The sequence below is a fragment of the Benincasa hispida genome, chromosome 11 (assembly GCF_009727055.1).
Source record: "Benincasa hispida cultivar B227 chromosome 11, ASM972705v1, whole genome shotgun sequence".
NCBI lineage: Eukaryota > Viridiplantae > Streptophyta > Magnoliopsida > Cucurbitales > Cucurbitaceae > Benincasa > Benincasa hispida.
Window position 1 is genome coordinate 40989121 of NC_052359.1, and position 72089 is coordinate 41061209.

Genomic DNA, 72089 nt, shown 5'->3' on the forward strand with positions numbered 1-72089 from the left:
CGGGCCAGGAGAGGGTGTGTCGCCACATTGTTCAAGACCCAAAATCAGCTCTTAGGGGAGCAATTTATCTACTTACCCTTGCTTCAGAGAAGAAGTGAATTCCATCTTGTGTAGCTGTGTTCCCAGCTCTTTAATCAGACGAATCCCTAAAATGGTAGGCTTATTGAGTCGACGATCTGGCCACTCTTACCCATACAAATCAAAGAACTGCCCTCATAGGCAGGAGTTCACAACTCACTCGGGATTCAGGTCATGTTACTATGGTCATCCTGGTGAAATGTAAGTCACCATTATGAACGGTGTTATATAATGAGATTAAACATTTCGTATTCCGGTCTTATACAAACTTCTTTGTATAGAATATCCCGCTCACATGTCTAATACATGAATGATCAGGATCAGATCATTTGTAGCACTTTACAACAATTGTAACACCTACAAAGCAGGCTATACCCGTAGTGTCACCAGGATAAGGTGCCCAACCTTATCCATATACTACAGACTATTTAGGTTATCACTTAAATATGATCCACTTGTATGTCTCCACATACATGTTTAAGTTACAACGATAACCTTGGATGTTAGTTTATTGGTTTATGGTTAATGCAACTAAAATATCATATATTTTATAGACAAAGTGAATAAAATATCATATATTATTAATCACATAAGAGTTTTATTAATCAAAATGTTTACAAACTATAGGACCCTACGAAATTTAGGTTATCAATCCCAACAAGGCCGTTAGTCATAAAAGTTGTGCTCAATACTGAAATGTTCAAAACAGCAACAACTGTAAAAAGACCAAGAATTTCTCCTAAAGAAAATGCCCATCTTTGGCATCTAAGATTAGGTCACATCAATCTCAATAAGATTGAGAAGTTGGTAAAATGTGGAGTTCTAAATATTTAGAAGAAAACTTTTTACCAGTATGTGAGTCATGCCTTGAAGGAAAAATGACCAAATGACCTTTTACTGGAAAAGGTAATAGAGCCAAAGAAACCTTGAAGCTTATACATTCAGACCTTTGTGATATAATAAATGTAAGGGTACGAGGTGGATATGAATATTTCATCTCTTTCATGGATGATTATTCTAGATTTGGTTATCTATACCTAATGCAACATAAGTCTGAAGCTCTTGAAAAGTTCAAGGAGTATAAGACCGAAGTTTAAAACTTGTTGGGTAAGAAGATAAAAACACTACGATCTAATCGTGGTGGAGAGTATATGGACTTCATATTCCAAAACTATTTGATAGAACATGGAATCACGTCAATTCTCAGCCCCAGGTACACCTCAGCAGAATGGTGTATCAGAAAGAAGAAATAGAACCCTGTTGGACATGGTTCGGTCTATGATTAGTTATGTTAATCTTCCTAACTCGTTTTTGGGATATGCAGTAGAAACTGTAGTTTATATTTTGAACAACGTTTCCTCAAAGAGTGTTTCTGAAACACCTTTTGAGTTATGGATAGGTTGTAAAGGTAGTTTATGCCACTTTAGGATTTGGGGATGTCCAGCTCATGTGCTAATGACAAACCCCAAAAAGTTGGAACCTCGTTTAAAAGTGTGCTTATTTGTAGGTTATCCTAAGGAAATGAGAGGTGGATACTTCTATGATCCAAGTGAGAATAAAATGTTTGTATCGACAAACGCTACCTTCTTGGAAAAAGACCACATGAGGGATCATAAACCACAAAGTAAACTTGTTTTAAGTGAGATTTCTAATGAGATTGTTGAGACTTCAACAATAGTTGTTGAATAGTCTGATAGATCAACAAGGGTTATTGATGTCAATTCATCTAGTCATACATCTCAAGAGTTAAGATTGTCTCGACGTAGTAGGAGGGTTATGAACCCACCTGTATGCTACATGGGTTTAACAGAAGCCCAAAACATCATATCTGATAATGGTGTTGAGGATCCATAATCTTATAAGCAAACAATGAAAGATGTTGACAAGGATGAATGGATTTAAAGCCATGAATCAAGAAATGGAGTCCATATACTTAAATTTTGTCTTGGAGCTTGTAGATCAACCTGATGGAGTAAAACTTATAGGTTGTAAATGGATCTACAAGAGGAAAAGAGGTGTAGATGAAAAGGTACAAACCTTTAAAGCTAAACTTGTGGCAAAGGGTTGTACCCAGGTTGAGGGAGTGGACTATGAAGAAACTTTCTCACCTGTTGTCATGTTAAAGTTTGTCAGGATTCTCTTGTCTATAGCTACATATTATGACTATGAGATATGACAAATGGATGTAAAGATTGCCTTTTTGAATGGTAATCTTGAAGAGACCATCTACATGATTCAACCAAAAGGATTAATTGAACGAGATCAAGAGTAAAAGGTTTGTAAGCAATGGACCGAAACAAGCATCTCGATCTTGGAATATAAGATTTTATACCGCAATCAAATCTTATGGCTTTAATCAGAATGTTGATGAGCCTTGTGTTTACAAGAAAATCATCAATAACTTAGTATCTTTCCTCGTGTTGTATGTGGATGATATCCTACTTATTGAGAATGATATAGTTTTTCTGACTGATGTAAAGAAATGGCTAGCCGCCCAATTCCAAATAAAAGATTTGAGAGAGGCACAGTTTATTCTAGGGATCCAGATTATAAGGGACCGTAAGAACAAAAGGTTGGCCTTATCTTAGGCATCGTATATTGACAAGATGCTTGTCAGATATTCGATGCACAATTCTAAGAAGGGTTTATTACATTTCAGACATGGAATTGTTTTGTCTAAGGAACAGTGTCCTAAGTCCTCTCAAGAGGTTGAGGAAATGAGACGGATTCCCTATGTATCGGCCATTGGTAGCCTTATGCATGCAATGTTATGTACTAGACCTGACATTTGCTATGCAGTAAGGATTGTCAGTCGATATTAGTCCAATTCAGGATTAGATCATTGGACGACGGTCAAAATGATCCTTAAGTATCTTTGGAGAACAAGGGACTATATGCTCGCGTATGGAGATAAATCCTTATAGGATATACAGACTCTGACTTTCAGACTGATGGGGATTCTAGGAAATCCACATCAGGGTCAATGTTTACTATGAATGGAGGAGCTATAGTATGGCGAAGCATTAAGCAAGGATGCATCGCAGACTCCACTATGGAAGTCAAATACGTAGTTGCTTGTGAAGCTGCTAAAGAGGCTATTTGGCTTAAAAAGTTCCTTACTGATTTGGAAATTGTTCCAAATATATCTTTGCCCATCACACTTTATTGTGATAACAGTGGTATTGTGGTAAATTCTAAGGAACCTATGAGTCAAAGAAGAGGCAAACACGTAGAACGAAAATATCATTTCATTCGGGAGATTGTGCATCGAGGTGATGTGATTGTCACGAAGATTGCTTCGGAGCACAACGTTGCTGATCCGTTTACAAAGGCTCTCACGGCTAAAGTGTTCGAGGGTCATTTAGAAAGTCTGGGTCTATGGGATATGCGACACATTATCTAGGGCAAGTGGGAGATGTTACTAGGATATAGTGTATGCCCTAGTTTATTATATTTTTTGTACTTTATTTATATTGTACATTAGTCTCTCTAAGCTTTAGGACAAACGGAAGATTGTTGAGAATGGTGTCCTAAATATCCTTTTAATCTCGTAGTTTGTTAACTTTGTATAAACATATTATTGTTAATAAAATAAATGTTATTTTATAAGCATATACTCAATCCAATAAACTAAGTTCTGAGGTTATTTCTGTACTTTAAACAAGTATGTAGAGTCATACAAGTGGATCTTGTTTAAATAATAACCTAAATGGTCTGTAGTAGATGGATAAGGCTGGGTACCTTATCCTGGTGACACTACGGATACAGCCCACTTGCTATAGAAGATCTGATCCTGATTATTCATGTGAAGACATGCGAGCGAGGGTATCCTATACAAAGAGTTTGTATAAGACCGGACCACGAAATGATTAGTCTCTTTATATTCGCCGTTAATAATAGAGACTTACATTTCACTAGGATGACCATAGGTGACATGACCTGAATCTTGAGTGAGTTGTGAACTCTTGCTTATGAAGGCGGTCCTTTGATTTGTATGAGTGAGAGTGGCCAAATTGCCAACTCAAAAAGCTTACCATTTTAAGGATTCGTTTGACTGGGGACCTGGAAACATAGCTATACAAGATGGAATTCACTCCTTCCCCGATGTAGAGGCAAGTAGATAAATTGCTCCCATAAGGACTGATTCCGGGTCATGAACATAGTGGCCACACCCTCTCCTGGCCCGAGAGGGACTTGGTCATAGTGGACTATGACTTATTGTTCATTAGAGGAATTCGTGGTACTTAAGGAGTTAGATGTAACTACAGGGGAAAAACGATATTTTGGCCCAGTTGTACTTATGAGCAATTTATGAAGGGTCATCACACTATTGATTGGTTATATCCAATGGACACATAAATATATCTGTAGTGTGAAGAATGTAGCTGTCGGTCTTTAGTGGTGTGTCCGGAAGTTAAAAGATGGTGAATAATGTAATTAAAGAGTTTAATTAATTATTTAAGTATCGTTGGAGTTTCAAGCTACATGTCTATGAGGTCCCCTTGGTCGCTCAAAAAGATTTAATGGAGAATAAGTTTTTGGATTAATTTGAATTATTCAAATTAATAGAGGATTTGATTATATATGATATAATTAAATTATTTCAATTATGTGTGATATAATTGCCATAATATATTTGATACATTATAGTTTAATTGGAAGAAATAAATATTTGAATGAGATTCAAATATATTTTCTATGAATTGGATTCATAATTATTAAATTTAGTATAAATATGATTTATATTAAATACCATATAATAGAGAAAAGAAACTATAGTTTATATTCTATGTGATACAATATTAAAACTATATGTTATATATTATATTTGATTTAAAATATAATTTAATATAAATATAATATGATAAGTTAGTTATCATATTTATTTATATTATATTACTATTTGAATAATAAGGAAGGGAGTTACAACTCCCTTCCCTATCTTTTCTCTCTCCATCCATTTTAGTAGAGGTGGTTATCTTTTATAGCAAGAGGAATACAAATTAAAATTAGTTTTTCTTTTTCCTCTACGATTTGCTACTTGGTTGAACGATTGAGAGAAAGTTGTTACAGAAAAGTTCTATGAGTTTGTCTTGTGAGAAAGCTCTCAATCTTCTTCCTCCATACATTAACCTTTCCCTCTAAACCAAAATAGTCAGAGCCCACCACTTATGGGTTCTCACTCTGAGAATACCGAGGTAGGATTGTGGTTGTGTCCGGGTTTTGATTATGGAAATTCTTGAAGAAGGTCTTCAAGTGTTTCGTGACTGTACGAGGGAGATATACGAAGAAAGGTTCTTCAAAAGTAAGGTTTCTTGAAACCCATTTTCTTTATAAAGCATATTGTTATTTAATTTTGAATGCATATCTATTTGTATTCGATAATTAATAGAATTTGGTTGATCCGCTTCTGCTCAAGGTTCTCCTCATACGAGTTCCTTCAAACCTTTTAAAGTCAGCCAAGAACGATGAACAAATTCTCTAATACCAAATGATAAGTGCCTGCGATGTTTGTTGGATGAAAGCTAGAGGTTCTTCTAGGATCCTTGCAAATACTCACAAAGAAAGCTAACTTAGATCGAACTTAGAATCTATGATGGTCACTCTTAGATCCTAAGACAACTCACTTTAGAATTAGCTTGATCAAGATTAATCCAATGAATTGATTTAAACCTCAAATCTAAAGCAAGATTTGAAAGAAAAAGACAACACCAAATAATTGATTAAGCACAAGCTTTTTATTATGGATAATCTGAGTTTTGAAGAGCATTACAAGCCATTTTATAGGCCAAGAAACTCAAAAGTCATTCAAATACAATTAACTGCAAATTGTAGAAAATAACACCTAGAAACTTGAAACTTAATTGCATACTAAATAATAAGTCAAAATGTAAAAATAAAAATGTAGAAAGTCTTCAAATTGCCTTAAATATTCCTTTAGAAGGCGGCAAAGTAAATGTGCACGTTTGACAAAGTTTGACATTATATTTCCCCATACAGTGTACACTTGACAGTATTTTCTTCACAAAATCTGAATACTTATTTTAACCACGTATCATCTTTCAAACTATAGGACTTTTTCCTTGCCATCTTCGTGTCATTCTCTTCTTGACTCCATTATATGAAACTTTGGTCTCAAAATTATTTGTCGGTTCTTGTAAATTTGCTAGTGTTTGAAGATGTAGTGTAAATGTCTCTTGAATCTTCTTTGCCTTGATTCTTGTAATTGGTCCTTTAGGTACATGCAATGGTTCAATGGTTGAATTCACATCAGTGAGCTCGGGCTTGGCCCTTGGGTTTGAGGAGATTGAATCTTCAGCTTGCAGGTTGTGAAGATATGGTCAGTTTGTTGAAATCTTATGATCTTCAAAGCTTCAAATAGTTCAAATCTTCAGTTCTTTAGAATTTAAGAACTTCAGTCTTTGAAACTTGAGAAGCTTCAGTCTTCAACACTTGAGAGCTTGAGAGTGTTGGTTTTCAAGAATTAGAAGCTTCAGTATTTGGATCTTGAGAGCTTAAGTCTTGGATCTTGGGAGCTTAAATCTTCAGAGCTTTAATATATCTTCTGATCTTCAAAACTTTAGTATGTCTTCTGATCTTCAGAGCGTTTGAGGAGTCGTGTTCTTCAGATTCTCGAAGCTTCAGAACTTCAGATCTTCAGAGAGATTTGACCTTCAATTCTTCCAACCTCTCCCTCAAATGAAGAGATAAGGCCTCTATTTATAGAGGTTTTTTATGAGCTTTACATAGGCTTGGGCCCAATTGCTTTATTGAACTCAAATTAGGTTTGGGCTTAATCTTTAATTTGGTCCAAAATTTCACCATGGGCTTGAATTGGGTTGGGCCCGAGGGAGTTTAATTACTCGATCCGATCCAACTTATACCTTTTCTATTTGGCTCGGACTTTTGTTGATGATGTGGAAACTTGTGATACGCCGAAATTTCCCATTAATTTTTTTTCTTTAATATACATAGTTATAAAAAATTATATCGTTATTTTAGCTTTGTAAGAGATTCATATTGATAAAACCATGGGCAGATTTGGTGTAGGTTTGGGGATCAAGTCCCCCTCAATTTTATGTTCTTTATATAATATCGATAGAATGTTGATGTCGATGGATATTTTTAGAGAATAATTAAAAAAAATTAATAAATAAATAATAAACTTTTATCAATAAATTACTTTATATTTGAGCAAATTTCAAAAACCATCTCTAAACTATGGTGGTAGTTACAATTTACACCCTAACTTTCAACGGTAAAAATTAAACCCTCAAATTAACTCTATCTCAAACCAGCCACAACTGAGCACAAAGTTTATTGTTATAAATTGGTGAGATAGGGAGTATTGTTCATTAGGGTGCATAGAAGTTTGTCGAGTCTGAAGTGTTGTTATTATTTTTTTTCCTCAAAAAAGGGGTTGAAAAGTTATTTAATCGTAAGATTTTAGACTTAAAAAGCCTAAAGTTGATGTTTTTAGTCTTGGTGGTCTAAAAACAAGAAGTTAACACTTCTACAACTCCTATTCCTTAGCCAAACATTTTCTTAGTAGTGACTAGTTCTTACTCTTAGGAGTCATTTGGTTTAAGGTTTTTTAGATGTCCAAGAATTAAGGATGATTGGGAATTATAAAGCTGACAATAAGATTGATGGAAATCAAGGATGACTGTGTTTGGTTGTGCATGAAAATGCTATCTGAATTATTTAAACAAATTATCTTTGCATTTAATTTATAAAATTAATTGTGACAACTCTATAAAATTTTATAGACTAATTGATAAACAATAAATGCAATTCAAAATTTTGAGAAAAACAATTATTTAATAATAAATAATAATAATTATTAAATTATTAATTACAAATATTTGTAAAATGAGTAATTTATAATTAAAGTTACTAGAATAATGAGCAATTATAAAGTATTAAATTAAATCAAATTTACCTTTCAATAGTTAATTTACACTATAATAATTAAAAAAAATAATTTAATTTAATCTTCATTCATAAAACAGAAAGACATGAGAATAAAATGACAAGAATGAAAGGAAGTAAAATAATAAAATTAAAAGAAAAATAAAAATAGAAAAAGATGAATAATAAATAGAATGAAGAAGGGAAAAATGAATAAAATAAATATATTAAAGATAAAATAGAAAAAAAAACGTGTAAAAATATCACATAAAGCAGAAAAATGATTAAAAAAGTTGAGATAATAAATATTAAAAGAAGAGAAAAATAATGAATAAAAAAAGAAAAATAAAACAAATAGAAAAGGGAATAAAAAATAGAGGAAAAAAAAAGAAGCAAGAGTAGGAATAAAAAGCATGCAAAGAGAGACATTTTTGATGCTGCGAAAAATGTTTTCTCATGTAAATACCTCAATTTCTCTAACGAAACAAGAATTTTATGTATCCATTTCTATTTCCACCATCTATTCCCTCAAACCAAACGATCCTTTAGAAGTTATTTGGTTGGAAGGTTTTAGGATTAGCATTTACATGCAAAATCTACATTTGTTTTACTATTTTTAATACTTTGTTTGGAATAAGCTATTCTCAGGTATCCTCTTTTACGTAGACAATGTTTTCTTTTTCTTTAAAAAATGGTGGGTTTTCCTTTTTTCTTTTCTTCTTTTATGATTCATTTTATATATAATTGCATTTTGAATTTGGTGAATTAATTAATATTAATTTTCCAAAATTAATATAAATATTTGTTTTAATAAATCAATAATAATATATTAAAATATTTACTTAATTTATTTTTACAATAAATGTTATTAAATAAATATAATTATTTAATTAGTTACCAATATCTTAAATATATTTAATTTGTAAACTAGATTGGTTAAATTTAGTCAATACTAAAATTTATTTTTCAATAATTATAATTGATTACTTGTTGTCTTTTTATAATCAAACAATTATTTATTGAAATTAATTTTAATTTGATTTTTCATTTTGAACCTAGGATGATTATTGATTATTTACAATTAATTAATTATTTATTGTGATTAATTTTTATTATTTCATTAATTATTAAAATATCATGTTTATAAAATTCTTTATTAACGTATCATTTTTTAATCTATTTTCCACTTTTTATAGATTATATTATTTATTAAAATATATTTTCTTATATTATTTAATTAAAATAAAATTATTGTTGTTAAATTTAATTAATTAAAAATGATTAATTATTTTCTTACTTGTTATAGATTGTATAAAACGTATTTTTTTTGTTCGACGAGATTTTTGGAGAAATTTGATTCATTTGATTTTGAACTTTGTATTTGTATTAATTTCAATATAGTATATTGAGTACAATCTCTAATATTTGATCATTCGATGTTTTCTTTCGAAAAGTAAACTCTAATGTTAAGCTTGATGATCTTCTTAAATAATCGACCTTTGGGTTTTTTGGCCTTTGAGTTTGTTGATCTTCTCTGAGGATCGACATTTGGGCTTGATAATCTACTTGGATCGGTTTCTAGCTTGTTGATCGACTTGGACCGACCCTTGACTTGTTGATCGGTTTGGATCGACCTTTAAAGCTCTTGACTTGAAGAGTTCATAGAGTCTCCTAATCTTCTGGAAGTCTTTTGAGCTTTAGTCTTTAGATCTTCTGGAGAGCTTTGGGGATTTAATTCTTCCCACCCTAAAAAGTTGTAAACTTGAGATTGATCAAAACTTCAATTTTCTGGAATTCAAGGAAGTTTTAGTCTTCCAAGTCTTCAATCTTCAGAAGTCGATCTTCAGAGCCTTAAATCTTTAGATCTTCAATTTTCAGGTCTTCAGAGTTTCAACACTTTGTTGTTAATAGTTCAAACCTCGAAGAGATAAGACCTCTATTTGTAGAGGTTTTTCTTGGGCATTATATGAGCTTGGGTCTAGTTCTTATTGGGCCCAAATATTGGACTTGAGTTCAATCTTTAATTTGACCTAAAAATTTATCATGGGTTTGAATTGGGTTGGCCTGAGCAATTTGACAATTTCCACAGTGGGCCATCGACTTTCATTTGATAACGTGGAAATTTTTTATTTGCCGAAATTTCTCATTTTTTTAATTAAAAATGAAATTATTAATATTAAACTTAATTAATTAAAAATATTAAGTACTAGATTATGATTAATACGACATTCAATTAAATATATTAATTGGTTAATTTTAATAAGAAATTACTCAATTTTTAAATATTTATAATTAAATTATTATTAATTCTTAATTAATTCATTTTCATCGATATATTAAATGATATTTGTTGTTTAATTCATTAATCTTTCAAATTTGTATAAGATTGTAATCCATAATTTCATAAATCAAATATAAACATATTTTTGTTCATACAGTAATTTTTTATTTTTCAGAAATTTTATCCTTAGGTATTTTATTCCGAGACAACTTTAAAACCATAAACCAAATAGATTTTCTATCCAAACGAACATAGCTCAATGTGCTAGTAACATAGAATCCTCTACCCAGATGTACTAAGAAACAAAATTTCCTTTTTTAATATTTATAATTATAATCTCTTCTCTTCCATAAGAGCAACAACCAAATTTTGGAGCCACACATATTCCATTATAATCATAGTTATTAATATGCATTTATTCAATCAAGTGGGTACACAATACAAAAACTTAAGAACACATAAGGAAAAAGTGTAGAATAGAAGCCAAACCTCCCATGGCAGTTCTCACAATTGGGTAATTAAGCAACAAAAGGAGTGGAATGAGAAACAGGAACACAAATCAAAGGATGAGCCATTGGCAAACTAATTCCAGTTCCAATCTCCATATTCACTCTCTCTTCATTTCCATCTTTCCCAACCTTCCAATCAAAGCACTGAACCAACGCCGCCACCGTCCTGTTGATCGTGTTGTACGCCAGCAACGAACCAGGGCATCCCCTTCTTCCCCCTCCAAATGGCACAAAACTGAAATTCTGTCCCTTAATCTCGTATTGAATGTGCCTCGTTCCTTGATGATCGCCTTCATCTTTACCAGAGTTCGTATTGTAGAATCTCTCGGGTCGAAATTCGTCTGGATTCTCCCACAGATTTGGATCGTGCATTATCGCAAACAGGTCCACTGCAACCATGATGCCCTTTGGAATATCGAATCCATTCACCTTGCAAGTTTCTCGGCACGCTCGTCTCGCCACCGGCACCGCCGGATACAGCCGGAGACACTCCTTAACCACCGCCTGCATGTACGGAAGATTCGTGATATCCGTTTCTTCGACGAGTCTCGTCCCGATAACCGATTCGATCTCTCGCCGGACCTTTTGGAACACGTCCGGATGGTTAATTAGTTCCGCCATCGTCCACTGCATAACCTCGGCCGACGTTCCAGTACCGGCGATGAACAAATCCTAAGAAGAATAGACCGAATGTTAGGGTTTAGAATCGAGGAAAACGATGAGAATTAGAACGATTTAGAAAATAAACTGACGAGCAAGAAGGCTTTGATGTGATTTCTGGTCATTTTGAACTCGGCTTTCTCATCCAAATACGCTTTGAGTAATATATCCATGAGATCGCGATCGTCTCTGTCGAGGCCGTGGATTTTGGCTCGTTGTTCGTGCTGTTGGAGAATGTTCTCAAGGAGAACGTCGAATTTGAGATTGATGTCGAGAGTTTTCTTACCGAAGAGCCAGAATGGAAGCCTCTTCAATGGACCGTGGCTGAAGAGATCACCGAAGGCGAGCTTTGTAGCGATTTCAATGGTGTCGTTTACTAATATTCTGATCTTTTCTGCTTCGTTGTTCTGTTCAGAACATCTTGTGCTCATCATCATTCTGCATATGCTGTTGTTTGTGAGCTTAATCAACATGGCCCCCAAGTCCACTGACTGTTCCATTTCAAACATCAATTCTACATTCGTTATTATCCTTCCCAACTCTTCATTAAATTTAGATAAAGTATCATAATGAATTAAGTTTCGATTGGTTGATTTTGAGTTGTAAGCATGATGTAAGAAATTTCTTCATGTTCCCGGAATTTGGCACTTGTTAATGTTTATTCTCTGTTGTAGTTAAAGAAAGGTGTTGTATCACTTTATAACTCAAACTCTCCATATTACATTAGGTTTGGATCAAATCATCCATTACATTAGGTTTGGATCAAATCATACACAAACTTGAAATTGTATCGGTTAAATTCTTAAACTTTAAGGAATGAATGATAAAAGCTTTTGAAAACTATTCGACCTATTTTGTAAAACCGGCATTCGAAGAAGTCTACACCACGTTGAGAGTGATTTTTAAAGATAATCATAATAAATGATCTTAGGGTACTTTTTGATTGTGTTTAATTTTGAAAAGGAGTCATTTTGGAAAAATGAAATGTTTGACAACCACTAAAAATAACTTTTGAAGTTTGTTTTAACTAGATATTATCATAAATGTTTAAATAAAAATGAATTTTTGAAAAATATTTTGTTTCTAACTTATGAAAATTTAGGGGTTTATTTGACTCAAATTATAAGTTTGACATAATATTAGTTGAATGAAATCGAAAAGAGTGGGTAAGGGTGTGTGTGTTTGGTTGAACTTTCTAATGGTTTAATTTTGAAAATAAATAATTTTGGAAAAAGAGATTTTCAAAAATAAAAAATAAGAACTATTTACATAAAATAGCAAAATTTAATCATTTTAGACTTCTATCAGTTTCAATCAGACAATGAGATTTCTATAAGCTTCTATCAATGATAAACTTCTTTAAATTCATATCACTGAAACGGATGAAAGTCTATAAGTATTTTTTTTCTATTTCGATAAATATTTTAAAAATATTTAAAATAAACCCAAGAGTGCTTTACTTTCATATACTTTTAATCAAAAGAGTTTAACTAAAAATATTTTTTTCTTTCATCAATCCAAACATGCTCTAAATCGATATAATTACAAAAATTGAGAGATTAAATTAATACAATTATTAGGTTTAAATTATTAGTACATAATTTTAATTAATACACTCTAAAATTTGAGGATATAAATTAATATTTACTCAAAATTAATTTTAAATTTCCACTCGTAATTAATTTCATAATTTTAATTAATTTCTATTCTTATTAAACTTAATTTAAAATCTTCATAGCATATTAATTTTTAATTATTAATTAATTAAAAAAATCCATAGCTTGCAAATAAAAAATAGTGATGAACAAAACAGAAAAGTAGTCGGTACAGAGTACCTCCTTCTTCTTGGAACAGAGGAGCAAGTCTCGAAGCATACGAGTGATCTCTTCATCCCTCACAAATCGCGATCGCGCAAGCTGCGGCGGCGAAAGAAGCTCCATCATCGTCAGCTTCTTCATGTACCGCCAATAATCGCCATAAGGAGCGCCAAGGAATCCGACCTTACCGTACGGATACTCTTCGCTGAACGCGAAATCAGGGCGAGAGGAGAAGGCGAGATCCTGCGTTTTGAAGATGTCGGCGGCGAGGGAGGCGGAGGAGACGAGAACGTACTGCAGAGCGCCGAGGCGGATGTGGAGGAGTGGACCGTACTTGGAAGAGATGTTGATGAAGGACTTGTGATTCGCAGGGAGGAGGAGGTGGAGGTGGCCGATCACCGGGAGCGACGGCGGAGATGAAGGCAGAGTGATTTTTCCGGGGGCGGATTTGGACGGTTTGTGAAGGAAGAAGAAGAGGAAGAGAAAGGAGAGGAAGAAGAGGAGGAGGTAGAGAGCGTAGTGAAGAGAGGCGTCCGCCATTGTTGAAGGAGGAAGGGGGAGTGAAGTGAATTTGGGGGAAATGGAATCTGGAGCGGTTATATTTATATGATTTTATTGAGAAGTAGAGGATTATTTATTATTGGGATTTTGTTAAAGGATGAAGTATTAGGAATTTGACAAAAGAAAAATGGCTGCCAAGTGGTCACTACCGGAACAACGTGAATCATGAGTTTGCTTCATCCTTTCAGTGTAATCAACACTATTTTTCACATTGTTTCGTGATATCAATAGTATCATAATATCAACCCTCTCGTAACTTTTTATATAGAGGTGTGACTTGTCGAAATTATTGATATATAATCATGAAGATTTTAGGATCAAAACTTTGGTACATCACGGTTTGCACTCATCTTTGAACAATCTATTTAAGTATCAAAATCACAAGTTGTCATATAGCAAAAAAAATATTGTATATATTTTTTCCTTTGTAAACGAAGAGGATGCATAAAGAATGGTGCAGAAAACTATAAATACAAAAATTATGGTACCAAAGGTATTATGTCTCCTTAGCCTCCTATTCTCATATGATTGAAAGAGTCTACCCATTTTAGCATGAATTGCATAGTTGAGGAAGACAATCTTGATGCTTAAGTAGCCTCAAGGAGTAATCCACCAAGGATTAAGCTTGTGATTATTTTATTAAAATGATATTGTGTCATATACAATAGGGGAAAGATTCATTTATTGAGTATATTACAAATGGAGGTAAAAGAGGAATTAACATAGAATATTATCCAATTAACCCTATTCTTCCTTCGTCAAATCTGTCTATGATCCCATAAAATTTTAACATCCTTATAACCTGGATCACAGTTATTGTTTCATAGGTAGATTTAAATGTCTAGGATAATTTTGTGTTTAGATATGTAGGATAATAAATGTCTTGAAATTAATTATCTATGTTTGATTTACCAATTTTGTATATAAAAACAAAAATTAAATAATTATTTAATTAAATCTAAGACAACAATAATGTAGTTATAAATTAAATGTAGTATTATTTAATATATTGTTACATTAAATAATTATTGAATCACTAGTAAATGTAATATATTTCATGGTTTTACCTTTAAATTATTAGAAGTCATGTAACAATTGGGTACACAATGTGTCATTAAAGTCCCGATAAGCCATAACTTAGTCAAAACATGTTAACGAATCATTTTGATGATTTAAGGAGGTTTGGAAGTAAATTGAGCTATTTTGAGATAATTTAATTTGAGCAGTGCAATAACTTTGAAACCGAAAAAATGCCAGATGTGGCTGCATCGTGTCACAATCGCACTTTCCGAAGCTTCACTTAGCGATTGTGCGGTACTTGTTCCTGCTTACGAACAAGTCAGTTAATTCGAATACGAAAAGCCAATGACACACCGGGTGCCTCTTGCAACCAACAACCTCATTTTAGAGAGAACAGTTTTAGAAAACGGGTTTGGAGAAAAGGTTTTCGTAAACAGTTTGATTGTAAGAATAGAGAAAAGAAAGATTGTAGTAGGCTAGAAAGCAATAAGCAACAACAAAAACTCTATAACATACTACTCCGGGTATGGGGAAGTGATGGTTAGTCTTATCCCATTATAGTGCATTCTGAACAAAAACACATCCGCTATCCTTGTATATGTAAATGGGCGAGGGGTCACTCATTAAGAAAAATACATGTAAATCTAACTATCTAGCAAAAGGAAATACATAAGATGAAAGCATAGTAGAAAGAGGTGGAAGCGGTTATGCGGCCATGGGCAACACGCCCTGGACAAGCATGACTGTGACATTCTCCCTCACTCAATTGGTTGACGTCCCCGTCAACCGACTCTGCTCGAACTCAGCATATTGTTGAGCAGCTACCTTTGAGGCCTTCTATGCGCTCCCAACGATCTTCTCTGTCTTGGAGGCTTCTCCACTTCTCTAGGAACTCTTCCCAACCTGGTCCTGGTTCTTCCGCTCTGTCGCTCCTTCCTGCAAGTATCTCGTTGGCTTCTTCTCCTGCCATTCTCTTCGTTGTGGCTTGCGAACGGGTCACCACCCTACATCTCTCCTTGACGTGGTTGGGATGATAGGGTCTCAGTCTACTTACATGGATGATAGGATGAATCTCCATCCAAGATGATAACTGCACCCGATAAGAGGTTTTCCCAACCCTTTCGATGACTTCCACCGATCCTCTAAAGTTGCTCACAAGGCAATGTTCTCTTTGTCCTCGACTTCGAAACTATCCCAGGCACAAATTCACTCGAACCCAGTCTCCTGGCAGGAACTCTCGGTATCTAGGCTTCCTTCTTCTCCTTCTTCTCCTCTTTGGAGTCGGGGACTTGTGTAAATGTCCAGCTCAACAACGCGACACTGCTCCAAGACACGTAGAATGTCTTGGGGGGCATTCTCTTCCGTGATTTCAACTGACTCATGGGTAAAGTCTTTCTTCAAACTGGAAGGCCGAGATCATCCCTATCCCCTTTCGCCGTTTGATCTCAGCATGCACAACGGTGGGTGTAGACCCGGTGATCACTAAACACTTGGTGAGGGGTATCGGTATTACCTTGTGCTCAAGCAAGAACTCCATTCCCAATCCACATCAAAGTCATCCATCTTAACAATCATGAAATCGACAGGGCCACTTCTAGTTCCCCAACTTTACGACTGTACTCTTTGCCATTCCTGTAATCGGTAAGGTCTCAAAGTTCACGGCTTTCATTTTACCTGCGTCTTCTTCCCAATGGAGATTAAGCCGTCTGGCTTCTGTTTCGGAACATAAAATTATGGGGTGGCCCTCGAATCGACCATGGTACTTTTGGTCGATTTATGGTTGACCCAAGCATCAACATACATCAGTTCGCCTCCATGGGATCCCTTTTCTTCCTCTACATCCTTTTGGAGGGCAGCTAAATATCTTAGGGCCCCAACCCAGTGGGGTTCTATCTTCCTCTACTTGCACCCTTTCCAGTCCGAAGCTAATGAGGCTTGGAAAGCATTAAAGGTGGCTCATTCCGGACATTCGCTCGCATTGTGCAGACCCTTGAATATATAATAGGATAAGGGCCGATAAAAATTCTTCTGATTCTGCCCCGCCACGTATTTCCAGTCGTCTTGCTGAGGAGGTTTACTATCCCCATTGTTGTCTTTATCTCCCCCACTGTTTCTCGATGGGCTCAGACTGTTGCTCTTTCTCCCCCTATTAAGGGATCTCGAATGTTGCCTCATCTCTTGAGATTCATCAATCAAATCAAATAACCATTTGGCCGCTGCGTATGCAGCTGGGAGATCCTGTATTCTTTGCTCATACAGTTTTGTTTTTGCTCACGGTTTCAGGCCTTCGATAAAACAGAAAACTTTGTCTTTTTCGAACATATCTCTTATGTCCAACATCAATCCAACAAATTGTTTCATGTAGTCCCTAATATTATCAGTATATTTCAATTCTCGTAGCTTGCGTCTTGCCAAATTCTCAACATTTTTGGGAAGAACTGAGAATGCAACTCTTGTTTCAGTCTCTTCCACGTGTCGATGGTACACCGTTCCTCTTGGACATCCATGAAACGAGATCTCTACCATAACTTGGCATCCTCTGCTAGGTGCATCATCGCTAGGGTGATCTTTGATTTTTTAGTTGCTATGTTCGTAGCTCTGAAGTACTATTCCATGTCAAACATAAAATTCTCTAACGTCTTTGCATCGCAAGCCCCACAGAAGGGCTTAGGCTCGGATACTTTTACCCTGTTGAATTGGGCTGCACCCCCGACTGGGCTTGATTTCCCACCGCTCTCATGGTGAGGTTAATTTTTGCGCCAATGTTTGCAATCTCTGCCCAAATGACATCGATAGTGGCTCGAAAGTCCTGGACATTTCAGTCACCATCTGAATGATCGCTCTCTACGAGCTGTCTAATTCTTTGACACACTCTTCTATCGGGGCAACAGATCCCGACGAACCATCCTCATGCTCAAGAGGCTTATCCATCGTGGTTTTGCCTCTAGGGTCTTAACCCTTATCAACAATTCTCTGACGGGCATCCCTTCTAAGCGGCCAGCCACCACATCAATTTTATCGGCCTTGTCGGCAACTTCCTGTAATCGAGTCTCTAGGAACCAAACCTGATCCGGGACTTCTATTAAATAGAGTATTTGCTCTTCAATCTCGACCAATCGGTTAATATGGGATTTGCCTAACTGCTTCATAGCAGACATGATCGCAACTTCTCAACTCTACGAGCCAACTTGGCTCTAATACCAACTGTCACAATCGCACTTTCCGAAGTTTCACTTAGCGATTGTGCGGCACTTGTTCCCGCTCACGAACAAGTTAGCCAATTCGAATACAAACAGCCAATGGCACACCGGGTGCCTCTCGCAACCTCCACCCTCGTTTTAGAGAAAACGGTTTTAGAAAACGGGTTTGGAAAAAAGGTTTTCGCAAACAGTTTGATTGTAAGAATAGAGAAGAGAAAGATTGTAGTAGACTAGAAAGCATAAGCAACAACAACAACAACAACTTTATAACATACTACTCCGGGTATGGGGGAGTGATGGTTAGTCTTATCCCCATATAGTGCATTTTGAACAAAAACACATCCGCTACCCTTGCATATGGAAATGGGCGAGCGGTCACTCACTAAGAAAAATACATATAAACTTAACTACCTAGCAAAAGAAAATACATAGGATGAAAGCATAGTAAAAAGAGGTGGAGGCAGTCATGCGGCCATGGGAACACGCCCTGGACAAGCATGACGTGACACATCGCAACCACATTATGACCTAGACCTAATCAAATGAGAATTTTGCCACAGGTCATCTGTTTTTTTTTTCGATCAATGTTATTTGACACCAAATTCGACAAGGTTTCATGGAGCATAGGGGTTATTTGGGACGCTGAGATGATATAAGATGTCTGGGGAGTTCTGATGTATGTGTTTTGATGTGTAGAGTTGTTATGTCTGAGTTTATATGTTTGTGTTTAGGTGTGCAGAGTTCATATGTTAGTGCTATCTAGTTTAGTTTTTTGTACTCTAGAATAATTTTCCTGTATGAACACTATTTTTTTTATCTTATAATTCACTTATTGTATCAATTCAGTTTTTTTTGTATTCAATTATTTTCTTTTAAATAATTTTTATTATTGTTGTTTTAAAAAAACTCAGTTAAAATTTAAGATTAATCGTAAATAGTCAACGAAATACCAACATTTAAAAAATACGAAATTTAATTCTAAGCCAATTAAATATAATTTAATTTATAAATAGTCAACGAGTGAAAGTAGCATTTATAAATTTAATTTTTAAAAACTATTGAGAACTAAATGGTTATGAATGACCAGTTAAATATATTAATGAGGCATTTAAGAAAAAAATGTTTTGCTTCTACTTGATTTTAAGGATTTCTTTGAGGCTTTTCTCATATATATATTCATGGATGAGTTTTCTATTGATGTTTAAAATGAGCTTTTAAATAGTAAATTTTGAATATTGATGTTGTATATGAAGAGATTTTTTTTTTATTTTTGAGAAATTGTGTACAAATATTTAATCCAAAATATTGTGTTTTTTTTTAATGGGCATTATACAGATAAATAATTGATGTACTAAGCAAATAAAAAATGAAAACTTGAATGACATAATTTATAGATAATAAATTATTAATATACTCTATCACATGACACTGGAGGAAAAAAGGATTTATGTAAATTGAAGGTAAAAAATGGGTGTATGGAACTAGATTGAAATACCATGTTTTTTTTTTTTTTTAATAAAATGGATATAGTGGAAAAAAATTACACCAGAAATATTATGAAATAAATACAAGAAAAGAATAAAGAAATAAAAACGTAAGTGGGCCATAGGAAGGGAGGTGAGAGTAATAATCGAGTATGCAAAGGGAGGAGACATATGAAGTGGGGGGTGGAGAAGCTGAAAAAGTTGTTAAATGATGGTTACTGTGCACATGTTGAAGGAAGTGAAAAGGGGAGATGGTATATCATTGGGCCAAACGATGATATAGGAGCTATATCATCTCCCCACATAGAATATTAGGATCCCAAACAAGCCCATAGATTTTAGGCATCGCCCAACCATTTGGAGTCTATATAATGCATTGGAATAATCAAGAAAGGAAAGAATCTAAGTTTGACAAAAACTCACTCTAGTTAAAGGAAATCTTTATCCTCTTCAAGAATGAGAGTTCCTTTAAAGAGTTTGGCCTTATTAGTCTTCTACATTATAACTCATCTCATTTTATTCATCGAAGTGTTCTTATTACTCTTTACTTATTGGCTAATTTTCTTGAAGAATTTGGTCACGCGAATACCTTAAGGAATAACATGGTTCAACTAACACAACCACATTGCATCATTTTCTTTTGTAATTTTAACTGACCATTTAAGTTAGCATGTATGTGGGATCATAACACTAAGGAAGGTTAAGATAAAATAAATCTCACAAAAGAATAAGGGACTAAACATGTATACCTATAGGTTGTCATGTGACGTTCGACATAAGGCACACCGTAGACCCAAGAGATTTTATGAAACAATCTAAATCTAATTAGTTATATACATATAGGACTAATTACTTTGATTTCTAAGGGTATTTGAAAATAAACTGAATAGAAGTATTCTCCATTCATAGAAGTAGGCCAATTTGATTGCAACGTTGCCGCATAACTTAAGGCAGTTTATCCGTGGTTAAAGCTCGACTTATAATTCATGTTTCTTATCATTTTTTGTTGTTAGTACTTGGTTTACATGAATTAAATTGAATAAATAGTCCCATGGTAAGACGATACTTTGAATACTTCTATATTACTACTTGTTGACGGTGCATGCTTATATATACTTGATCCTAAATATTTGTAATTATTTTTCAATCATAAACATTTTGGTCATCAATCACTTAAAATAAAAATAAATTATTATTTTCATATTAAGCATTAATTTAACTTAATCTAATTATTTTATTTGATTACCACAAATAGTTAAATAAATATAAATTAATTAGAATATTAATAATTATTAATATAACATAAAATAGTAATTAGAAACCTATTAGCTGAAATTAATATTCTAAGGTGACATGAACAATTATGGAATAAATTACTAACATAAAAATACAATAGTTCAACCACAAGATTCAACGAATACTACAGTATGTGAGAAATTTGTAGAAAAATAGAAGAAAATTGGAGAAACAATTCTCTGTGTTTTACTTAACAACATACATTTGTATGATATTCTATAAGTATACTGTTGGGTGAAAATTTTAGTTTTAAAAATTAGGAGGGAACCAACCTTTGGTTGGAGAATCCCACATTGGAAAACTTTGCTTTAAAAGCCTCCCTTATGTACTCTAACCTTGAGTTTTAGGTTTGGGCCCAAAGGGATACCCATGTTTTGGAGGGTATGAGAAGATAGACCAATGTGGATTCGATGGATGTCCCACATGCACACATGTGTGTGATCATTTTTATTCTCGTTAATAAAAATATTTTTATTTTTATTTTTTATCTTAAAATCGGAAAAAAAAAGTCCTTCCCGACGAATCTTCCAGCGAGTCATCCACACGAGTCTTCCGGCCCCTCGCACGTTCTGAGGCTCTCCGCCTCTTTCTCACTGGATCGTTCTACGCTGAAGGCCTATAAAAGGCGTGGCCTTCAATAGATCATACACACAACTTTTCACTTCCATTTGAATGTTGTCCTCTCTTATCCTACTCTTCCATTTTCCCTTTTTTGAGTAGTGAGTTAGAAAGGGTGTGTGTTCCTGTTGGTAACGGTGCATTTTTTATCAGGTTTTTTAAGGTTGTTTTATCCTGGGGACGATGTGACAGTATCCCAGATTGCTTACACACTTGGGCATAGTAGCGAAACGTCTTAAAAAGAGCAAGCTTCCTGACTCAGCCTATAACGAGCTTCTGTTTTTCAGGTTTTATCACTTGGCCCAAAGGATACCCATGTTTTGGAGGGTATGAGAAGATAGACTAATGTGGATACCCATGGTTTGCTACTATGACTGAGTCTTCTCTTCCAAAGAGAAGTTGTGGCCACTATGTTCAAGCCCTGGAATCAGCATTTAAGGGAGCAATCTCTCTACTTATCCCTGCTTCGGGAAAGGAGTGAATTCCATCTTGTGGATTGAGTTCCCAACTCCCAGATCAGACAAGTCCCCAAAAAGATAGGCATGTTGAGTTGGCAATCTGGCCACTCTCATCCATACTAATCAAAAGATCGCCCTCAAAGACAGGAGTTTCCAAAACACTCAGGATTGAGTCATGTCACCTATGGTCGTTTAGGTGAGATACAAGTCTCTAGTATCAACGGCGTTGTCTAGTCATCTCGTGGTCCAGGTCTTATACAAACTTTTTGTATAGGACACCCCCGCTTCACGTCTCCACATGAATGGTCAGGATCTACCATCTGCAGTAGTTTACAACACTTGCAAACCTCTACAAAGCGGGTCGTATCCGTAGTGTCACCAGGATCAGATATCCTACCTTAAACCTTATACTACAAACCTATTTAGGTTATCAATTAGCATGATCCACTTGTATATTAAATATACATGCTTAAGTTCATATAAGATACCAAGGAGCTTTGTTTATTGGATATGAGTAAATGCCATAATTAAATAACACTTATTTTATTCATTGAACGATGTGTATCTTTACAAAACAACGAAACTCCGGGAGAATTAGGACACCAATCCCAACACAAAAAGAGAACACTACTTTTACTCCAAATTTAGAAATTCATTTAAAAACAAACTTTCATTTTAAAATTTAAGGATGAAGTCTTGTGAAAATAAAGAGTTCACATTTTAGAAATTCATTTGAGAAAGTGAGCAATTTATTATATTTCAAACTTCATTGCCGAAACTCCAAAAAAGAATAGGAAAAAAAAATCGGAGGGTTCCTATTTCAGAAATCCGATTTTAAAAAAGTGACAACTTATTTTATTTTAAATTTCATTGTCAAAGTTCAATTTTGAAAAATTGGAAGGTTCTTATTTCAAAGATCCAATTTTTATCGGTGACAATTTATTTTATTTCAAATTTTATTGTCAAAGTGCAATATCGAAAATTTGGAGGGTTCTTATTTCAGAAATCCAATTTTAAAAAATTGACAATTTATTTTATTTCAAATTTCATTGTCAAAAGTGCAATATTGAAAAATTGGAGGATTCTTATTTTAGAAATCCAATTTTGAAATATTGACAATTTATTTTATTTCAAATTTCATTGTCAAAGTGCAATTTTGAGAAATTGGAGGGTTCTTATTTCAGAAATCCAATTTTAAAAGGTGACAACTTATTTTATTTCAAATTTCATTGTCAAAGTGCAATTTTGAGAAATTGTAGGGTTCTTATTTTAGAAATCCGAATTTGAAAAATTGATAATTTATTTTAATTCAAACTTCGTTGTCAATACATTAATTTTGAAAAATGACAATTTGTTTTATGTCAAACTTCATTATTGAAATAGTAATTCAGAAAAAAGGTATAAACAAAACCTTAATTAATGAAACTAAATAAAATTTGGTTAATTCAACCTCGAGGCCAGTTCCCAGGTAGATGTGTTGCCTACGTTCAACTTAAGTACCTCATTCTTCTCTTCTCTCCTCTTGAAAAATGAAACAACAAAATTTATACCAGCAAACATAGCGTAGCGACACCAAGGCCAGCGTTGCAACGCTAAATTGTAGAAAAGCCAAAATGCGTAGGGCTAATGTTGCAAACCTGCGCTAATGCTTGGTTGCACAAGGCACATGGGATGAATCGCGCCAAAATCCGAAGCATTGCAACATTGTAGGGAGGTTGCAATGCTGCCCTATTTTGCAGCAAAAGCGAGCGTTCTATCTTCGAGCGTTGCTCGACGTTTCTCCTAGGGTCATGACGCGGAAACTTGATGGTGAAACTTGATAGTACTCAATTACTCGATAGCCTTACTTAATGGTATTTACTTGATGACATTTACTCGATTCTCTTCAACTTGTTGATTTTCTTGGTCATTTTCTATCTTTTTGGCCTGATTTTCTCAAAATGACTCATAATCGCCTTAGAGACCATTTTATCTACAAAATTAGCATTAAAAACCAAACAATCAACACAATTTTGGGGGAAATTGATATAGAAAATATATATCCTTTAAAATCCTAACAAAATAACCCCAACTTAGCTCTTGGTCATCCCAAACAAGTCTAGATTAGAAATATTCATATATTCAGGCAAAAATGGATTGTAGAGATTCAACCTCTGAATATGGCTTCGAGTCAACATCGACTTTTTTGATGTCTTGTTGATAGAATTTAAAACACTGATAGAGCATGGAGGCTACTACTCCATTCTCCTGAATCCAGGGACGCCCTAACAACAGCCTGCATGTGGTTCTTGCATCGATCACATGAAATATGGTGCTCACATGCAAATGCCCTATGGTGATTTCTAGACGAACTGTGTCTATCACTCGTTGTTCTCTTTGATTAAAGCCTTGAATCACAAATTTACTACCTGACAACTCCTGCATCGAAATACCGAATTAATTCATGGTTGATTTTGGCAGTATGTTGATGGCTAAGCCATTATCGATGAGAATCCAATTGAGTTTTTTCTCTTGGACATACCCTGACACGATTAAGGGTCTACTATGAAGCTTTAACTCAAGTAGCAAATCCTCGTCAATGAATGATATCGATATACAACATGAAGCACATGTACTTATTTGGGTTGTAGGAATAGTTGGAATCCCATCATTTTTAATATTTTGACTAAGACATTCTTGGTCTCCCACGAGAGTGACAACAAATCATTGATGTTGAAAAAAGGTAGTTCTTCAAGCTTAGTCTTTGCTTCTGCAAAACTTGAAGGATTGTCGTTATCTTCAACAGTTTCAATCAGAAAACTCTTTGGAAAGAAGTCTTTCAAGGTTATTGATTGTCGAGGTCAAGGAAGCTCTTCGCTTTCTTTGGTGAGTGGTCGAAGTCTTCTTGTATTCGTTCTTGTTTTTTTTCTTTTCTGCTTACTCTTCCTTTTATAGTCTCAACATGAACGGTATACTTTCTAAATGAAACTTTGTTTATAGCTCTTCCGACAAGTTACCAACGTCCATCCTTCATCTTCATCTTTCACTTGCTCTTCTTTTTCCTAAGAGTAAAATTTTTGAAAGTCTACCTTTTGTGAGGCCTCTGGAGGAAAATATATAAAAATAAGCTCAAGAGATCCAAATTGGATTAAATTCCTTGTTGCAGACAGTCGAATTCAGGATGGATCATTACTACGGCTGATTTGTCTGCACCACATTGTCGAGGTCTAGCTTCTTGAGCTAACTTCAAAATTAACTTCTTCAATATGAAACATTTTTCTATTAGATGACCAAAAACTCGATGATACTTGAAGTAATTGGGATCATTTACTCTCCCCATTTATGTAGGTCGTTTACATTCAGGAAGTTCAATGAGTTGTTTTTCCAATAGTTGCTTCAACATATTAGGCAGATCAAAACCTGAAAAATGGTAGACTTTTTTTTGTCTCTATTTCAACGTGGAGTGTCTTTTCTCGCCCCCATCTTGGCATTTCTAAATCTTTTTCTCCTTGGAGATAAACTTTAAAAGGGTCGTATTAGCGACCATAGCTTATTTAATAGCACCCTTTGATACTTTCTAGATGCTTTTCACTTCTTTCTTTTCTTTCTTTTCTTCTGGGACCAGTAAATTGTTGTTTCCTCTATTGGCACTACTTAGTTCTAGTATCATGAGCGCGGGTTGCCAATTCTTCAAAGGTGTGGGATTTTATCCTTTACAGGATATACAAAAGTCCCCAGTGCATTCCTTGAGTGCACATTTCCACCACTAACAATTCAGTTAATCTATCTTTACAATCAAGGCTTAATGCTCTCCAACGATTGATGTAGTTAATGATCGACTCACCTTTTTTGTTGTTTGGTGGTGATGAGCCCTATCATGCTGACGATACACCTCGTGCTGTAAAAGCGGTTGAGGAATTCTTTTTCAAGCTGCTCCCAGCTATCAATAATTTCAAGTTCAAGGTCAGTGTACCAATCGAAGGCATTTCCCTTCAGAGTTCGAATGAACTGTTTGACCATCAAATCTCTTCGCATACCAAGATTCTCACATGTTTCGATGAAATGAGAAACATGTTATTTTGGGTTGCCTTTCCCGTCAAACTGTTGGAATTTGAGTGGTTGGTATCCATTTGGCATTCTTAGATTGTCAATCTTCTTTGTATATGGCTTAAAATATAAGATGGAAGTTTGAATAGGTCCATCATACTGAGCCTTGATGGAACTGGCAATCATCTTTTGCAATTGTTGGACAAACAGCGAAGCAATTGAGGTTGAATTCTGTAATTGACTTTCTTGCAGAACGGTATTTCCCTTGTCATCATTCCTGACTACAAGTGTATGACTTGACTCAGTGACGTCATGACTCTCGATGTGATTCTTGAAGGATTCAATTTCATAGTCTCTTTCTTCGACTGCCTTCATCAGTATGTTAACTTTCTTTTCGAGTTCGGCCATCCTTTCTTCACTTGTTCCCACGTCGGCCATCATGACTGACGTTATATTTAGGTGTGATGCTTCTTCACTTGATTGTTCAGAAGGTGAAGTATGCTTATTGATTGCAGGGTTTTCTCTAATGACAATTCTGCATTGCGGCTGTTTTGAAATTTGTTCCCATATGTTCCTCGCGATCTCAAAGAGTGGTTTGTTGCGGATATCATTTGAAGTTTGGGAGCGTTGTTTCTGGATGCCATGACTTTTTTTAGTAGATTGTGTTGTAGAGAAAGGGATGAAAGGTAGAGACGGTCCCACCGAGCGTGGCAAACTGTTCACACGAGATTTTGAAGAAATTTAATTCATAGAATTTTATATTGATTTCAGTATAGTAAAGTGGACACAATCTCTAATGTGTGATCTTTTGATGCCTTCTCGAACACAAGGGATAAAGTTTGAAATTTCTAAATCTTCAATCTTCAAGGAGTTGCTGTAAATTTCATTCTTTTGGAATTCAATGAAGTTTTAATCTTCCAAGTCTTCAATCTTCAAAAGGTTGTGATCTTGAGATCGATTTGAGCTTCATCTTCTGAAATTCAAGGAAGTTTTAATCTTCTAAGTCTTCAATTTTCAAAAGGCTACAATCTCGAGATTAATCAGAACTTCAAAATCTTTAGAGCTTTAGAGAAGTCATGAGCTCCAGAGCTTTTACACTTTCTTGCTAATTTTCCAACCTCCCTTAATTGAAGGGGCAATGCCTCTATTTATAGAGGATTTCCATGGGTTTTAGGTGGGCTTGGGCCCTATTTTCCTTTGAGCTTTTAGGTTTGGACCCAACTACTTTTTGGGTTTGAGCTACAGTTGGAATTAGGCCAAATCTCTTTTGTTCGGCCGAAATCTTCCACCGTGGGCTTAAATTGGGTCAAATTTTGGACCCGAGCAATTTAAACACTTGACCTGATCCAATTTATGATTTAAAGCCCAATCAGAATTCAACCATATTTATCGATCGTAGTCTAGGTTTTACCACCGTTGAAGTTGATAAGCCCATTATTGTGACCAAATGGTCGGATGGAAGACATGTGGCATTTTGTAATTGGACAAAATTTCTTCTCCAACAATGCTCCTTCCATTAGTATATTGATAAATTTATTAGAAGTTATGTTGAATTAGAAAAAAAAAAACAATTTTAAAACAAATTAGACAGATACTCTCTTTTTTTTATTTAGATATTCTCAATTTTCTATCATTTGTCCAATTTTTGCATTAATCTTCTTAACAAACAAATATAAACCAAGACTTCAAATTAAAGCATAAAATCCCATAAAATCTCAAGAACAAAATCTCTCCTTAAAACTCATGAAACGATAAATAGCCAAATACAAAAATGACGATGTATTTTGTTATTAACACATACTTGATTACAGTCTTATTAAAACATTTAAGTTCTTAAGTCTTTTGATGGTTCTATTATTTTCTTTCTTCTTGTAGTCTATATATCTTGATTGTAGGGAATTTTTTCTTTTAAGATAAATAAAGGTCAACCTATCAACAAGAATGGAAGGGAGTAAAAGGCTATTGAAGAAGAGATGAGAGAAATAAGGGGAAAAATAAAGATATGTTAGGTGATCACTTGAAGTAAGGGACAAAAAATTAAAGAGGGGGTGATGAAGTATAGATAATGGTAAAGACGTTTTAAACTCTTTTTTTGTTAAAAACGTAAGAGTACTGATGTACTTTGAAAGTTTAGAGGTATTTTTGCATCAATATATTGATAGTTTATGTTCATATAATAATAGTTAGGGTATTTTAATTTATTTTATTATGTGTATTTTTAAAATTTTTTAAAGTTCATCATTATATTTTAAACAAAACACTAAAAATTTTCATACAAAATTAAACGGTAAAAGTATTTTTTAACTCTTTTTCAAAGTTTAAGGTAATCTTCGAAATTATAGGTGTATTTAGTTCAATGTCATTTTTTATAATTTAGTCTAAAAAATTCTTTTAATTGCTAACAAATAAATAAATATAAGTTAATATATATCAAATACTTAAAGATCATAGAATATTAGTATTAGTTATAAATGTATTGCTTAATTTTTATTAGTTAAAGTGGACATAGTTCAACTGACATAGTGTTTGTATTTACAAATTCTTTTGTGTGTTTTATTTGTTGATACTTGTTTTTAAATAATATATTTGTTAATATTTTGGTATGATTGTTATATTTATATTTGGAACTATCCTTTATTTTTACGTGTTAATTTAAAAAACTCTATCTAAGCTTTTTTATTGCATTAAAAAATAAATATATTCCCTTTTGATTAGTGTGTCTTCTGTATATTTCTACAATTTTAATAATGTAGAAAAAAGGAAGAAACACGTGACCTTAAAAATGATGCTGACATTTTCCTCCCCAATCATGTTATTCATATCAAATTCTTATACAAGTTAAAGCTGTTATAATATGTGGAAATCTCAATTTATAAAAATGGTGATGAAAATGTTGATATTGACCCAAATGTCTCAAGTCTCATTTTTCTACTGCTTCTCTAATCAAATATTTAAAAAAAAAAAAAAAAAAAAAAAAATCGAAAACTTTGTACTATATGAAAGGAATGGCTTTCCCATGACTATTTTGTCCTCACAATTACATTCATTCATAATGGTTTCTTTTTCTTTTTTCTCCATTTAATTTAAACAAAAATCTCCTTTTTTTAAAAAAAAAAAATTATTTTATTCTTAGATTTCAATAAGATATACTTGTTTATGTCAAAATGAATTTAGCTCGATAATAACTGACATGACCTCCCATCTTAAAGATTAGAGGTTTAATCTCTCATCTCTACAGATGTTGTACTAGAAAAGATATACTTGTTTACTTTCATTTACATTTACATTGTTTTAAATTAAATTTCAGATTTTTTTTCATTAGAATTCAATATTTATGATTAATATTATGACAAAATAGCAAAAAATTAAAATTTAATGTCAAATATTAATAATTTAAACTGAATCAAAATATATTCAACTTTTATATTTCATCATATAAATTTATCTTCGAAAGATTTTTAACCATGTCCTATAACTACAGATCCATGAGGTCGCATTGGTAGGCCAAAAGATTTTAGTTGAGAATCAGTTTTTGAGTTAATTTGAACAATCATAAATTCTAAGTTTCATCTTAGAGGAGAAACACTTTTGGATGAAGTCAAAAGCACTTGATAAGTGCCAAAATCTTCAATTCAATAGTACCAAAAATGTGCTATCTAGTTCCGCTTGATTCAAGGTTGTCCTAGGATTTGATAGGACAAACTTTCTGAAATATTTTATATACACATGAATTGCTCTTGTATCAAAAGGTGCAAAAGGAGAATACATATATATATATATATATATATATATATATATATACATACTTTTAGATATTGTTTTCTCTTTTACTTTGAATTAAAAGAGCTAAATCTCACATACATCGCACACGTGCATTTTAACTAGTATATAAAAGTGTAAGAAAAAAAAAAAGCTCATCACACGACAAATAGGACTAAATTACGGATAGACTCTTGAGATACATCCAACTATTTTTCAAATTCTAATAACAATTTCAAGTTTATTCAATTCAACTTAAACTTACTTTTAACAAAATCCACACGAAAACCTTTATATCATTTAAAAACCCAACTATATACTTATGGGAAGACAAGTAAGTGTATGACCCAATCCAATTTCACAGTCCACATTAATTGAATTCGAAAAGAGTTGCGTTTTTCAAAATCATACATACCTCCATTTCCATGTCTTCCAAACAGAGCTTCCTCATTAATTCAGAGTGTCATTAAAGGGTTGAAGCGAACAACAGGAACACAAAGAAGAGGATTAGCCATAGGCAAAGTGAAGGCAGCTCCAATCTCCATATTCACTTTACTTCTTCCATCTCCATTATCATCTCTTCCAATAACCTTCCAATCAAAGCACTGAACCATGGCTGCAATCACATTGCTAATGAAACTGAAGGCCAGAGTAGAGCCAGGGCAGGCCCTTCTTCCCCCACCAAAGGGAACGAAATCAAAACTCTGCTGCCCCTTAATCTCATACCGAACATCGCCGGTGAATCTTTCGGGGTCGAATTCGTTGGGATTTTGCCAGATTTTTGGGTCTCGCATTATGTCGAACAGGTTGACTGCAACCATTGTGTCTTTTGGGATGTCGAAGCCGTCGATTTTGCAGTCTTGACGGCAGGCTCGCATAGCAATTGGGACGGCGGGGTAGAGGCGGAGAGCCTCTTTTACGACGGCTTGTAAGTAAGGGAGATTTGGGAGGTCGTCTTCTCCGACGACTCTGGTGGTTCCGACTACAGAGTTTATTTCGTTTCTCAGTTTGTTGAGTACTTTGGGATGGTTCAGAAGCTCCGCCATTGCCCATTGTGATACCTCTGTTGATGTACCGGTGCCGCCCAAAAATAAATCCTACACAATAAATTCCGGAAATTTTCTTACTATCATCCAATTCTTAAATTTGGTTAATTAAGCCCTTCTTTTTTTTTTGTAATCATTAGGTTTGTTGTTTTTATTTTGAAAAATTAAGTCTATTTATTCTATATTTTTTATAATAATTTACATCTTTTAGAATGATTGAATTCTAGTGAAATTTTAAAAATAAATATATATATTTTTTCAAAATTACTTTTTTTAGTTTTCAAAATTTAGCTTCATTTAGTAAAAAGAAAAAAATCAACTCTTTACTTTAAGACATATTCAAATCATTGAAAGAAATCGAAGCTATTCTCAAAATTTGGCTTGGATTAGTAAAAAAAATCAACTCTTTACTTTAACATATATTCAAATCATTGTAAGAAATCGAAAAAAAATAAACTTCCAAGTAGTTACCAAATGTAGCCTAAGTTAATAGTTCTTGAACTTTATGTTATGTGTGTCTACTTATAATAATAGGATATTTCATTTTAAAAATATTCACTTTTAACTTTCGGTATAATATTTTTTTGACAATATATACATAGAGTGAGAGACTCAACCTTAAACTTTGAGGATGATAATATAATTTTATACCAATTGAGCTATACTTTAAAATTACTTTATTTCATTTACCTTCATTTTATTGAATACCAAAAAATAAAATTTAAAATTACGTAAGATTCATAAAATAAAATAATATATACTTAAATAAAATGTCAAATGCTGAATGGAATGATATAAACTACGGTTGTACCAAATTTTTCTCATCAATGACCAATTAATAACAAAATTTTAAAATATAAATGGTCAGATACAAAATCAAAAGTTTAAAATTTATTAGAAAGACTTATTAAATACATTTATAAAAATGAATTAGTCTTGATTAGTCTTCCATTTTTAATATTCTTAAAAAAATTAGCATTATTTTATGGATTTCTATAAAAAGAAAAATTAGGTTCAAACCAAACAAACTTAGTACTGGTTTGGTGGTTATCGAATGAATTAACGTTCCAAAAAAAAAAAAAAAACAGGATTAAAATGGACTAAAATTTGGACATCTAAAGGTTAAACCAACGCAAGGAATAGAAATTAATTTTGGATTATTTCATACATTTTAAAAGTGACTTTATGAAGTTGATAAACGTAATTTTAGCGCATTTTAAAATTATTCTCAAAACATATCTTTTTAAATGTGTTTGGGAACCTATATTATTAGAATTAGTTTTCTGATTGGTTAGTTGATTATTTTATTATTATTGAATCAACTCAATAATTAGGGATGTTTAAAAAATTCGATAACCCGAAAAAATCAATCAATCCAACCCAACCCATGCGGTTTGGGTTTGGGTTGGGTTATCAACTCTTGGATTGGGTTCAAATAAATGAAAAATTTTATAGATTGGGTTGGTTCATCGGTTCACCTAATATAACCCGAACCAACCCGAGTTTATTATTAATTTTAAAAAATATATATTTTTTATTACATATAACACATTATTTATACATATATTGATTTTAATTTTATTTAATTCAAATATTTTTTTAATAATTTATTCTTCAACCACTCTTAAAAATAGTTTTTTTGCACTTTAGAGAGGAAATTTTCGTTATATAAATTGAAATTAAGTGGTTAATTTTAATTCAATATATGAAAATAATTAAATAAGATTTTTACATATTTACTTTGGGCTTCTTTTTAGAAAAAAAAATTCAAACAAATGACCTGCGAACCAACCCAACTCAAATATTTCATAGTTAGGTTGGGTTGAGTTCATTTTTTTAATAAGGATTGTTTGGGTTGAAGAAATTTACAACCGAACAATTGAGTTGGGTCTAAAAAGTCTTTCAACCCAATCCAACCTAATCCGGGTTGGTAAGTCTTTCAACCCAACCCAACCCATAGACACCCTATCAACCATAATGTAAATTCAAAGCAGGCTTTTAAGTTTCTAGGATGAAATATAAGTAAAAAAAAAAAAAATGTAAAAAGAAGAAGGAATAAATGAGAAGACTTACAAGCAAGAAAGCCTTGATATTGGTTCTAGTGATATTGAACTCAGCATTGTGATCTTGATAGACCTTCAACAAAATGTCCATCAAATCTGTATCTTCCCGATCCAAACCCTCTTCTCTTGCTCTCTCTTCATGTTGCCTTAATATCTTCTCCAAAATTTCATCATACCTCATTGTCACATCCTTCGCATGTCTTCCAAACATCCAAAAGGCTAACCGTTCTAAAGGCCATCCAAATACATCCCCGAACGCTACTTTTGAAGCCATCTCGAATGTTTCTTTTACCAATAATCTTATCTTCTCCGCTTCATCATCATCATCACCTGAACATCTTGTACTCATCACCAACCTTTTCATTCAATTCTTTATATTAGTTCTATATCAATTTCAAATTAATTAATTCTTTCATATATATATATATATATATATGAAAAGGTGTCCTGTTTAATAAAAATAATCTTTTTTTCCAATTAATTGTTTTTTTTTGTTTTTTTTGTTTTTTTTATTTTTTTTATATAAAAAACCCACTTTTATAATCTTATAAGTTTCATGCAATTACTTAATATAAGTTATGCTTTTATTATATAGAAGTCGGAGAATTTCATTAAATATATATATATATATATTTTTCACTCTAATCTTAGCTAAAATATTTTATAGGTCAGTAATAATGTAGCTACAATTGAAGAAAAATATTTAATTTGGTTGGTATTAGGTTTCTATCATTCATCACATATTTGTATAATCAAACAATTCAAATTTTGAACTCAATTCTTTTTTGTTTTTTCATTTATTTCATTTTTATCCTTACTATTTAAATAATTTACTTGATTCAAGCTTTGTATCATTTCCATTAAAATTTTATAGTACATTCAACATTATCATAAATAATATCAAACTTGTATTCTTAGATGTAAATATTATATTTGGTATCGAGTTTAAAAATAAATGCAAGTTGAAATCCGCATTGACTAAAATAAATTAAGTAAAGGCAACAACCGAAATGAACCGAAATGATTTTTTTATTTTATTTCAAATATCATAACCTTTTTTTTTTAATGCCCATTTTGATTCTCATTGCCCTGATATCTTTTTTTAAATAGAAGATATATTTTAAACAAGTAATAAACTTAAAATAAGGTGGTTTTTTAGAATAAAAAAATGTCTCACACAGAATATTTCAACTTACAACTTAGAAGCAAATGAAAGATTTTATTCCTAATTTATACCAAGGGTTGAGTGACTTTTTTTATTTAAAAAAAAACATTTGTAGGAATATATATGTTTGTTATTCCGACTCTTCAAATTAATTTGATTTGTTACCTTTGGGTGTGATCAGGACTTTTTTGTTCAGCAGTATATGCAAGATGAAGGATTCATAACCGTTATGATGGAGATTCTTTGTAAAAAATTAGTTAAATTTCTCACTAATATAATTTTTTTTATATGATTAGTTCTAACAATGTGAATTAAAGGAGAAATTATTCAAAATTTTTAGTAGAAATTAAATAACACGGGTAAGGGGAGGAACCTAAACAAGGAATCTCCATCCCATTAGGGGTGGATCCCGCTTGCTGTGTCTCTTATGATATCTTGGTTGAGAATAGATATATTTTATATTAAATTATTAATTTGACTCCTATAATTTAGAAAAAATCAGAAATTATTGAATTATAATTAGAATTTCGTCTCTATAATTTGATAAAATTCTAATTTACTAGCGGATCAAATTTACCCATGTTTTATGGTTGGAGGGTGAAGTTGAATATATATTAGAGATGAAAATTGATATATTTGCCCATATGAAATGCAAATGATATGTGTTTAAATTTCATACCTACAAGTGCTATTGTTGGTGAGTTTAACGAGCTCCGCCCCCAAATCCACAGCCTCCTTCTTCTCGCCGCACTCCCACAATTTCCTCAACAATTTCAGCATTTCTTCTCTCCGTACACCGCGCGATCGCTCAACTTGCCGCTGCGATAAAAGCTCCGTCATCGTCAATTTCTTCATGAATCTCCAATAATCCCCGTACTCCGCCGCGAAGAATCCTGCCTTCGCGTACGGCAGCTCATCGCCGAACGCGAATTTCGGCCGCGATGAGAAATTAATGTCCTGATTCTTGTAGATCTCGGCGGCGTATGATGCCGACGAAACGACGACGCATCGGACTCTACCGAGTCGGAGGAAGAGAAGATTGCCGTACCTGGCGGCGAGATTGTGGAACGATTTGCAAACGGATGGCGAGAAATGGTGAAGGTGGCCGATTAACGGCAGCGCCGGCGGACTCGGAGGGCGCCGGCCATGGGAAGGTCTTTGAAGGAGATATTGAAGGAGAATGGTGAAGAAGAAGAAGAGAATAATGTAGAGGATATAAGAGGTTGAATCCGCCATTTTTGCTTCACTCGGAAAACGCAGATAAGCATCTTCAACTCATTGCTTGCAACTAAGTCGTATCTTATATATTAAAAGAAAATTCTAATTTTTAATTTTAGAATTAAAATATTATTCGCCTATCACGTTCGTTTAAAATTAATTGGAAAATATTTGTTATCTTAGTTTTTTGGTTTAATTTTATATTTGATCCTAAATCTTATACTTGTATTATTGAATTTTGAGGTTAATTATTATTTTTTCAAAGGTTTAAAAATGTTATATTTTTTAAGATTGTTTTCAGATGAAGAAAAATTAATCAATTTATTTACAAATATCGCAAAATTTTATTATTCATAATAGATTGTGATAAACTACGAATATCACAAATAGATAGTACCTGAAAATATTTTCAATAGTTTTATCATTAAATTTTGAGTTTTTTTTTTATTTGATCTCTTATTATTAAGTATATATTTTTTTTCTTCTTATTATTAATATCTATTAATTAATTTAAAATAATAATTAATTAATTTTCGCTAATTTTTATATTTTTGTCATTGAGTTTATCTAGCAAAATCACAAATCTGATTTGTGATTTACGTAAAAGACTATAGGTGGGTTTAGTGAATTAAGGTGGGCTCAATGAATTTAACGCTAAATTATGTTATGTAAAAACTTGTTATTATTAATTTAAACAAAGTTCAATAAGCATCGCACAATCATAACTCACGCATGCAATTAAAAAAATCCGAGTTTACCATTTAAACTTATTCTTACAAAACTGAGTCCAATTAAAAGAGCCTATTTTAGAAACTCAAACACCTAATATACTTAATAGTGAATAGTGAAAATTTAGAGACTAAAAATTTGATTATCGTATTAAAAATATTATTTGCCTATCACATTCATGTTTAGATTTATTAAAATGAAGGCAAAAATAACTTTTTTTTGTTCGTCGCAAGATTTAGTTTTTATTTAGTCTCTAGATTAAAAATGATGGGTAGCTTCCCCTATTTGTAAAGTTTTAGGAGACCTTATATGTTTCACATCCTTCCCCATATTACCTTCTTTAATCCGAGAAGAGATGTGAAAATGGCAATTGGCAACCCTCTTATGACAACTACTGCCCAACATACTCTTGTAGTCCTGCGTAACTTCCACACCAACTTATTAACTCAGGTACTACCATGCAGAGAAATTCACATTTGTTTACATAACAGATATAACGATATTAAATGTTTATATTTACAACTCTAAACTCAAAATCCTACTCTGAACCCCATGACATGTACAGATAACTCAGGGTTAAAGAGACATGGTGAACCACCTAAGCTTCAACTTCCTGAAGAATCCTGAATAGTGAGTGACTATTTAGGAAAACATACTTTCGTTCATAAATAACATAAACATTTACATGATCATAATCGGCGTTTACAAAATATAACTAGAAAAAACATAAAATCAGATCAAATAAAAATCCTAAAATAAAGCTTATCAATATCATACCATAAAATGCCACTATTCCACTGTCTGAACATGGGGGAGAGTCCTTCCGCTCAATCCCTACTACATTAACCTAGACTAGACTCTTTTTACTCAATCACCTCCCAACCTGAGTTGAGAGATAACCATTTTTCTCAATCTCAACTTCAATAACATAATTCATACATGCACACAGAGTGGGATTGGGTCCTCACCACCTTACCATACTTTTGGTGTCAATGTTCCCTAACATAACTGAAATCTGGGTATCTTATCATACCTCTGGTACTAACATTAGAGTAGGGTTCATACAAGGTGCAACCATTAAAAATATTTAATGAACATAAAACATAATACTCATTTAAGCTGATCATACTTCGTAATTTGTATATCATCGCATAGTGCCTTGTAACATCAAGTATGCTTATAAAACATGGGCATAGGCTTACTGAAAATTCATGCTGAACTCATAAATAACTTCATCATTAAAAAGCATGGATTATGCGAGCAACATTCATTTTAAAGCATGCGTTGAGAAAATCATGATATAAAACTTTGTATGAATTTCTTATGCATTGAAACTCATTCATAAATATTGGCATTAGAAAACATTGTAAGAACTTGTCACTCACTATCTTAAGCTACTTATCTAAGGGGTCTGTAAGCCTCTCCCACTTGCGCCTATCTTGTAATAAGAAGGGGTTCTTTGTTTAATATTATTAACTCCCTTTTGAGCTTAACATAACACTTAACTTATCCTTATGACATACACAAATCTTATCGCATCATGACTGAGTTCATCGTATCACTTATACTTAGTCATTTTACCTTCCTTTTGGCTAAAGACTGACTACCCTCTCTACTGGGTGCTCAATGGTCATGAGGACACACTTCCGTGTCTATGTGTCAATCAACATCCGCATGCCTTACTTCACACCAATGCGTGTTGTCGCATACCTTGGCAAGCCAGCTGCTTGCTTGCTCTTCGTATGCAACTGCGTGCTCATTCATCCATAGCATCATTTCAAATTCTAATCTTTTAAATCTTATCATTCTAATTTCAGCCATCAATCAACTAAATTTCTTTCCATGAATGTGCTAAAAAACTTCTTAACATGCTTACCATAGAATCTAAGCATTAAATCCTCTTGATTTGGATGGAAAAACTTCAAGTTCCTTCAAACTTATCCAACAATCCCTTAATACTTTGAGAGCTTCAAATAACACTCACCCCTTTTCTTAGGCGTTGGAAATTTGTAAAACTGGTTCCTTCTTTGCAAGCTATATTTATACTTAAACTTGCATGTGAGCTTATCTCAACTAAATGAATGAACCTTAAGGTCCACTGCGGAAGCGGGGTTTGGTCCCAAATTAATTTTCATAGAATACAACTTTTACAGAACCTAAATTATGCATCACAACAAAAAAATTCAAAGCATGCTTTAAGAGAAAAAGAGACAAGAATTTCATACTCTTGATGAATCAAGATTTTCTGCACGAAATCCCCTTCTCCACGAATGATCACCTGCGATCTAGAAAAATAAAATGGCTACCACCACGAGATCTTCCTCTACATTCTCTATAGGGAATGAGAGTTACAGGAGGAGTGGACTCCGTATTTTTTGTATTAGGGAAGAAGAATTTTAGAGAGAAAGAGTATTTCCTTTTGCAGAGAGATCTTTACTGAGAAAAAAAAAAGAGTTCATTCACTTTCTGTAAAACAATGTGAAGAAGATGAAGACTCCTACAAATTGCTCGTAAGTACAACTAGGTCAAAATTACTGTGTTGCCCCTATAATTACATCTAACTTCTTAAGTATCATTGATCTCTCTGATGAACAATAAGTCATAGTCCAACTATGATCAAACATCTCTCGGGTCAAGAGAGGGTGTGACGCCACATTTTTCAAACCCCGAAATCAACCCTTAAGGGAGTAATTTATCTATTTACCCAGACGTTAAGGAATGAGTGAATTCTGTCTTGTGTAGTTGTGTTCCCAGCTCCCAAATTAGACGAATCCCCAAAATGGTAGGCTTATTGAGTCGGCGATCTGGCCACTCTCTACCATACAAATCAAAGGACCACCTTCATAAGCAGGAGTTCACAACTCACCCAGGATTCAGATCATGTCACCTATGGTCATCCTGGTTAAATGTAAGTCTTTATTATGAACGACATTATATAATGAGACTAGTCATTTCATGGTCCGATCTTATACAAACTCCTTTATATAGAATACACCCGCTCACATGTCTCTATATGAATTATCAAGATCAGATAGTTTGTAGAACTTTACAACAATTGTAACATCTACAAAACAGGTCATATTCGTAGTGTCACCAGGATAAGGTACCCAGCCTTATCCATCTACTACAGACCATTTGGGTTATCACTTAAACATGATCCACATATATGTCTCTATATACATGTTTAAGCTACAGATAATAACCATGGATATTAGTTTATTGGTTTGTGAGTTAATGTTACTAAATATTGAATAAAACATCTCATATTTACAAACTACAGAACCCATGAGATTTAGGACATCAACCCCAACACTAAACGTCACATGGCATGCTAATCCTTAACTTAGCATCTCTAAAGTTGCCACTTAGCCTACTGTTAAAAATAGAAGAAGAAGAGAAGAGAATGACAACATAGTTACGTGGAAATCCTAGTACAAGGAGAAAAACTACGATATAGAGATCTTTTCTTATTATTTTAATATGATACACTGAATACACAGGGACACACTGTATAAATAGACAGTAGGAAAGCTTAGGAGTCTACACAATTACATAAATACCCCTAGGTTAATACCCTATTTTCAAGACTCCCCCTCAAGTTGGAGCATAGATATCAACAAGGCCCAACTTGCTTATACAATAATCAAAACTCTGTCTCAGTAACCCCTTTGTAAGCACATCTGCAACTTGTTAACTTAAAGGAATATAAGGGATGCATATGTTTCTACTGTCCAATCTCTCCTTAATGAAATGTCTGTCAATCTCTACATGTTTAGTTCTGTCATGTTGAATCGGATTATTTGCAATATTGATGGCAGTTTTATTGTCACAAAACAATTTCATCGGAAGCTCATTATCTTGCTGGAGATCAAATAACACTTTCTTTAACCAAATTTCTTCATAAATCCCCAGACTCATAGCCCTATATTCAGCCTCAGCAGTACTTCTAGCAACAATCCCTTGTTTCTTACTTCACCAGGTGAATAGATTACCCCAGACAAACGTACAGTACCCAGACATCGACTTTCTATCAATAACAGAACCTGCCTAGTCAGAATCAGTGTAGGCTTCAACAGATCATTTATCGGTCTTTCTGAACATTAGACCCTTGGGAGGAGTTCCTTTCAAGTACCGGAGGATTCGTTCAACTACTGTCATATGATCCTCACAGAGAGCTTGCATAAACTGACTGACAACACCTACTACATACGAAATATCTGGCCTTGTATGAGACAAGTAGATCAACTTCCCGACTAACCGCTGATACCTTTCTTTATTAACAGGAACTTTATCATTCTTCTCACTGCGCTTCGCATTGTACTCTACTGGTGTGTCAACAAGTTTACACCCAGTCATGCTTGTTTCCTTTAGTAGGTCCAGAGTGTATTTTCATTGAGAAACTGAGATACCTTCTTTTGATCGAGCCACTTCCATTCCTATAAAGTATCTTAGCTTACCGAGGTCTTTAATTTCAAATTCTTCGGCCATCTTTGTTTTAAGCCTCATGATCTTAGCATCATCATCCCCAGATAAAACAATGTCATCAACGTAGACAATAAGAATAGCTATTTTCCTTGATTTCGATCTTTTTGTAAAAAGAGTGTGATCAGAATGCCCCCAAACATACCACTGTGCTTTCACAAAAGTTGTGAATCTATCAAACCAGGCCCTTGGAGACCGTTTCAATCCGTATAATGACTTTCTCAATCAGCACACCTTATTTTTTAACTGGCTCTCGAACCTAGGAGGAGGACTCATATAGACTTCCTCTTCAAGTTCCCCATTCAAAAAAGCATTTTTAACATCAAATTGGTGTAGAGGCCAATCCTTATTTACAGCAACTGACAAAAGCACTAGGATAGTGTTAAGTTTGGCCACAGGAGAAAAAGTTTCAGAGTAATCTATTCCATAGGTCTGAGTAAAGCCTCTTGCAACGAGCCTAGCCTTGTACTGGTCAATCGTCCCATCTGACTTGTATTATATAGTAAACACTCATTTGCATCTAACTGTTTTGTGCCCTTCAGGCAGAGCCACCTGTTCCTAAGTTCCATTCTTCTCGAGAGCTCTCATTTCTTTCATAACAGCAGACCGCCATTCTCGTTTTTTCATTGCAACACTTATGTCATTTGGAACCATCACAGTGTCCAAATTGGTAGTGATTGCTTTGAACTCGATTGCCAGATTACTATATGTCATGTAACTATGCATAGGGTATTTAGTACGTGAACAAGTGCCTTTCTTCAAAGCTATAGGAAGATCAAGCGATGCATCATGATCCTTCAACTTTTCAGGCTTCTCACCATGATCGACTATCTGTGCTTTAGAGATTTCAGTAGTATCCTCCACATCATCATTAGCTAGAATCATTTCATTCTCTACTGTCTTCTCTTCTACCATTCTTTCAGTATTACTACTTCCTTCGCTCTTATCTTGCCTACATTCATCAGTCACCATATCAACATCGTTAGCTTTAGGAATGTACGTACCTGGATCTGATGGCGGGTCTGACTCATGCACTAGAGTCGATGGTTCTGGTTCGACAGGTGACACTGCTTCCTTCCTAAGATTCTTCCTATAGTAAGTTTTCCAAGGAACTTGGTTGGTAGAAAGGACCAGGTCATCATGCTCAGAACTAAGTTTAAACGAGATATGAATAGGAGCTGACTCTAAGGGAATAGCTTAAGATGACCAGTTAGTCTCTTTATTCATGTTCTCCCCCTGAAGATGACAGGAAAGAACGGCTGATTCTCGAGGAAGGTGACATCCATGGAGACACAGTATTTACGAGATGACGGGTGATAGCACTTATACCCACATTGATGAAGTGGATATCCAACAAAGACACACTTCTGAGCACGAGGAGTAAAGTTTATGCGGTTTGGACCATGGGAGTGAACAAAGACAACGCAACCAAAAACTTGAAGAGGAACATCGAAGATTAATCGAGTGGTTAGGAAGGACTCTTTAAACAGTTCTAATAGAGTATGAAGGTTAAGAATACGACAGGGCATCCGATTAATAAGATGGGCAGCAGTAAGAACCACATCCCCCCGCAGGTATGGCAAAAGAGTAGAAGATAAAATAAGAGACCAGGCTACTTCTACCAGATGACGATTTTTCCGCTCAGCTACTTCATTTTGTTGCGGAGTGTAAGCACATGAGCTCTGGTCGACAATTCCTTAGAGACAAGAAAATCCCTGAAGAAGGTATTGAAGAATTCTCTCCCATTATCACTTCGTAAAATTCCAATCTTTGCATTGAACTAGGTCTCGACAGTTGTATAAAATTGTTGAAAAATGGATGAAACCTCAGATTTGTCGGTGAGAAGGAAGACCCAGGTAAGGTGAGTGTGTTCGTCTATAAATTTGACAAACATTTACCAATGGAAGTGGTAACGGGTGAGGGATCTCATACATCACTATGAACAAGAGTAAAAGGACTCGAGGGTTTGTAAGGTTGAGACCGGAAAGAAACACGACTTTGCTTGGCACTAATACACACATCACAATTTAAAGAGGAAGTATTAACATTGCGAAATAAATGCAGAAACAAATACTTCATACATTCAAAATTCGGATATCCTAAACGAAAATGCCACAACATAAAGTCATTTTCAGAGAAAAATTTAACGACATAAACCAAATTTGATGATCATCTCTAGAGGAATCCTCTTCAGAAAGGAAATAGAGTCCCCTATCGTGTCGGGCAGTGCCAATCGTCATCCTCGATTTCAGATCCTGAAACAAAACAGAATCAGGTGAGAAAATTGCCTTACACTTCAAATCCCTTGTAATTTTACTGATAGCCAAAAGATTATAAGAGATTTTAGGCACATGTAAAGTATCACGCATAATTAAACCGTCAAACGGGGAGATATGACCTTTCCCTACAACAGGGATAAAAGACCCGTCTGCAACGCAAATATGCTCATTTCCAGTACTTGGGTTATACGAAATAAACAAATCGGAAGAACTGGTAAGATGATCTGTGGCCCCTGAGTCCACAATCCATGGTTTTTTTTTACCATTTATGCTAATAAGGCCAAATGAAGGAAAATTACCAAATTATGCAATAGCACTCACCCCAACCGTACTCAAATTGTTCTTACTATCAGCGGAAGACTGCTTCTGAGTATGTTCATCTGCTGAGTCACTTACTAGGGCATGTCCAGTATTAGATTTGTCATGAGACTGTTGTCGCCTGCTGTTTGGAGGTTTCCCGTGCAATTTCCAATACTGGTTTTTTATGTGTCAGGGCTTCTTACAATGCTCACACACAGGTGGAGGTTTTTTATCGCCATCAGCACTGAGCGACTTTGCAATGAAGACAGCTGCATCAGTTGTAGTCATGGGATTATTCATGGTGCATGACCGATCCTTTTCCAGCCGTATTTCGAAGCAAACTTCTCTGAGAGAAGGAGTAGGGCATTGGCCTAATATTCGACTATGGACACCATCGAATTTAGGATTTAATCCAGCCAAGAACACATACACATGGTTTGCTTCTTCAATTTTCAAGTATTGAGCCCCGTCTTGTGCGCAGTTCCAGATAATCTCTCGACACTGGTCCATCTTTTGCCAAAGCATTGATAATTTTTTAAAATAAGATGTAACATCCATGGATCCTTGTTTGCATTCATGGATCTGCTTGTGAAGTGTATATAGTCGAGAGACATTCTGTCTCTTTGAGTACAAATCTCATGCAGCCTCCTAGATATCCTTGGCGGTTGCAGCATATAATAATGGTCTGCCTATTTGAGGTTCCATACTATTCACAAGAACAGAGTGTAACAGCGAGTCTTCTCCTTTCCAGATCCGTTCTTGTGGATCGCCTGGTACTGGCTTTAGAATCTCCCCCGTCAAGTACCCAAATTTGTGACGCCCTTCCAAGGCCATTCAGACTGATTAGAACTAGGAGAAATAATTCTGGCCATTTAATTTTTCTCCTACAAGAAATCATGCAAAGTTGCCCATCGAGCCAGATAAATAAGAAGCATTTGGCAAAATAGGGAAGGAATTTACCGGATTCTCTGAATAGACTGGTTGAACCAATTGAGGATTTAGGCCAAACATCGTATCCAAATATGAAATCTGTTGTTGGAGATAAGTCAACCATTGTCTCACGTCATTTGGGTATTTCGGTCGAACCACAAATGGCTGGAAACGAAGCAGCCACTGACAGTTGGAAGGAAGTCGCCGGCTGGAAAAAGGTCACCGACTGGAAGGGGTTCGCCAGCACACGTGAAGACCCCAGCCGGCTGGACTGCTCAAGATGGGTGCTCGGCGCGACTTCTTGTTGGTCGAATGGACCTGGTGCAAAATGATCGATCGTGCTCAGCTCGGCTTCTCGTTGGTCGAACAAACCTGGCGCAGAAGAATCGACCAGCGCGAACATGAATAGTGCGGAAGGCTGCAGCGGCGTGGATGGTAGCGACCCATGGCTTGAAACGATCAAATCTGTTTCTGTCTGTCCGTCAATGATACATCTAGCCTCAATCAGTGAAAATTGCAATGACCCACGACTTGAATTGACCAGAACTGTACCTGTTCGTCCGTCGAAGAATCGTCTGGGTTCGATCGGCGCTTCTGACTGGTACGGCGGCTTCCACTAACATCGGTTCTTCGTCGACTACAGCCGGACGACAGAAATAAACTCTGGTAGGGCTGCTTGAAAACACTCCTTCACGGTCGCTCGAATAGCAATCTTCATGTCAAAACTCAAAGTTCCATCAGTAGAAGATGACTGTGGTTGGTTCTCTTCCATAATGGCTAGGGTTTCGTCGCTTAGCTCTGATACCATTTTAAAAATAAAAGAAGAAGATAAGGGAATGACAACACAGTTACGTGGAAACCCTAGAACATGGAGAAAAACCACGATATAGAGATCTTTTCTTATTATTTTAATCTGATACACTGAATACACAGGGACACACTGTATAAATAGACAGTAGGAAACCCTAGGGGTCTGTACATTTACATAAATGCCCCTAGGTTAATAACCCTATTTTCAACACCTACTAATTGGTGATTAAGCCGAATGCTTAGCTTAATTTTCATCGCATAGAGCTTGCGATCACTTAGGCCCCATCATTGGTTATCGCATGCTCCTAGTCGTAATCGCATCACCTCGTCTTAGGTGTTCTTAGTACACCTTACGTTGTCAATCTTTACTTCCTTAACACACCTCTTCACATCAATTAAGTGACCCATCATCGCATTTGTCCATGGGAGTCTTGCCTGCCAACTTTTACACTTCACGGCCACTAATTCTCTTGCGACCATCCTAGCATTCTGCCTTAGCATCCCCTTTGGAGTGTTTATCTAGGTAACTTAGCTATTTGCATGTCGCCTATACTAGCCTTCTCCACCTTAGGTGAAGTTGATCATATACTTTTCTCACCAGCCTCGGCTACACATCAAACTCAACAGCTAACTTAACTTCCTTCATGACCTTCCAAATACTTCATGGGCTATACTTGGATATAGTTCCCCTTCCTTAAATACTTGGCTGTATAGCATTTTGAAAGGGTTGACTGCATACATTGACATGACTTTGTCGCATGGACCTTCCATTTTTCTTCTAATTGTGAACTCTTTTTCAATTCATCCGAGAGCTCAACACTTCATACTTAGAATATTTTCTACCTTCAAAACGGCCGAGGCCCATCTTATAACACTTAGAATTTTTCTTCTCTTTAACATCACATACATGCTCTTACACTTCATATTATTATAAACATTAGAATTATCATAAATATATATGTACTATGACATTAAACACATAATAAAGAGGTCTTAAGCATAATTTACTAGTAAAACGAGTTTAGGGGTTTACAATATGGGTTTGGGCTTGGATGACATTGGAATCAGCTTTTGGACTTAGACTTAATTTAATCCTTTTTTTAGAATTTTATTTAAATTTGACCCGATTTATTTAAGGATAATTGCAAATGGTAGTACTTTTAGAAATAATAATTAAGTGTGTTGCGTTGGAGACTTTTTTTGGGGTGGGATTGGGTTGGAGACTTTTTTTTGGATCTTTTGAGTTGCCAACCCAATCAACTCGAATTTTCGGTTGGGTCCAAAAAACACCTTCAATCCAACCCATGTACACCCCTAGTAGCGATATGGTCTATCACCGATAGAATACAAGAGTCAGATCTAAATTTTGTCATATTTTCCACTACCTCTTTATTTTAATAAATTTAAGGTAACTTAGCTTCGGCCCAAATCGACACGTGGCGTAATTTGATTGAACGAGCTAATATTGCCCAATGGATTAATACTTAAAACAACTAGCATCATTTGATTTGCCAACTTTTATGTCTATTAATTTAATTTGAGGACACATATAAATTTATAATTAATCTCAAATTTAACTATCCCAATTTGTGATTGCCCAAGATTTGTTAGTCGAGTAATATTAAATTAGAGTAACATATTTGAACAGGTGGGTGTTTCACTCGATCGAATACTACATTACCCATAGACCCCAATTTATTTGTCTCCAAAATCTAATTCACCTATCAACAAATTTTGTTTTTCTCTTCTAATCATATGTATTTAAATATAATAAATAAAGAATAATTTAATGACACATACAAGATTGTAACAAATTTTAATTGATTTTCTTAGTGAATCTACTTGAGAAATTTTAATACATAAAGAGTACGTAAAATGCATAAATTTAAAATATTAAGGACCCTTTGGAAATTATATATTAAAAAAGGGACCCTTTCATGTTTGTCATCTATATTTCATCCTTTTATAACAAATAGGAAGGGAGAAATAGAGAAATAAATGTTATTTAACTACTTGTATATACTAATTAATTACAAGAAAACAAAATTTCAAAAGATATAATAATCAAAATAATCTAAAATACTAGATAAAATATCTAGCTTATAATAGTTTATAGGGTAACGTTGCTATCCACAAGTTTTTTCCATGTTTGAAGATACGGATAGTTATTCAAAAGAGCATGTTTTTAAAAGAACATTATCGCTGAATGCATGCTCTTTTACTAATTGATTTATATTTTTTTTTTTTAATTTTGTTCGTATTTTCTCGAGTATACTAAAAACTAAACATTTGAAAAATGGTTTATATTGGAAAGTTATGTTCATATTCCAAATAATAGCCATGGCCTCCAATGATGACTTTGCCAACTCTCTCTTTATTACTAAATAATAAAAGAAACCTTATTAGAAGGGAACTTTATAAAATATGAGTCGATATATTTTATATTCAAAACTCTTGGCTTTATCATTAAAATTTGCAAATATTTTATTATATGTTCCCTTGGTTTTTCAACTCTTTCTGTTTATTTCTATTCTTATTCAAAATATTTTAATTTGGAAGTTTAGAAGTTAAGTTTGTGTTATTATTGACTTGATGGGGTTGAAGCAACAATTTTTTGTTCCATAAGTTACCTATATGTGGGATGATTGGTTGTGTGTATGTATGGTTTAAAATTTCAATTTAATTTTTATACTTTATACTTAATTAGTTTCGAGTAGTTGGTCTCTATGATTTTAGAAATTTTGATTTGATCCTTATAGATTTGTTAAACCTCGTAAATCATCTTTAAATTGTATTTTATTTATTCGAGATGCCTATTTTGTTATCTGGTTGATAAAGAACCCTAGTTATTATTAATTAATATACAATTAATATAGGAATACGAGTGTGAAGATCTCAAAAGAGGGAGTGAACAAGTAAATTGTGCTAGTTGAGTTTTTATTTTTGAAGAACTTCAACACATTTAACTTGTTGGAGATGACATAAAAGTCTCACATTAATCGTTGGTCGATATTTCGAAAAGAAAAAGAAGGTAAATATTTTAATCAATACCCGTTCAAAGTAATGAACCAAACAATATCTTAACAAGTCCTTGTTTTATTGTCAATGCAAGGATACAATAATAGATGAATCTTTAATTATTATTTTAAAGATTAATGGTTAGATCTCATTTGCATTCTCATCATTGATGAACTAAAACAATATGTTAATTGAACCAATGATGTAATAGGGAATATATACGTATCCCTATGTTTAAATTTTTTTGGATGGATGATCCAAAATAAAAAGTCCATGTGAAATTTCTTTCTTAATTTTGAAAACAAATGAAAAATGGTTTTTTGCTTACATTATCTAATTGTGAAATTACTACTTTATCCCCTAGTGAACTCTTCTTCCTTCATCTTCATTTTCCAGCTTTTTTTTTCACATTCTTCTCTCACCTATTTCTTCTTCTGCCGCCTTCTTCTTTTTCTTCTTCATCATCTTCTTCTTTTTCTCCTAACTTTTCTTCTTCTTCATTGTCTAAATTTTTTCCTTTTTTTCTTCGTTCTGCATTTTTTTCAAAGAAAAAAATTGCAATTGTATTTGAAGAGGAACAAGAGGAAAGAGCGAGAATCTGAATAAAGAAAAAAATCGAAAAAAATTTACAATTGTGCTCAATGAGAACAAGAAAAAGGAACAAGAAGTGAGAAATTAGAGGTATGATCAAGAAACGAGAGGTGGGAGTGAGAAGCGAGAGGTAGGAGCGAGAAGCAAGAGATGGTAGTAAGAAGCGAGAGGAAGAATCTGAACAAAGTACAAAAAAACGTCAATAAGAGCGTAGCTCAATTAGTGTAGTGGTTGTACTATCAGCCTTCAAATTAGAGGTTCAATTTCCTCACCCCACACTTTAATTACGAACAATCTCGAGACGAGATAATAATTTTGCAGTAGAACACCATTTTACAAACAAATTTGAATCTTGGACCAATTTTCATTTGGACCCTTAAAAAAGTTCTTCCGTACCAAAACCCTGGGATAAGATCCAATTTACACTTTGGTCTTGCGGCATCACATCCAAATCCCAAAACCTACATTTGAAATCTTAATTACTAATAGACCCTTACTTCTATGCCATTTTGCTATTTAAAAAATAAAAATGAAATACGGAAAAATACTTCAAATCTATTTTGTGGGTATTTTAATTTCCATTGTTGATGTAAAATATTAATTTTCAAAGATTAAATTACTCATATTATAGATATTTTATTTATCCCCCAAAAAAAAAAGTACAATCACTTTAGATATTACAGATCAAAGCTAGTATAGAAGAAAAGAAAGTAAAACATTTAGGTGGACCATTAACATTAATGCTTAATAGACCTCATTTCCTGCACGTATCATCTTATTATTGAACTCATAATGTCTTCTTTTTATTTCATGATTTCACCTGCACAATTACAAACAGAAGCAATATGAATTAACAGAGAAAAAAGAAAAGAGGGAAATTGTATTAGAAGACCTATGTTTTACTTTATTTCTAAAATATCTTTGTTTTTTCGTTGAATATTACATCATAAAAGTTCGAAATTGAAGTTTATTGCAGTAGTAATTTTTCAATTTTTGTTCAATGTTTGTGAATTGGTAATTTAGTTTTGGACGATTCCATCAACACATAAATCACTAATGGGCAAGAATACAAGTCTTTTATACATTAAAAAAATACTGTTTTGATAATTAGTTGTATTTCATATTTCAATCTTCTTAAACCAACATTGAATCATTAACAATTAATTATTTTATTATTATTATCTTTTAATACTATTGGGAGTATGGAGATTTGGACCATGAATCTTTTGACCATTAACACGCTTATAGGTCAGTTGAGTTATATTTGTTTTGACAATTATACATAATTAATTTATTAACTTGTTTAATTTTATAAATTTTACGCTGTAACATTTTAAAATGTATTAATACACATTTTAGTATTAATAAAATTGAAATAAATTTATAACATAAAATACTAATATTTGTCAAAGATTTTATTTTTTTAATGTAATTTTTTCTTTTAAAATCTAAATAGATTGAAAACAAAAAAAAAAAAATTTAACATATCTTTAGTTTGAACCACATAATCTAAAAATAGTTTTGAAAAAGAATCTGTAAAAGGAATATGTCCAAGTGAACTTGGAAACATAAAATATAACTCAAATTGCACATCCATCGAACCCTAAACTTTTATAATTATTCATAATTTCTTTACTATTAGATTCTTGTAGCACTAGAAGTCCAAACCTCTTATCTTCCAAAGATGTTACACTAATACCTAAACCAATTGAATTATGCTCATCCCTTAATTTAAAATTTAGCGCTGTTTGATAACCATTCATTTTTAATTTTCTAAAATTAAGTTTATAACAATATATCTACCTGCTTCATTCCAATTGTTTCAAAAATCAAGCCAAATTTGAAAACTAAAACAAGTAATTTTTAAAAACTTGTTTTTGTTTTCAGAATTTAACTAAAAATTCAACTTTTATATTTTAGAAGGTTACATAGATCATTATAAGAAATTCAATTAAAATAATTTAATTTTTAAAAACTAAAAATAAAAAATCAAATGATTATCAAACGAGGTTTTTTTCTTTTTAACTTTTTTAATTTAACCACTATGGTGGCGGAGTTCAATCCATCACTCTAGACAACGGTATTAAGTAACTTATCCATTTAACACATTTTTTTAGTACAATAACTCAATAATGGGTATCGGACCTTCAATATCTAAGAATGAATGTCATGTCAATAACCATTAAACTAAACTAACTTTGGCACAGTGACGTATATTTTGTAGTTTGTTTTAATCTAACTTCTTAAATTCCAAAAACAAAAACACAAATAACTAGGAGAGAGATTGAGTGTACATGGATCAAAATTGGCAGTGCACTTCTCCGGCAACAGCATGGCCAAGTCACGATCAACGCCGGCAATAGGAGGGCCATTGACAAGCACACACAAGCAAGGCTGGCCGAGAGTTTTGACAGCATTGCAACAGGCCACGGTCGGCGGAATGGGGCGGAATGGAGCAACCGATGGCCTGCAAGGCATCAGCCTAACAAGGGAAGAAAAGAAGGTGAAACTACAAGTTTCGCCTTTGCTTTGTTCGGCCAAACTTGTTGTCGCCAATAAAAACACCCAAACTGACAGAAATTTCATGCTTAGATACCCCATTTTTTCACACTCAATAATAAAATGACCCTCCAAGGCTCCAACTTTGTACTACGAAAATATGGACATTTAGAATTGAATTTATAAGAGATTGTTGTTCGTAACCATTCTGCACCTCCATCCTAACCCACGATCACGCGTCCATTGCTAGTTTAGGTCTCCCTCTGGTGCTGATTTGTCTCTATTCCCCAACATACAGAAGTGATGATTTATCTGCACTATAATTGTTATAAAACATCTATCACTTGTGACTCCTTTAAGCCTGCAAGGATTAGGAAGGATGTTGGTCATCTTTACATCAATGTGATCCTACAAAATAATCAAATCTCCCAACTTTATGACAGTTAAAAAATTAATGAAAGTAAACTCTTCTCCAAGCTGAGTGCAGTTTAAATATGCACCAAGTGAAACGCTGTTAGTTCAAGAATCAATTTGGCTGTTAATGTAAAGCACATAAAACAATGGAGTATTCTAACCATACTGTCCTTACAAGCTTTCGTTGAAACATAAAATACACTTGAGTGAATGGAGGATCCATATAAATTAGACCCAATTTACAGAGCACTGTAAAAATGTAATAGCTGAAATTTCTCTCTCGATTCCTTTTGATCAATCTGTAATGGCTAACGGCATCTGTGGTATAACAAGAATATAGAGTTTGATTACAAAGTTTCTCCTTTTTGTCCTTTTAGATTAATCACTGCAAGCTCTTTCTCGACATACTCTCCTGCCAACATAGACGGATACTTGTTGGCATGTGGGGATTCAGCAAAGTGGCCAAGAGGCTTCAAGACAGCGTCAGATGCTATATGGGCAAATAACTACATCCAACGAAACAAATACTTAGTCTTCCAGAATATGTATGAAACTAAGTTCAGTTTGCTCAGAACATAAAAGAAACTATGATAACATAACCGGATACTTACAGTTGAAGAGACTCTCCAAAGGCTGCGATTTTGCTCTGATGCAAGCTTAATTGCATCCTTAGTCCTTTTTGTGACAACAACTTCATGCATGCCAGCTATGCAGTCACCAGCAGTCAGCCACTCAATCTGCTCAAGCGTAATGGAGTTAAGAGTGCATACCATTGCCGGAAATTGCATCTCTATAAAACATGCAGTAATTAACATGACTCAACGGTTCCCTAACATTTATGGAAGTAGCATGAAATAAAAGTTAATCAATTAGATAGTATTCTACAAGCTAGGGACGCAAGGTAAAGGAAAATAGAGAATGGTCTACAATGAAGACATTTGTAAAAGGTCAACTTCTCTCGGAAGATTAATCATAATTTTGACTATATCAGAATTCAGTAAACTAAAGGAGAATAATTTACTCATTTTATCATGTTATGTCCTACCATTCCCGTAATAAGTGAAACCTCCCAACTCCGTGATAAAAGCAGATTATTCAGGCTATAATGCCAGTTTAAAACACAAGCTGATTGCACATTGATTGTTGAGAAAGAATCAGCAATCTTTTAACTTTAAATTTTATTCGTTGAAAGTCAACTGAGCATTCGCTTATAGCAATAGTCTTGCAAATGATAGATAATATATCATTGATTATAGGTCCTAATCTTCACCATGACTATCTTACCTGTTTTCCCGTCTGTATTAGAAGACATCCAATAGGAACCTTGACTTCAACTTTTTGCCCATTTCTAAGCCAAATATATAGCCCAGGAAATCTGCTTCGGCCATGGATTGTCAGAAAATTAAGATCATAGTGATACCCAGCAAAGACGGTACCCTCCTGGCCAAAACGATGAAGGTCGCTTCCTGTTGGAGCAAGAAGATGAGGTCCCTGAGATTTCAGGTAGGAAAATAACTTTTAGGATGAAACAAAGTCGATATAGGGTATTACTATTAAGGAAGACATGTTTTTTTCTGGCACACTGAAAAAAAAAAAAAACTAAAAAAATGGGATTTTTGATAGCATTCATAACAGAATATCCAGAAAAATAATCAAATATCCAAGAAAACAATCCTACTCTCTAGTCTCTACAGCCAAGAATCCTCATGAAACGAATGAGATTTTTTCTTTAAGCAAGTAAATGAGTCGTCTTACTCTTGCAAAGTAAATGATATGATAAATAAAACGTAGGAAAGACCATATATTGGAGGGGTTGGGCAGGTTCAGCAGGCCCTTCAACGGTAAAAACATTCTTAAGTGCAAACTTAGATGGTGGAAGTACTCTAAATGCTACATTGCACGTGACGTAGTGATACTTAGCACCCTCAGTGTCAACGTCCCTTCAGCAACAAAGAATTGGATGCACTAACCCTCTAACACTGTGAAAAGAAATTCCTTAAGAAATAATGGCCTTAAACTATATAAACACCCCTGGTTCTTCATTCCAATTGGAGAAATTCATAATAAATATTAGGCTAGTAGCCACATATAAATAACAATCCCCCTTTCATATTTTGTCAGAGAAGAATAATATTTTAGTATCATTCTTTCTAATCAAAACAACACTGCATCCCTCTCTTAATTATAAACCGGTTCCTTTCTAGATGTATATTGAATTTTTTTTTTAATGAAACAACTTTCATTGAGAATAAATGAAAGAATACAAGGTCAACAAACCCTTAAAAGGAAGCTCCCTAAAGGAAAGGGTTCCAATGGAGCAAAATAGAACCTATAGAATATAAGATGTGAACAGTGTCCATTTATCTAATATAAAATATGAAATATCCAATTTTAAGAAAATTGCAGCGGGAAGGAGATCTAAAAGTAAACAGAAAATTACTGATAGAACATGTCATACTAGAAACAGAAGATACCAGCTTCATCAGAGAAGTGAATGCATCCCTGGGCAAGCCAAACCCAATTGCTGCCATTTCCGCAACAGCCTGAGGATAAAGAAGATTTAAAATTATGTTCACAAAAGCAGTGTAGTACAATGGAGGAAACCTCATCCAATTACTTGCCTCTATGGCTGCTATCATTTTGAAACCCCAAGAATCCATGGTATCCTTCCATTCAGGAAAACCCTCAGGGATAACCGGCTCAGCATTGAGTTCCTGCAGAAAATACAAAAAAATTCCAAGGAGAAAGACAAAACTAACGAGAAACAAGAGGGTAAAAGAGATGATAAAACCTTAAATCGGGTGTTTGATGGGCGAGGACCCACTCTCCACATGTATCGCCACTTGGGATCCGGCCCCCTGGGAAGTAATGGTTGGAACTCCTTGGGCATTGCTCTTATCTTTTCCTGCATTTCTTCATCGACCAGGCTTTTTGGGACTTCCACACCTTCTGGCGTTACCCCAACCTGGTATTATCTCCATTCGAAAATTTAGAATTAGAATCAAAGTTGATACTTCATCTCAGAACAACGAAACCTAAATTTCCATTTCTTCATTTAAGAAGCTTATTTTCCTTCTGACGGCATTATTTTTCATCGCTTAATCAACTCAACATCACAATAGTTCAAAACTGATGATATCAAGCAAGAATATATTCGATTTGTTGTTCTCTTTTCTTTCTTGTTCACCTTTACTCTATCGTTCATTTTCCTCGTTTCTTTTATTCAATTCTGCACTGTGTGAATTTAGTTAGTATGCGTGGTGAAGCATCAATGGATCTCTAGCACTTTAGAAAAGAATAGAGTTGGTGAGACTGACACTGAAAAGAAGTACTCTACGCCAATTAACGAATCCGCAGAAATATTGGAGGACAAAAAATCATCTCAAATGCTTTGAAAATAAGCCAAAACACAGACAAGAAATCATGCTTCGAAGATCTAGCTTCCGATCGACCTACATTTTGACAGTGATCAAACAACATCTCGCTCATAGACAAATCAATTTGCAATTTTACCTGGTAATGCAAATTAGGCCTCGCGTGCAGACGCTTGAACTCAGTTGGCTTTTCAAAGAACCTTTCCATCATATCAATGAATCGATCGTTATCCTCGGCAGAGCATCTCGGATCCTTTACCAGAAGTGCGCCGGTTTCTTTCAGAGTCCGACTGACTTCCTCGCACAGAGCGGTGAGTTGGGGCGCAAAGTCGATCGGAGAGCCGCCGGCGAGTTCCGACGAGGCCTTCAGATATGGGGCAAGATCGATCACGGGCAAATCCATCAAAGAAAGAAGAAAGTAGAATAGTAGCAGATGATTGAGAGAGTGTGAGGTTTTGGGGCAAAGCGCGGGAGAGTGCAGTGAGAATTTGCTGCCCAAATTTTGCCTTCGCAATATGGGCAGTTGTCGAAACTTCAACCCATTAATCAAAGAAAGATTCGATAAATAAAGGAGAAAATTGAAATAATTGTAGTGATGACTTAAAAATTGAGCCAAAAATGTAAAATGGTCCAAATTTTAAATATATATATATATATAAAATATATATATTATNATTGTAGTGATGACTTAAAAATTGAGCCAAAAATGTAAAATGGTCCAAATTTTAAATATATATATATATATAAAATATATATATTATAGATTTAATTCTTTTACAAAACTTATTTTCATAAATATTCAAACTTTTTTATATTTTTATATATAAGATTTAATGGATTTTTTGGACTAAAATATTCTTGAGTGTAGTGGATGGTTGGAGAGAATGTGGCATTGAAAAAAAAAATCCATATTGATAAAGCACACGTGTGAGAGAGAAAATGCATTTATTTGTTCTGATTTTATTTCTTTTGTTTAATTGGAGAGAGAAAATGTAATTAATAAAATTTTATTTTACATTTATGTTAGTTTCATGTATCAACTTATTGGTTTATCTAGCAATTTCGTGGTTATTTTAAATACACCTTAAAACATTTTGTTAGGTATTTGAAAATATCCTAACCAATATATGAAATATACCACAATATATAAATCGGAATTTGACCCAATACTTGACATAAATCATAGTATAAACCAATATATGAAATGTATTATAAACTACATATTGGCTTAATGTTCGACATAATTCATAGTATACATCATAAATTTTTTTTACATCACAATATATATGTCATATATATCATTTATGTAGTAAAAAATCTCAACAAATCAAAATGTGTATATATCATAATACATAAAATCTAAATAATAATAATAATTATAAAAAAAACTCCCATTTAGATATTCTTGTAAATAAATAAAAATTTGAATATTAATGAAATATAGGTCTTATGAGGGCTTCATGGGTAAAAAGCACACAAAAAATGTGATAAGTAAAATTACATTATTGTCCTTCATTTCATTTAATTTGTTTTTTACTTTTCTTTTCTTTCTTCTCCAGATTGCATCTCCTTTTTTTTTTCTTCTTCTTCTTTTTTTTCCTTCTTTTCTTTATACTCCTCTTCTTCTTCTATTTCGTCTTCTTTTTCTTATTCTAGATCGAAGACGACCACACTTTCTCCGACACTACACCACGCAGACAACTCTGACGTGACCAATTTCAAGTAGAGAAGACCATGGAGAGCGAGACCAAACAAAAGTGTGAGCAAGATCATACAAAACAACAAATCTTAAGGGAGGAGAGCGGTGTAAAAGAGGAAAGATGGAGCAAGAGTGTGATAGAGCAAGAGAGCGAGAGGTCATTCCGTGTACGCGAGGTTCTTTTTGGTTATTTCACCTGAATTTGACATCAACAAATGATCATTTGACATTTTTTTGAAAATTCAGGTCATTTGACATTTTGACCCACTTTTTGGATCGTTCGTGCAAATTCTCGAGAAAATTTTGTCAAAAGAGAATGTTTATTCTAAAGTTTAAATTCCAAATGATTATGGAGGTAGAAATCTAATCTTTTTATATTTGAGATGCCAATATATGGGACCAAATTAAAGTAGGGAACTGTGATATTAGCAAAAAGTAATATAGCGAGAGAGACCTTCACAAATTTAGCAATAGTTTTCTAAAATGGTAAATACAATAAAAATAAATAAATAAAGGAAAATTGTAATGGGTGGTAATTTGAATATGCTATTTTATAGGTTTGTCACTCATATTTGATATTTTGTAAATATGGCAAAAATTTCAAACCCGTATTTCTAACAATCTTTCATTCCATATTTGTCCTAAACAATCAATTGATGGAGAGAGAGAGAAAGATAGAGAGCGAGAAAAGCGACGACATGACATGTGGTGGTCAATGGAGATAAGCGACAGGGGAGGTAGAGTTGTGGCTGGCGACAGATGGTGGGAGCAGTGTTAGTTGGTGAAAGATTGATACTAGAGGGGAGAGAGAGAGAGCGACGACAACGACCAAACGTGTCACAATCGATGGAGGTACGCGATAGGGAGATAGAGCAATAGTCGATGCTAGATGGTGTGGAGGAATGCTAGTTGGTGAAATAGATGAGGGAGGAAGGTTGTTTGTTGCGAAGAAAAAGAAGTTCAATTTTTTTAAATCTAAGTGTATCATTACAAAGCATATCAACTCAGTTAAATGCATCATTATCAAATTTATCAACAGTATATCAATCAAATGTATTAACAGTATATCAGTTAAGTATATAAGTATTATAAAAGAGTAATCATTATCAAGTTTATTAACAGTATACCAGTCAATTGTATCTTTATTAAATAAGTCAAGTGTATCAACTTTAGCTGGCAGTATAAATGAGTTGACAAGTTTATCAGCAATTGATCAGTCTAGTACATCATTATTAGGTATATCAGTCAAGCGCATCATTATCAAATATATTAACTACACCAGTCGAGTGTATCAAGTGTATATCAGTAGCGAGGACGTTTCCAACATTTTACATCTTTTATATGTGAGTCGGGCTTCATTTTTGTCATTTTTGCAAGAAACAAACATGTGGGTTATGGGCCTAATTGATGTTTTTGTTTTTTCCCTTTTTGTAAGTGCCCCTTAAATAAACTTAAATTTCGTTTTTTTTTTTATTATTTGGATTTTACTCTTATCAATGGTATATCTAATATACTTTGGGGTTGTTTGGGGTGCTGAGATAATATAGGATGTGGGGATTAGGGTTGTTTGGGTCGGACTTCGTTTTTGCCATTTTTGCAAGAAACAAACATGTGGGTTATGGGCCTAATTAATGTTTTTGTTTTTCCCTTTTTGCAAGTGCCCCTTAAATAAAATTAAATTTCGTTTTTTTCTATTATTCGGATTTTACTCTTATCAATGGTATATCTAATATACTTTGGGGTTGTTTGGGGTTCTGAGATGATATAGGATGTGGAAGTTCTGATGTCTGTGTTTGAGTGTGCAGAGTTGTTATGTCTGTGTCTGGGTGTACAAAACTATTATGTCAGTACTATCTGATTCAGTTTTTGTACTCTATAATAATTTGTCCATATAAGCATTATTTTTCTTTTTAAATCTTATAATCTAATTATTGTATCCATCCTATTTGGAATAAGACATTGATTGCATTTTTTTTATTATTATTTCCAATCTCAAGATAGGGTATACAATTCAATTTTATATTAAAATAATTAAAAATAATTATATTGATAATTTATATTAAAATAATTAAAAATGAGTATATTAATTACTGAAGTTTATTAAGTTTAAGTAATATATTTATATTTATTAATTAATTAAGCTATATTTTTATTGTTCAATCTTCCAAAAATAAAAATCTCACACTTTTGCAAGATAATTTAGGTAACTTCAATATTAAGAAGCATGTAAACATTAAAAATAAATGAAGACAATGAAAATTCTCATAAAAAAATTTAAAAATTAATAACATAAAAAAATGTCAAACAGACCGTGTAATATATCCATTGTATAAGTAACACACTAAAATTAATAACACCAAAAAATACAACTGAAATGGAATATAAGGGAATACAAAAAAGTAACACACCAACCTCAAACTAATTGAATATTTCGTATAAGTTTTGGCTGCATAACAAGACAATAAAAAGAAGTTAGAAAAAATCTAAAAATACTTGTAATGTAGGAATAGAACTAGTTCGAATAGAAAAGTACCTATGTTACTTCTATGAAGTACGATACGGATGGAGTCCACGAGTTGTTGGATCAAAACACAATGAGGCACCCTACCACCCACTAAACAACCAGAAGTTAGAAATTTAATGATATGAAAATAACCTAACCAAACATTAGAAAGTGGAGAAGAAGAAACCGAAGTTAAACAACTCACCGGATTGACAAAATAAATCTTAGATAGTCAAGACTCTCAGCAAGTGGAGAAGGATCAATGTTGTTATATAGGAAAAGTGAAGGGAGAGGGGTGGTTGTTGAATATCAATAACAATCCCAACAAATATTTAAAAAAAAAAAAAAAAAAAAGTATGACCAGCCTCAGAATATTAAGTTTACATCATGAATGAACTCAAACCCAATTAATAAATTGGTTGAGTCATGAATGAAGTGGTTGAATAGGTAGTGAAAATACGCAAGTGGAATAAAAACATCAAACAATCAGAACAGTCATTAATAAAATCAGCAAACAATCAGAACAATTATTACTAAAGTTGGTAGACAGTTTAATAAATGGGTTAAATAATAATTCATAATATTGAAAACGTGCAAAATACGCGAGTATGCTTGAGTATGTTCAAGCATGGTCAAGTATGAATGATCGAGTATGATCAACCATGATCGAGTATGAACGATCGAGTATGTTCGAGCATAATCGAGTATGATCGAGTATGTTCAAGCATGATCGAATATGATCGAGTATGAAGCATGATTGAGTATGAACGGTTGAGTATAATCGAGTATGTTCAAGCATGATCGAGTATGAACGATCGAGTATGTTCGAGCACTGAGATGATATACGATACACAGAAGGAAAATGACGGTGAGATACGAAACACGTTCCAAAAATGGGCCCACAAACAATAAAAATCGGTGAGATAGGATAATGGGCCTCCAAACACTGAGATGATATATCAATCCATGATATACCATCTCATGTTGGGGCCCTAAATAGCCCCTTTATATTTTGGTATAACAATCAATTACTATGCTTCATATTTGATATATCAATAAACTAAATACTTTACACAAAGTATATCAGTTAAACAACTAATATACCATGACTTTAATGGATTATTTGGGGCACTGAGATTGATTTTTTAAGTCTGTAGTTAATATGTTTGTGGTATTAGAAAGTTTGTGTTTGGGGTGCATAATTGGTTTTTTCCCCCTCATTTTGATGTAGAGTTATTTTCATTTGATTAGTTCAATTTTGATGGTTTGATTTAGGTTTTGGCATAAGTTGTATTATGTTATCTAAATTAGATTTCATAGTATATCTTAATTACATTACTTTTATAAATTGATATACCAAATATAAATTATACCAGTTAATTTGTTATATTTTTGAAAGTCTGATATGATTTTGATGGTATATAAGTTACATTTAACTTGGTATATCAATTGTATAACTAATTGACCAAACTTGTATCAGTGACAAAAATAAAGCTAAATGAGGTCCAAGTGCAAGCATACACTATCGATGAAGTAATAATTTTTGGAGTATTCCAAATGTCGAATCCCACGGGATTAGACTAACTTTTAATTTGATTAAGACAATGGACCAATGAAAACGGAGGTAACCAATTGAATGATTGGATGGTGAATAAGTAGAAAATTAACTTTTAAAAAAATAGTAAACAAGGATTGATGAACAGGGGTGTAACAATGTTTCAATTGATTGGGTGTTGTGCCTTGACATCCGTTTATATCCCAACATTCTCAACATTAAGATTTCACTATATTGCTAAATTAGATGGCCAATTTAACTTAACAATTTTATCTTTAAATTCCACAAATGAAATGTGTCAGACAAGTTGTATGAACTGCACGCATTGCTCAACCATAAAAACCATAGGGTATCCACATTGTTGAACCTCTAACAGAATTTAGCTCATGACTAAAGATAAAAGAATGAACTTCATCACATAAAAAATCATAGCTGCGAGATGATGTTCAACGAGAATAAAAATGAAATAGAGAAATACAGAAAAATAAACTAAGCAATACAAGTAATACGACTCAAAGGTGGCTTGTGGCAAATTCTCACTTTCCTAGTCTTTCCCTAGGGTGATTCTCCCCTTTCAAGGACGAATCTTCTCTCACGACACATTTTCATAGAATGAGAATAACCTAGAGTGCTCAAGCTTCAAAGGAATTTTCGCTCTTGAAGTTGTTGACTACAACTATGAGAACTCATCTAAGGATGACTGAACCAATGACAAAAGCATGAGTGAAGTGTAGATGAATCGTGGATGGAGAGTTGTTTTTTAAATGGGAGGTCTCCCTTCCTTTTATAGTCTTCAAATTGGTTAAGGAAGATCAAGATTCACGTTCTCAGGGTTTACCAAGTGATTATGGGGTTGAATAATCGATTGGAACAAGAAAATCGTTACTTCCAGTGACTGGGTAAAGTTCTGAAAAATTAGGACTCCTTGATATGGCCATGGTAAAATCTGGCAATGCGACCGCATTGAACAAATTTTTGCAAATCAATTAAAGTTGCCTACCGAAGTTCACAAAATCAGCTAAAATCAGTAAATATCAACTTTTGAGACAAATAGGACCCTTGTAAGATCATTTTATCAATTTAAGACTGGTGATGAGGAAAGTACATGCAGAACACCGTTTTTCCTAAGTAAAAGTATAAAAATATAAGCCACAAGCATACATTTCATGGCACGTATCAATTCCATATATATTTCATATATCATATAACAATCGATTGATATATATTATTTAGATAGAGGAAGAAAACATATCAATGATATCGTTGATATGTCAAATATGAAGTACATCATTTAAAATGATTCTTAAAGTACAACATTGACATCTCAATTATATATTAGTGCTAATTCAAAATGAATTTCAACTAGATCATTAGTGTACCAATAGTATGTCATAATTTGTTTTAAATAAAATATCAAGTATTACATTAATTGGCATAAAGGTAGTTTATCAACATTCATTCACAATTCATCTAAAATATAACATCGATGTATCAATATTATATTAGTAGTCATTAAGAATTCATTTCAAGTACAACATTAGTGTATCAATAATATATCAACTCTCATTCTAAATTCATTCTTAAGTATAATATTGGTGTATCAATAATATATCACAATACCTAATATTCAAAATGTAATTCAAGTATATATTCAATAGTTTAATCAATAATATATTAGCATTCATGCAAATTTCAATTTTAAGTATATTATTGCATAAATAGAACGTAAGCATTCATTTAAAATTTATTTAATGAATAAATTAGTATATCAATACTCATTAAGAACTCATTTCAATTATATTATTAGGGTTGGTAACGAGGCGGGGCGAGGTCGAGATGTATTCCCCATCCCCTTTCTTGTGGAGATTTGTAATCCTTATCTCTACCCCATTTCCCATTTTGGGAGTTGAAGTTGGGGCTAGGGAATCCCCGTTTGGGATTGGGTCCCCCGAAAAATACATGTTGTTTATTTATTATTTTTAATTAGTTATTTATTTAAAATTAATTAAAATTGATATTTGTATTGAAATTCTAAATACTTTAGACAAACAAAATTAGTATTATTATTATTTATGTATATTAAATTAATAATTAAAACATATTATATATATATATTTACTATAAATTTAATATAAAGTTAAAGTTAATTATATTATGGTAAAAAATTAAGAAAACAAGAAAACTAATAAAGCACTACTTTATATAAAATTTTGCAATAACATTAGCTAGGTACTGTTGTTATATATAATATATATATATATATATATATATATATATATATATTTATATATATATTAAGTTAATAAAAAAAATATTTGAGACTGGGATGGGACGGGATACCCTCCCCATCCTCACCTCGGTCGGTTTTGTATCTCTAGTTTGATCCCATCTCCAATCAAACTGGGGATTCCCCACCCCAATCGGGGTGAGTACCCGCGAGAATTTTTGCCAACCCTATATATCATTAAGTTTATTATACATCAACAACCATTCTAAATGAAATTTCAAATATAATATCGGTGTATCAGTATCATCAACATTGACTTCATTTTAAGTATAATATTATTGTATTATCAATATAATAGTATTTCTTAAAAAATATGTGTTCGAGTATATCAGTAGTATATCAACACATGTTCAAGATTCAATGTAAAATGTAACATTGGTGTATCAATAGTTTCTCAAGATTCATTTTGAATAGTTACCAACATGACAAATCATTTTAGGTTGATGATAATGTACTAGAAAAACATTACTCTAAAACAAATGAATAAGAATTCAAATTAATTCTATGAATAATAGCAAAATGCACAAGCACTTGTTGACCGATAAATATGACATATGAATGGTAATTTGGATACATCAATTACATAACTTATATACTTTATAATTGACATATTAGTCAATTGATATACCAAATATAAAGTATATTAGTTGACTTGGAATAACAAAAAATGGAAATAAGCTTTAATTTTTTTTTTTTTTTTTTGCCATATTTGCCAATTTTGAAAAGTTATCACTAAATTTGTAGATTTAAGAATGTTTTCTTATTATTCTTGCAACCTATTTCATTAAAATAAAATTACGTTTTTAAATTTAAGGACAAAATTAAAATCAAATTCAAGGGTAAGATTTGAATTCTATGAATTAAATAGAAACTAGATCTAAAACCTTAAAAAAACCTCGAAACAAAAAGCATTTTTTACTCATATAGTTGAATTCTATTTTGAAAAAAGTTTTGTAGTTATGCAAGTTTTCGGGAATTTTTCTATATTCACCCCTAGTTTTAACAAATAATATAACTAATTTAAAATTATAACAAACATTGCAATTATCATTTCATTTTTTTCTCATAAAAGACAATTTAAGTGGTATATATTGAAAAACTTATGAGTAGTATATACATACTGGGATATATTAAGAAATACAATTTTAAAAAATAAGAAAAATGTAATAGTAATGCTTATAGGATATAAGTTGCCAAAGAAAGATAACATTTATATGTGTTAGTGACCACAAAATTGGTAGTTCGAATCTTACAACTCTTATTATATTGAAAAATGATAAAGGTTAAGAAAAAAAGTTAAAAATCGTTAACCACGAAAAAAATCTAAAGCTTAATATAAACTTGTTTCGATTTTTTAATAAATAAACGTCTAGTAAATTCCTAACTATAAATTACGTTATAAAATTGGCAAATAAAAATAATGAAATTCCATATAATATATTATTGTGAAATGCACCTAGATAAGTAAAATTGATTAAAACGATGTTCTAGGCAGTATATGCTAAAAAATATAGTAGATAAAGCGTGGAAACTACAAGTAGATAAAGTAGTATATATTCTTAAATGCAACTAGATAAATCATATATTGAGAACGACAAGAAAAATAGTAAATATCAATAGGTTGAAAAAACAAAGTTAAAATAGTATGTATATACTCTCAATTTTTTTTCTAGGACAACAATTGGGGTAGGGAGATCCAAACCACAGATCTTGTGGTTACTATCATACTTGGATACCAATTGAGCTATACTCACATTGGCATATATGCTCTCTATTTGAAGTTAAAGAAAGTAGTAAAATTGGGGATGTTACAACAATGACCAATTTAGGTCAAGTAAGGATAAGATGCTTTTGTTAGGATACCTCCTAACAATAGAACTCGAGAACACAAAGAACAAACAAGAAAGCTAAAAGATAGAATTATATTGGAATATTAATGAAAAATTACAATAAACCTCAGGACATTCTAGAGGGCTGGAAATCCTCTCCTAAATTCCCAAATTAGGAAATTCCACAAAATTCTTCACACCTCTAGCCATATTATTTATAACCAAAAAATCTAACAAACTTAATGTTTAATTATTAGAATACTCTTCCTACTAATCATACTAATTATCCTCATATAATTCTAACTGGAAGCCTTACAATACTCTACCCTCTGAAGACACCTTTTCGTCAAGGTGGGTTGACAAAACAACCCTATCAGAAGACAGCAACCAGATAGAGTTTTAATTAAGCCTTGCCCAACTGACCCATGGTCCTTTTCTCTTCCCACATACCTTAAATCCTTAACAACTAGATAGGGTTTTAACATCCCATTAGTAGATTTGAATCCATCCCAACATTTGTGCCCAAGTTTTTCTCGGTTGGCTGCAAATGGACCTTACCTTCCATATTTTTATTGTAGTCCCATTAACCAAGGATTAAGGCCGTGATTCCATTCCTCTAACACCCAACTGGTTGACACGTGGAAGGCACTAAGGAACTTATCATTTTCCTCTCATTTTCATCAATGCCAGATTCCTTTTCCATTTTCCATTTTCCATCAGAATATAACAATTGGCCTATAAATCATTGTCTTCCTGAAGAGTAACAATGAGCTTCCAACAATTCCAACCCATAACCAAGCCCAGATCCTTGCTACAATTTTGTCCATTCTAGGGGCCCGAATGTCTTGGTTGATGAATTGAGCCTGTTTGAGACATTTGAAACCCATGATCCACGAGAGAACAATCGATAGCCCTAGCCCATTTCCATAACTCCTTTTCTTTTTCTTCTTTACATGTGTATAACACCTCCTCCCTACTAATTTTGTTATCCTCAAGCAAAAAGAATTGGGCTTGCAATCCCAACCTAAAAATCAACACAAAATCTATAATGTGATTCTTTCCAACCATCGGCCCCACCTCTTTCATCCAAGCAAAATAATGGGCATCCACAGTTTCATTTAGACCAAGTCCAACCAAAGATGTAAGTTCCATAACATTAGAGTTGGTGTTTCTTTCTTCCTTTAACCGCCTTTACCATCAAACTTTGACATGTCAGCGGTCCCCATTTGTCAGGCCTTTGCTCGTCTTCTTCCTCTTTCATCACGACTTCCTCTGCCATTAACAACCCGATTGCACTCATCGCCGGCCATCTTCCACTTCATCCTTGGATCTGGTTGTCATCCTCTTTCCTTTTGGATCCAATGTCGTCTTTGTTGGGGCTGATGCCCTAAATCTCGTGGGTCTCATAGTTTGTAATTGTATTGTACAAACATTTTATTTATCTTATAAAATAAAGAGGAATTTTATTTAACATTTAGTAGCAATAACCCACAAAAACCAATAAATTATAATCTAGGGTTATCTTCTGTAACTTAAACCTGTATGTAGAAACATATAGGTGATCACGTTTAAGTGATAATCTAAATGGTCTGTAGTAGATGGATAAGATTAGGTATCTTATTCTTGTGACACTATGAATGTGACCCGCTTTGTAGTTATTACAATTGTAGTAAAATGCTACAAATGATCCAATCCTGATCATTCATGTAGAGACATGTGAGTGGGGGTATTTTATACAAATAGTTTGTATAAGATGGGTCACAAAATGCATAGTCTCTCTATATAACACCATTGATAGATGAGACATACATTTCACCAAGATGTCATAGGTGACTTAACCTGAATCCTGAGTGGGTTGTGAACTCCTGCCTACAAAGGGGATCTTTTGATTTGCATGGGTGAGAGTCGCCAGTTTCGCCGACTCAATATACCTACCATTTTGGGGATTCGTCTGATTGAGAGCTGGGAACACAGCTACACAAGAAGGAATTCACTCATTCTCTATAGTTAGAGTAAGTAGAGAAATTGTTCTATTAAGGGCTGATTCTGAGGCTTAAACAATGTGACGCCACACCCTCTCCTAGTTCGAAAGGGATTAGGTTATAATTGGACTATAACTTATTGTTCATTAGAGAGATTAATGGTACTTAAGGAATTACATATAACTACAGGAGTAAAAAAGTAATTTTTGCCTAGCTGTACTTACGAGCAATTTGTGAAGGGTCAACGCACCGTTGATTAGTTATGTCCAATGAACACATAAATATATTCGTAGTGCGAATAGTACAGCTGCCGATCTGTAGTGGAGTGACCGACAGTTAGTGAAAGTTGATTAATTTAATTAAAAGAGTTTAATTAATTAATCAAGTACCATTGGAGCTTCAATTTATAGATCTATAAGATCCCCTCGTTAGCTCAATTGGGATAAATGAGAATCGAATTAATCTAGATTAATTTGAATTGTTCAAATGGATAAAGTGAATTAATTATATGAGAAGTAACTTGAGAGAAAATGTTTATTTAAATATGGTTCAAATAACAAAATTAATATCAATTTAATTCATATTAAATACTGTTGAATTAATGAGAGAATATTTTTTTAATAATTTATATTTGTATATTATTTAAAGAAAAATTAGTTTTTGTCTAAATAAATAATTTTGTAATTAGAGAAAATAAGTTATTTGATAACATTTTCCCTTCCTTTATTATTCTCAAGAAATGTTATTTGGTGAAGAATGTTACGACGCTTCGGATTTGAAGAGGCGCGCATGTTTCAACTTCCAATCTGACGATCTGGCTCCCTGGTAGTTTAGTTCAAGCAGTTTTCTTCAGTTTTTTTTTTTTTGTAATATTTTATCTTTTTAATTGTTTTCATTTAATTAATATAATAGTTATATTAATTTAATTAAAGGTTTAGGAAGTCAAACCCGGTTCAATTTGATGCTTTTATTTATGCATTTGATGTATGTTTTCTTTTAATATATGTCAATGTATGTCATATAGAAAAATCCCACCATAGGATATACATATGTTCATTCATCCTTTTTTAATATAAATGTTATATTATAAAATTGCTTGATAAATTAAGCATGTTCATGCATTATTTATAATATAATTTTTATAATATATAGTTTAGATGGGACCTTTAATATTAATATTGTTGTTTTCAAAACTTATTAGAGAAATATTGTTGTTTTGGGAGTTCGAGGCTAGAGGTCAAACGTTGAGAACTCGACAAACAAAGAAAAACTTGGAAATAATACATAGGCCGAAACTTCAACCCTCGACAAGGGAAATCTCGCGAATTTCGCTTAGGTTGTCAAAGGTTGAAGTTTCGACACATATCCACCCTCGAGATTGCAGATTTATTACTTTTCTTTTTCCCTCATAGAGGAAATAAAGTTATGAGATGGTATACTATATGTATCTGTGTACTCGAGCTGCTTCTAACAACCTATGCATTTTTTATTATTTCGAATTAGACGGAGGCTTGTGGAATTGACATGAAGGGGTGGGGATGGCTATATTTCTGGGAGCGAACTCCAGGTGAATATGAAGCGTATGGATATAAGTTATGCCTTGGAATGAAAGACAATTTCGAATTAGCTTTGTCTACGAACAAAATTTTGTATATTAGGTTGTCGAAGGTTACACACATGTCGAAACTTTAAAGCGATTAAGGAGATAAGTGGGCTGAAGCAGATTAAGGAGAGAGCGAGATTCAAAGCGAGCTAGTAGGAGAGAGTGAGATGTTGAACGAGATTTTAAGAGAGAGCGAGATTCAAAGCGAGATTCAAAGTGAGAATGTTGGAGAGAGCGAGATTTAGTTTATATTGACTAATCTGACTAACATTGAACTTGGTAAAATGAAATGGTTGAATAATTGAAAAATGAGATTATTCAGGATACACATTGAATGCTAAGATTAAGCATTGAGTTTCTGGTAGTAGATCCATAATCAAAAAAGTGTTTGTGATTGTTCCAAAAGAAATGAAAGCTAGTAATCATTAATGGAAAAATAACAACAATAACAAAGAGCGTGATATTGAAAGAGAACGAGAGTGAGGAGCGAGATCTTAGGAGAGAGCGAAAGCGAGAGAGCGAGATCTTAGGAGAGAGCAAGATCTTAGAAGAGAGCGGGAGTGAGAGAGCAAGATAAAAGAGAGCGAGATCTTAGGAGAGAGCAAGACTAAGAGAGCGAGATCTTAGGAGAGAGCGAGAATGAGAGAGCGAGATAAGAGAGAGCGAGAGTCTTCACTTTATTTGAACTTTCCATAGAAATATATATAAAAAAAGAAAAAAAAGAGCTAATAATCATACTATAATTGAATAATCATTAGACTATAATTGAATATATTAGATTATTATATTATAATTGAATAATCATTAGACAATAAATTGAATATATTAGATTATTATACTATAATTGAATAATCATTTAGACCAAAATGAATATTTGAGATTATTATACTATAATTGGATAATCATTAGACATAAATTGAATATATTAGATTATTATACTATAAATTGAATATATTAGATTATTATAATGTAAAACTTTATTGATTACAAAAAAAAAAAAAAATTGAATATACAGTAGATTATTATAAAAAAAAATTGAATATACAATAAATTATAATAAAAAAATTGAATATACAATAAAATGAATAATATAATAAAAAAAATTATTTATTATTCAATCCCTAACTATCTAGAGCCCGTCTTAGTAATGAAGGACACTTCCTTCGATTATGTCCTAATTGGTTACAAAATCCACATCGTTGTCGAGTGGTTGGTTCTGTCAATCCATCTCGTTGTGATAACGTGAACTTTTCGGTCTACCAGGTCTTCTCAACAACGATGGATCAGGATGTAAGACGGGCATATTAGGGTGCGTGATCCAGTAATCTTCATGCGGTACAGGTTGAAATTGAGGAGAGTAACATTCAGCATACGTTGACAATTTGTAGTAATCTTCAATAAAATCTTCGTAGTTCATGTTAAAATGTGAGCAAATGGCCATAAAAAGCGAGCATGGAATGTTGAATGTTTGTCACTTGTTACATGAACAGTACACTATCACTCTACAAATTGTCAACGTATGTTGAATGTTACTCTCCTCAATCATCTGATCACAGCCTTGGTCGAGAGATGGAGGCCCGAGATGCATACATTCCATATGTCTGTTGGAGAGTGCACTATCACTCTACAAGACATAGAAGTGTTGTTAGGATTACCTGTTGACAGTGAGCCGGTCACCGGAGTGATGTATGATGACTGGTTTGAAGTTTGTCAACTGTACCTCGGTGCGACCCCACCTGCCGACAAGATTAAAGGATCGAGGTTAAGTTTAATATGGTTAGGAACACAATTTCGTGAGCTCACAGATGATGCAGACGAGGAAACCGTCATAAGATATGTGCGAGCATATATACTACAAATGATGGGTGGTAGTCTGTTTTCAGATAAATCAAGTCATTTTGTTTACTTGATGTTCCTGCCACTATTAGCTAACCTCCATGATGCGGGGTGGTATTCGTAGGGTGGAGCATGCTTGGCATGGTTGTATAGAAAACTATGAAAAGCAACAAGACTTGAGGTTCGAGAGATAGCTGGGCCTCTCATACTTTTGCAACTATGGGCTTGGGAGCAATTTCCAACAATGGCTCCACAACTACATCATGTAAATGACGCCCAGTTAGTTGGACGAGTCTACGGTTCTCGGTATGTTGTTTTAATTCAATTTAATTTTTATATCACTGATCTAGTTAATTTAAATTCTAAATTATCAATTTAAAAATTTAGGTGGAGAGACAAATTTTGTGTGACTAGGACAGCCACACATGTAGTCAACCAGTATAGATATATGTTTGATCTGCTTCAACCTGAACATGTACATTACACTAAACCTAATTGATTATTTTATTCCCATTTTTATTGCATTTGTCTTTAATATTCTCTAATATAATATTTTGTGTTTCAGTTTATTTGGGAGCCGTACAAAATTATTGTGCATACTTTGCCTAATTTTTGTACGAATGGTCAAACCATATGGTGGACGATAAGTCCTCTCATATGTTTTCACATTGGTGAGTGGCATCTTCCTGACAGGGTGATGAGACAATTCGGCTTTCAGCAGGATGTCCCATCGCCTTGTAATATTGAACCCGTACTGCATGATATTGACCTAAGGACTGGAGATTGGTCCGAAAAAGTTGCACATTTGGTAGTGCGATGGCACTATCATGCAAGGTTTATTAGAGAGATGAAGGCTTGTGGAATTGACATGAAGGGGTGGGGATGGCTATATTTCTGGGAGCGAACTCCAGGTGAATATGAAGCGTATGGATATAAGTTATGCCTTGGAATGAAAGACAATTTCGAATTAGCTTTGTCTACGAACAAAATTTTGTATATTAGGTTGTCGAAGGTTACACACATGTCGAAACTTTAAAGCGATTAAGGAGATAAGTGGCTAAGCAGATTAAGGAGAGAGCGAGATTCAAAGCGAGCTAGTAGGAGAGAGTGAGATGTTGAACAGATTTTAAGAGAGAGCGAGATTCAAAGCGAGATTCAAAGTGAGAATGTTGGAGAGAGCGAGATTTAGTTTATATTGACTAATCTGACTACATTGAACTTGGTAAAATGAAATGGTTGAATAATTAAAAAATGAGATTATTCAGGATACACATTGAATGCTAAGATTAAGCATTGAGTTTCTGGTAGTAGATCCATAATCAAAAAAGTGTTTGTGATTGTTCCAAAAGAAATGAAAGCTAGTATCATTAATGGAAAATAAACAACAATAACAAAGAGCGTGATATTGAAAGAGAACGAGAGTGAGGAGCGAATCTTAGGAGAGAGCAAAGCGAGAGAGCGAGATCTTAGGAGAGAGCAAGATCTTAGAAGAGAGCGGGAGTGAGAGAGCAAGATAAAGAAGAGCGAGATCTTAGGAGAGAGCAAGACTAAGAGAGCGAGATCTTAGGAGAGAGCGAGAATGAAAGAGCGAGATAAGAGAGAGCGAGAGTCTTCACTTTATTTGAATTCCATAGAAATATATATAAAAAAAGAAAAAAAAGAGCTAAAAATCATACTATAATTGAATAATCATTAGACTTAATGAATATATTAGATTATTATATTATAATTGAATAATCATTAGCAAATAAATTGAATATATTAGATTATTATACTATAATTGAATAATCATTAGACAACAAATTGAATATATTAGATTATTATACTATAATTGGATAATCATTAGACAATAAATTGAATATATTAGATTATTATACTATAAATTGAATATATTAGATTATTATAATGTAAAACTTTATTGATTACAAAAAAAAAAAAAAAAATTGAATATACAGTAGATTATTATAAAAAAAAAATTGAATATACAATAAATTATAATAAAAAAATTGAATATACAATAAAATGAATATATAATAAAAAAAATTATTTATTATTCAATCCTAACTATCTAGAGCCCGTCTTAGTAATGAGGACACTTCCTTCGATTATGTCCTAATGGGTTACAAAATCCCACTCGTTGTCGAGTGGTTGGTTCTGTCCAATCCATCTCGTTGTGATAACGTGAATCTTTCGGTCTAC

The 72089-nt window shown here is 33.4% G+C and overlaps 4 protein-coding genes across 4 annotated transcripts; all 4 read right to left on the reverse strand.

Annotated features, from left to right (window-relative positions):
• Positions 1-10637: 10637 nt before the first annotated feature.
• Positions 10638-13881, reverse strand: LOC120090158 (cytochrome P450 705A22-like). The gene is made up of 3 exons (XM_039047676.1): positions 13275-13881; positions 11532-11930; positions 10638-11451 (listed from the first exon to the last, which is right to left on the reverse strand). The coding sequence occupies exons 1-3, from the start codon at positions 13794-13796 to the stop codon at positions 10789-10791; spliced, it is 1584 nt and encodes a 527-aa protein (XP_038903604.1). The 5' UTR covers positions 13797-13881; the 3' UTR covers positions 10638-10788.
• Positions 13882-29959: 16078 nt separating this feature from the next.
• Positions 29960-35193, reverse strand: LOC120091840 (cytochrome P450 705A5-like). The gene is made up of 3 exons (XM_039049982.1): positions 34632-35193; positions 32798-33143; positions 29960-30775 (listed from the first exon to the last, which is right to left on the reverse strand). The coding sequence occupies exons 1-3, from the start codon at positions 35186-35188 to the stop codon at positions 30134-30136; spliced, it is 1545 nt and encodes a 514-aa protein (XP_038905910.1). The 5' UTR covers positions 35189-35193; the 3' UTR covers positions 29960-30133.
• A 13766-nt stretch (positions 35194-48959) lies between these two features.
• LOC120089914 (protein LIM3) lies at positions 48960-51199 on the reverse strand. The gene is made up of 2 exons (XM_039047357.1): positions 50604-51199; positions 48960-49129 (listed from the first exon to the last, which is right to left on the reverse strand). Exons 1-2 carry the CDS (start codon positions 50908-50910, stop codon positions 49113-49115), a joined length of 324 nt encoding a protein of 107 aa, XP_038903285.1. The 5' UTR covers positions 50911-51199; the 3' UTR covers positions 48960-49112.
• A 153-nt stretch (positions 51200-51352) lies between these two features.
• Positions 51353-55147, reverse strand: LOC120089913. Its single transcript, XM_039047355.1, has 7 exons — positions 54736-55147; positions 54014-54187; positions 53844-53936; positions 53697-53765; positions 52507-52713; positions 51834-51959; positions 51353-51728 (listed from the first exon to the last, which is right to left on the reverse strand). Exons 1-7 carry the CDS (start codon positions 54997-54999, stop codon positions 51570-51572), a joined length of 1092 nt encoding a protein of 363 aa, XP_038903283.1. The 5' UTR covers positions 55000-55147; the 3' UTR covers positions 51353-51569.
• Positions 55148-72089: the final 16942 nt, after the last annotated feature.

Excerpts from the sequence above, each read along its gene's own strand:
- LOC120090158 (XM_039047676.1), bottom strand. The coding sequence starts at position 13,796 with ATGGCGGACGCCTCTCTTCACTACGCTCTCTACCTCCTCCTCTTCTTC. Across the intron at positions 11,931-13,274 it reads TCTGTTCCAAGAAGAAGGAG|TCAGTGGACTTGGGGGCCAT; the intron begins GTACTCTGTACC and ends GAAATGGAACAG. Across the intron at positions 11,452-11,531 it reads ACATCAAAGCCTTCTTGCTC|GATTTGTTCATCGCCGGTAC; the intron begins GTCAGTTTATTT and ends TATTCTTCTTAG.
- LOC120091840 (XM_039049982.1), bottom strand. The coding sequence starts at position 35,188 with ATGGCGGATTCAACCTCTTATATCCTCTACATTATTCTCTTCTTCTTC. Across the intron at positions 33,144-34,631 it reads ACCAACAATAGCACTTGTAG|GTTGGTGATGAGTACAAGAT; the intron begins GTATGAAATTTA and ends TTGAATGAAAAG. Across the intron at positions 30,776-32,797 it reads ATATCAAGGCTTTCTTGCTT|GATTTATTTTTGGGCGGCAC; the intron begins GTAAGTCTTCTC and ends TTTATTGTGTAG.
- LOC120089914 (XM_039047357.1), bottom strand. The coding sequence starts at position 50,910 with ATGGGGTATCTAAGCATGAAATTTCTGTCAGTTTGGGTGTTTTTATTG.
- LOC120089913 (XM_039047355.1), bottom strand. The coding sequence starts at position 54,999 with ATGGATTTGCCCGTGATCGATCTTGCCCCATATCTGAAGGCCTCGTCG. Across the intron at positions 54,188-54,735 it reads GGCCTAATTTGCATTACCAG|GTTGGGGTAACGCCAGAAGG; the intron begins GTAAAATTGCAA and ends AGATAATACCAG. Across the intron at positions 52,714-53,696 it reads TCACTTCTCTGATGAAGCTG|GGACCTCATCTTCTTGCTCC; the intron begins GTATCTTCTGTT and ends CTGAAATCTCAG.